This window comes from Mustela nigripes, chromosome 9 (genome assembly GCF_022355385.1).
Source record: "Mustela nigripes isolate SB6536 chromosome 9, MUSNIG.SB6536, whole genome shotgun sequence".
Classification (NCBI taxonomy): domain Eukaryota; kingdom Metazoa; phylum Chordata; class Mammalia; order Carnivora; family Mustelidae; genus Mustela; species Mustela nigripes.
This window is the reverse complement of record NC_081565.1, coordinates 37,871,123-37,943,211: the sequence shown is the minus strand read 5'-3', so window position 1 is coordinate 37,943,211 and position 72,089 is coordinate 37,871,123. Positions and strand designations below refer to the sequence as shown.

At 40.1% G+C, this 72,089-nt stretch overlaps 1 protein-coding gene across 5 annotated transcripts; it reads right to left on the bottom strand.

Moving 5' to 3' along the window:
• Positions 1-22,687: 22,687 nt before the first annotated feature.
• On the bottom strand, positions 22,688-57,265 carry APTX (aprataxin). 5 transcript variants are annotated; one of them, XM_059411511.1, is made up of 9 exons: positions 57,187-57,265; positions 52,451-52,587; positions 50,926-50,972; positions 50,404-50,706; positions 49,514-49,573; positions 48,477-48,703; positions 42,494-42,597; positions 41,557-41,739; positions 22,688-23,194 (listed from the first exon to the last, which is right to left on the bottom strand). In XM_059411511.1, the coding sequence occupies exons 2-8, from the start codon at positions 52,581-52,583 to the stop codon at positions 41,585-41,587; spliced, it is 1,029 nt and encodes a 342-aa protein (XP_059267494.1). In that variant the 5' UTR covers positions 52,584-52,587; positions 57,187-57,265; the 3' UTR covers positions 22,688-23,194; positions 41,557-41,584. The 5 variants fall into 5 exon arrangements, with proteins under 5 accessions (XP_059267494.1, XP_059267493.1, XP_059267495.1 ...); XM_059411510.1 differs by lacking the exon at positions 22,688-23,194 and adding an exon at positions 33,470-33,717; XM_059411512.1 differs by lacking the exon at positions 22,688-23,194 and having other exon boundaries at positions 41,456-41,739; positions 50,620-50,706.
• Positions 57,266-72,089: the final 14,824 nt, after the last annotated feature.

Sequence of the window (72,089 nt, the reverse complement as noted above, 5' to 3'; positions counted from 1 at the left end):
GAGGCAGGGTAAAGAGACCAACAGCGGGTAAGAAGTCTTACAGTAATGGGTGGGGGCAAAAACAGATACATACTGAGTGCTCTAGTATTATAACCTTATTTTTCCCTGACATTTAATAAGACTGAGGTACAGTTATAGACTGTTATTTAAAGTCACTGCTTTTAGACTAGACAATAGTGGATACTGATCATTTCCAAATCTCTCTCCAAAGTCATTTCTCAACATAATCTCTACTAAACCCTCCATGGTATTAAAGTGTTCTAGAGGTCCCTCCTCCCCGCCCCTTACTTCCCACCAAAGACACTTTTGAGGGAGTTGAGATATCTTCATATGTAAGATTAAAAAATAATAAATTTATGATCCTGTCTGACCATGCCTGATTCAATTCATGACCTTTAAATGTCATACCTGCCGCTAAAGAGGAAAAAAAAAAGTTCTGTCCATCTGTTGCATTTCTGCCTGCCCCTCCAAAGGCATATATTTTACATATAGTCTTGAGACCTGACACTATTCATAGAAATATAAATAGCTCAGCTTGGGCGCCTGGGTGGCTCAGTGGGTTAAGCCACTGCCTTCGGCTCAGGTCATGATCCCAGGGTCCTGGGATCGAGTCCCGCATCAGACTCTCTGCTCAGCGGGGAGCCTGCTTCCTCCTCTCTCTCTCTGCCTGCCTCTGCCTACTTGTGATCTCTCTCTGTCAAATAAATAAATAAATTCTTTTAAAAAAAAATAAATAAATAAATAAATAAATAGCTCAGCTCTTGCATTCATTTTCTAGGGCTGTTATAACAAATACCACAGACTGGGGGGCTTAAACAACAGAAATCTATTTCTTCACAGTTCTAGAAGCTAAAAGTTCAAGATCAACATGTCAGCTGGGTTAGTTTTATTCTGAGGCCTCTCTCCTTGGCTTGCAGATGGCCATCTTTTTCTGGTGTTTTCACATGATCTTCCTCCATGCATGTCCTAATCTCTTCTTATAAGAACACCAGTCATATTTGGATTAGAGCCCACCCATATGACTTCATTTTTCCTTAAGTACATCTTTAAAAGACCCTATATCCAAATACACTTGCATTCTGAGGTTCTAGGGGGTTAGGATTCCAACATGAATTTTGGGGTTCATAGTTCAGCCTGTAACATTTCATCCTGAACATAAACTAGCATCAATGAACAAAAACCAAATTAAGTAAGCACTGAGCTGTGCTGTTTGGGGTGGAATTAGTACCAGTATCACATATTTTACCTTATGCTATCTGAATCATCTAATGAACCATGTCACAAAGGAGTTCCTAGAGTCATGCTTTTCTGTTTCTAAATCTGACCTCATGACATGGTGCCATGAGCTCAGATCCTTCTTGCTGGGCCCTGAACTGATCTTGTTACAGATCTTTGATTCTCCCAGAGTGGATCTTACAAACTGATAAAGAAGGCATGATTTAATCATTCCATAAACACTTCTAGATACCTATTGTGTGCACAGGCCCCTTCTCTGCTAAGGGCTGGAGGAAATAATGATGAGACTACCCGAAGGATTTGGTCCCTACCTTCAAACAGCCTTTAGGCTGCTCAGAAATAATAGCAGAAGTAAAAAGGCTACCCTCACTACATAACACACTGTATTCATAGTTATCATAGATGAGACAAAATGATAAGGAAAATAGCCCAAATTTTCAAGTAGGAGGACTTGACAGCTTGGCCACAAGCATATCTCCAAAAGAAATTCCCATGAGCTTTTATGCTTTTCCCCTTGAGAGGACAAATTACAATACCTTCTCCCAAGTCTCATAGCCTAACCCTTTTATATGCTAATCCTTTGTTTTTGACTGCAAAAGCTTTTTACTAATAGATAGTTATCACATATGAAGCAAATATATAAAATATGGCCTTAAACAAAAGATATTTTTGCCTGTAAACCACTCATTTCCAACAGCATCATCAAAAAAATGTCTGAATTGATCACTGCTAAGAGGATCAACCTTAATAATGTCAAAGTTTTCTTCTCTGTCTGCCAATCCAGCATCATGTCTCCCTCCCCATCCTCAAAAAAAAAAATAATTTTCAGAAATAAATTTATGTGTGGAGTGCCAGGGTGGCTCAGTCAGTTAAGTGGCTGCCTTCCACTCAGTTCCAGGGTCCTGGGACTGAGCCCCTCATCAGGCTCCCTGCTTGGCAAGAAGCCTGCTTCTCTCTCTTCCACTCCCCCTGCTTGTGTTCCCTCTCTCACTGGGTCTCTCTGTCAAATAAATAAATAAAATATTTAAAAAAAAAAAAAAGGAAAGGAAGAAAGAGAGAGAGAAAGAAATTAATTTATGTGCAAATCAAAGTATGCCTGTAGCTTGTCATTTTAATTAACAAAGTGACAAATGTTTGTTAAATGCTTCCTCTATGCCTAGCCATGTTCTAAATAGTCAGAGACACAAAAGAACCACAAGGAATCTCTCTGGATCCATTTAAAATGTATTGTCACATTGAAAATGCCTCAAAGGTTCCAAAGAAAAAAGAGACAGAACCTCTTCAGGAACCCTTTTTTTTTTCCCCCCCTTTGTGAGCCTTTGAAGTCCATGTTAAATACTAAAGAAGAGTTTTTGAAACTTAGATTCTTTAAGGGGAAAATAAAAGGTTGGTCTGAGGTTTGAAAGAGAGGATGTAATGGCCACTATGAGGCATTCTTCAGAGAAAATAGTGCTTCCAGTGTTTATGAGTTATTCATTAGAGAGGCAGGTCTAGCTGGCTGACACTATGGGTGCCAAGGCAAAACTTTCATCCTGGCTGGAAGGTAAGAGCTATAAAGCCAAGTAAGGGCTGCCATGTGTTTCTAGAGGGCAGTTCTAAATCACCAAATCATAGAGAAAGAGAGAACAGGAGACATCAGACATAGAGAAGCCTTTGCTGTTTTGTCCACAAAGGGAAATAATATGTATCAGAAGCAAAGCTGCTCAAGGCCTCATTAGTGGAGGTAGGAGACAAGGAGGAGACCACGTTTTGAGAAGATAATCACAGGGATCAGAGCAGCTACCATAAACTCAAAGGCTAGAATGGTAGCCTTAAGTCTGCCTCAAATAAAATATTCAGAGTTAGTTTAAGACCCAACTTTACTAGCAGATGAGGCTGAAAGATATACGATTAATTGAAATACATTAGGATCCTTCACTTTGCACTGTTTCAACACATACAAATTTCAGCTATCATGTTTTAGTTAAATTAACTCCATTCAACAAAATGGTTACCACCATTCAAATTTCAGTTACCACCATATATTAATTATGAGTCATCACATAAAGTACAAACTTTGCTGCTAACCTTCAACCACAAATCACTGTATAGCTGATGAACAGCATGATCAAGGGCCAATGACGTTACTTCTTCCAAAGTCTGTCGGTGATTGAGCACTGAGCATTTGTTAATTGATCTCTTGCACAGACAGAAAAGAGTACAGTTATGTTGCCTCCTTGTCCCCCGTGATAAATACATGTAATATTTTACAACAAGGATTAAAGTGCAACAAAGAGACAAAAAGTGATAATGCTGGAAGTGAAACCGGATGCAATTAGATTTGAAAAATGGCAACAGAAAAGCAAAGACAGGATGAGATCTAGGCTTTCATGAAACTATGCTATAAACTATGCTGATAAAATGTGATGAATATAAAAAACAAGGTAGGGGCACCTGGGTGGCTCAGTCGGTTAAGTAGCCAACTCTTGATTTCAGCTCAGGTCATGATTTCAGGGTTGTTAGGATCAAGCCCCACGTCAGCCTCCATGCTAGGCATAGCGCCTGCTTAAGATTCTCTCTCTCCTTTTCCCTCTAACCCTGCCCCTTCACTAAAAAAAAATTAACAAAAATTTAAAAAGTAAAAAAAAAAAAAAAAAAAAAGGTAAAGCTGTGCTAATATATTATATATTTTAGTTCAAATTGTTGTAGAAACAGATGGTTGAAATGGAGCACATCTCCTTTGGACTGAAGGCAGCAATAAAAGATAATTCAAATCAGTTCAATTAGCATTCAAGCCAAAGTGTGAATATTAGCTGCCATATTGAAAGAAAATTGTAATTACAGGGAGACTGAAAAAGAACCTTTTACTGCCAGTAAAGACTGGTTCCATGGTTTCAGATGTTGGCATAAACTGATTAATGTTAAACTGTCTAATTAAGTGGCTAGCACAAACAAGGATACTGCTGTGAAATTTGAATCCAGATTGCAAGGATTAGTTAAGGCAGGTAGTTATGATGCTCTCCAATATGAAAGTGGCTATGACAAAAACATGAGGACATACCAGAAGATATGAGGATATACTGGCTAAAAAAACAAAACAAAACAAAACAAAAAAACAAGCAAACAAAAAAACAAGTTAAAGGAACTCTCAAAGATATTTCACAACATTGGAAACACAAAGAATAGAATATTGAAAGCTGATTCAAACTTAGAAAGGATTATGACCATTTGCCAAGGCATAATATACTGATACATGCGACAGCATTTGTATACCTTGAAATATTATACTAAGTATAAGAAGCCAGTCACAGAAGACTACATATTATATGATTCCACAGATATGGAATGTCAAGAAAAAACAAATCTATAGACACAGAAGTAATGACTGCCTACTGATTGGGAGGGTGAGGTATGGAATTGGAGGGCGATAGCTATAGAGTATGAAGTTATAGGTACGAAGTTTAAGACATTCGTTTAAATATATCAGAGACAGACTTGTCAAAATATCCAGGATCTGAAAGGCCAAGATTCTGAAGAAAAGGGACACTTACTGATGTGAGTCCAGTATTCTTTATTTCTTTTCCACTCAAGGAAATGATGATTCTTAGCATGGCAAGGGTTGTGGTGGGTCGGGGATGGGGGTAATGCTGAAAAGCCAGGCAGAGAACACATGCCAGAGGCAGAGAAGCCTATAATCTCATGGAGATGGGAGAGAAAACACAGAAGTCGGGACCTACAGAAGCAGCCTGGCCTTAAATAGCTGAGACCCTGAAGAGGGGAGGCCTAGGAAAGACAGACTGACTTCGAGAGATTTCCCTTCAAGAGTAATAAAATTGATGATCCTTTATTTAGCCAAGACTAATCAAGAAAAGTGAGAAAAGGCACAGATTACCAATAACAAAAATTAAAATGAAGACCGACTCACTATAAGGCCTGCAGACATCAAAGAGATACTAAAGGAATATGAGAACAATTCCAACAATAAATTGGAAAGTTTAGATGAAACAGGCAGGGGCACCTTGGTGATTCAGTCGGTTAAGCATCTGCTTTTGGCTCAGGTCATGGTCCCAGGGTCCTGGGATCTAGCAGAGCAGTGCCAGGCTCCCTCTCAGTGGGAAGTCTGCTTCTCCCTCTGCTTCTCTCCCAACCCCAACTCATGCTCTTTCTTCCTCTCTTGCTCACTCTCTCAAATAAATAAAATCTTAAAAAAATAAAATAAAATGGGCAAAGCCCCCCCAAAATAAGGCTTACCACAAATGATACAGGAAGAAACCAAATAAAATAAAATCCAAATAAAGCTATAGCTATTAAAGACACTCTATCATTTAAAAATCTTTCCACAGAAGAATCTCCAGATAGTTAGTTTCATTGATGAATTCTTCTATTTAAGGAAAAACAAACACCAGTACTAAGAGAACCTATCTCAGAAAACATAATCTATAAATAAGTGAATGTATCAAATTTACCAGTAAACAGGGTTAATATACAACAAAAATAAAACACCAAATATAAACTATTAGAAAATGAGACTTGAAAAATGACACAATAGTAACTCTCACCTCTCCCTCCCCCAGTGGAACACAGATTCTTTTTTTTTTTTTTTAACCTAATCATCCGATGCTGGATTTAACACTTTAAAAGAAGTCATAAGAGAAAGTCTATACTTAAAAGGCTGGACTCCAGGATGCCTGAGTGGCTTAGCCAGCAAAGTGTCTGCCTTTGGCTCAAGTCATGATCCCAGGGTTCTGGGATCAAGTCCCACATCATGCTCTTTGCTCACTGAGGAGTCTGCTTCTCCCTTTGCCCCTCCCCCTGCTTCTTTGCGCGTGCTCTCTCTCTCTCTGGCAAATGCTCTTAATATATAAGGAACATACAATAATAAGTCCAAAAGACCTTTAAGACCTAAAATACAAATGGACAAAAATCCTTAAGAGAATTTACAGGAAAAAAATATTAATACAGATGTCCAATAATTAATACAAATGACAAATGTCCAAATCTCAATTTGGCTGAGGTAGAAATCAAAATTAAAATTGAGTCACCTGTCTTTGCCAAACTTACTGAAAGAGTTTTTTTTTAACGATCTTTTTTTTTTTTTAAAGTAAGATGGGTACAGTCATATCTACTGAGGGTATACTAATATAGCTTCAAAATCTGTAGAAACTTAACAGATAGGAGAGAGGTAATTCTAAAACAAGGCTAATTATAACCAAATGCTATAAAGAAATAAATGATGTAGGGATAGGGATTAATATGTCTTAGCCCACCTCATGTTGAAATAAGTTAAAATAGCTTTTACTTGAAATAAGTACTGTCCCCAGTACTACAAACAGAAAGACTACTATTTTCTTTATGCTGTTGATCTGTCTGAGCCTTTCTATCATAATTCAAGAATGACCTTGTAAGAGAGAGCTAAATCTGGCAAACTACAGTTAATCCTTGTACAACACAGGTTTAAACTGAGGTCCACTTATAAGGGATTTTTTTTTTCAATAAATACCATACAGACTATAAATATATTTTGCCTTCCTTAGGACTTCCTTAATGACAAGTTCTTTTCTCTAGCTTATTTTACTGTAAGACATCAGAATACATATAACATACAAAATGTGTATTAGTAGACTATGTTATCAATAAGGCTTCTAATCAACAATAGGCAATTAGTAGTTAAGTTTTGGCGGGAGTCAAAATTTATAGGCAGATTTTCGACTCCACAGGTTTTTAGTGCCACGGCCCCTGCACTGTTCAAGGGTCAATTGTATCTTAGAGCAGATTTTTAGTAGAACATATTTCAGCATTCAGACTGACAACACAGTCCCAATATGTCCCTCCAACACACACACACACATACATACACACACACTCCCTCACATTCACATTTGCACACACACATTCACACACACACATTCATACATGCATACATAATTCCTACAACATTTCCCTTATTTTCAGAACTTTTCAAAACATACCTCCTGTGAATCCTGTAACTTCTTTTCAGCTACTTTCTCTGCCAACTAGTTTTCCTTTGTCCTTTAAACACACCAAAAGGGAGCACCTGTATGGCTCAGTTAGTTAAGTGTCACGTTCTGCTCAGGTAATGATCTCAGGGTTCCTGGATCAACCCCTCCACCACAGGTCCAGCTCCCTGTTGAGTGAGGAGTCTGCTTCTCTCTCTGCCCCAACCCCGACTTGTGTTCTCTCTCTCTCTCTCTCTCTGTCAGTAAAATTAAATTAACTCAAATCAAATTAAATTAAAAATAAAATAAACACACCAAAAGGTTTGCAGGGTTGGCTTTCTTCTCTTTAAGGTTTGTATCTTCTTGATAAGTAGTCTCAGATTCTACTATTGCTATATTGCTCTACTATTGCTATAACTATCTCTACGTTAACTTCCAAATCCATATCTCCAAACCTGCCTGAGTTTTCCTCACCAATACTAGATCAATATTTCTTGTATTTACTTCAAATATAACCTCAAAAATGGAATTTTCCTTTCTTACTCCATCTCACCTACTTTTTGTCCTATATTTATTCTCCCACACATTCAGCAAATAGTTACCAAGCACCATTAACCACTCATTCTTCCAAATTATACAGTTGAGAGCCAACCTTCATTCTTCTCAGCCCTTCTTCTGCTTGGGTCAACTGTGTATCCTAACTCAGGTCTCTGAGATTGAACCCATGTCTTTATACCCACTAACACATTAGCCCGATTCATTATAATCTCTCACTGCAATGCCTGCTGCTGCAACTGCTTAGACATTTTCCCTGCTAGTGAAGTCAGCCCATTTTCCACACAGTTGGCAGAATTATCCTTCCTAAAAATAAATCAGGTCATGTCACTCCCTCTTCTGAGAAGCCTTCATAGCACATAGTGCTGGTGGGGTCTGTGAACCAATTGCACTGGAATTAGCTAGGGAACTCATTAAGCTGTCACTTCTTGAGCCCCAGACCTACTGTATCTATCTCCTTAGAGAGGAGGCCTAGGAATCCCCACCTTTAATAAGTTCCCCAGATGATTCTTATGCCCACTCAAGGTGGAGACACGCTAGCCTGCAAGAAAGAATCCAAACTCCTTAGGCAGAAATACAAGGTCCTTCACCCTCTGGGCCCGGCTGGTCTCAGTTCCCTCCACTCAGTACTGTGCACCCGACACATCAGTCACACTGAACTTCTCACTCCTGTCTAGATTATGCCCTCCCATACCTCCATGCCTTTCTCTATGCATAGTTCCTCTGCCTCCTTCTTCACCTAGCAAAATCTTGGTCTATCTTCTTCAGTGAATCCTTTCCTGACCACCACCCCTTTCTCCATCAGAATTGTCTCTTCCTTCTTTGCTTTTCTGAAGCCCTTTCCTCATACTTTCATCATGGCCAGGCACTAGCCCTGAAATACAATTTACCTGTTCATGTGGTGGTCTCCCAAAAAGACTTTGATCTAATGGTATTATCTGGCAAATTTTAAAAACTTCATAAATGTCTAATGCATTGGTGAATTACTTGATTCACTAGGTCAACTAATTTGTTTATCTAGTGTTCATTTTGGCAGACTCACTGGATTCAGCTCTTCTTAAAATCTAAAGTTTTATAGGAAGAAACTAAAATTCTCTCACAATCAGGAAAAACAACCATTGTCATTCAAGCCAGGCCTGCCTCTGGAATTTACAGGTACTAACATTAAAACAGGTTAGATTGCAAAAGAACTCCCTGTTTCAGCTGCACACATTCCTCACAGAACTATAATGTGATGTAATGCTCTGTTGTTACTGTAAGGACTAATTTTATGTGTCAATTTAACTGGGGCCTGGGGTGCCCAGACCTTTGGACAGACACTATTTTGGGTGTATCTTTGAGAGTATTTCTCGAAGAGATTAACATTTGAAGTAGAAGACCGAGTAAAGAGGCACCTCAGCCCTTCAAGCATCTACCTTCAGCTCAGGTCATGACCCCAGGGCCCTGGGATCCAGTCCCACATCAGGCTCCTTGCTCAGCGGGCTCCCTTCCCCTGCTCTTGCATTCTTGCTCACTCTCTCTCAATCTTTCTCTCTCTCTCTGAAATAAATAAAATCTTAAAGGAAAAAGAAGAAGAAGAAGAAGAAAATGACGACGACTGAGTAAAGCAGATGGCGCTCCTCCATCTGGCTAGGTCACATTCAATCAACTAAAGAACTAAGTAGAACAAGAAGGCTGAATAAGAGGGAACTGCTGCTTCTTTGAGCTGGGACACTGGTCTTTTCCGGTCTTTGGACTCAGACCAAAACACTGGCTCCTCTTGGGTCTCAAGCCTGCCTGATTTCAGACTGGAATTTACACCATCAGCTTCCCTGGTTCTCTGGCTTTTGGACTCAGACTGGAACTACATATGTATCAGCTCTCCTGGGTCTCCAGTTTGCCAACTACAGATTTTGGGACCACATGACCCAATTCTATATAATAAACCTTATTTGTTTGTTTGTTTGTTTATATACACATCCTATTAATTCTGTTTCTCTGGAGAACCATGGCCAAAACAGTCACAAGGTGGCCATTTAAAAATCGTTTCTATGTTACTCTCTGTTGAAAACCTTGTCCATTGGGGCGCCTGGGGTGGCTCAGTGGGTTAAAGCCTCTGCCTTTGGCTCAGGTCATGATCACAAGGTCCTGGGATCGAGCCCAGCACTGGGCTCTCTGCTCAGCAGGGAGCCTGCTTCCTCTCTTTCTCTCTCTCTCTCTGCCTGCCTCTCTGCCTATTTGTGATCTCTGTCAAATAAATAAATAAAACCTTAAAAAAAAAAAAAGAAAAGAAAACCTTGTCCATTAATTTAAGTCCTCCACTGAAACGGTGACAGACATAACTTGAGATTGCTGCTGATGCCCAAATGCTTATCACATCCCTGAGTTCCATACTCTGGGATCCAAATGTCGACTATCTCAAAAGTAACTCAAACTGAACATGTCCACAACAGAACTCCTGATTTTGGTCTCCAAAACAGCTTATGCTCAGTCTTCACTGTCTCAAAAAATGGATCATCATTCATCCATATGCTTAAGCTGAAAACCTAGAACAATCTAAATTTCTCTCTTTTTCTTATTTCCATCATTGCAGCTAATCAGCAAGTCATGGTGATTCTCCTTCAATCAGAACATTTAATAGCACCTCTACCAGCTTTATCCTGAACCAAGCCACCCTCTTCCCTCACTCAGACTTTTGCGGTGGTACTAAGAGGGACTCCAATAGGAGACCCAAATATTCTCCCTGCTTCTACTCTTGCCGCCTGCAGGCTTTTCTCCATATGGAAGTTGCCAGGGGAAATCAGAATTAGACATTAAAAAAGGTAACAAAATTTTGAAAGTTCAGTTTCCAAAAGTTCCCCAATCACAGTTGGGAAAAAAAATCCAAATCTCTACAAAGCTTTGTACAAGTTTCCTCCAGTATTACTGGTTGTTTCTCCAAGATATCAAGTTTTTTCCTACCTACTTTATTTACTGACTTGTTTGTTGACCCTCTCTTAACTAAAAACCTCATGAAGACAGAATTTGTTTTTCTTGTATACTTCATATCCACGGTGTCTGGAATACAGCATATGTACAATGAGTAAATGAATGGACAGATTCTTCTTAGTAGGTCATACTTTAAAAAATTCGGTGTTTGCAAAATGATACCTATCATTTTGATATGTCTCTAAAGAGACAAGATAAGGGAAAAGAGAGAGCTAAGTTCTGATAGAAACCTGGCAGGACTGTCCCCCCACATAAATGATACATATCAGTTATATCTTATCATATATATGATTAGACATATATATGAGAAATTATATAATTCATTGTGTTTCTCTTTTTCCTTAATTTCCAGGAATCCCAGTTCTAAATTTTGTACTCAATCCCAACAACTTAAATTGGGTTCACTTTCAATTACCTATTACATGCTTTTGATCACTTACCACTATTGCAACATCCCATAGAGCTAGCTATCTTTTATTATAAACCAGTTTAATTCCTTGGTATAGGCAGACTATAAAAATTAATGCATACATACTCATTTATTGATACACAGATATTAATAGTTTCTCAAAAAAAAATTGTTTCTCCAACATGACCAAGCTTCTTAAAAACAAGCCTATATATAATAGCCTTTCCTATGTCCTCAAGCACAATCAAAAGGCAGAGTTTATTATATTTGCTTGATAACATTCTTAATGTATATTGATTTCTTTATTGATTGACCAAGACCAAAATCACATTTTGGTTACAAGTGAGTAAACTAAGTTGCACAGGAAATTGTTATCTCCCTTTCAAAAAGTGGACAAAGATTTGTTAGAAGTGAGAGAGCAGGAGCTATCTGCACAAAAAAGAGAACTTGACTTGGTGAGCTAGATAGGGAGGGTCCACAGGCACAGCTAAGCCTGACACAAAGTTTAGTAGGAGACAATCTAGAAAGATTGAAAGTTCTCCAAGAAAATTCCCCCGGAAAAAACTAGTGGAGAGAGTGAATTATGGGGGAGAAAAAAATTTGAGGATGTCTCAGGACTGCCTTAAAGAAAGGTGAAGGTATTGATCCAAATCTTGCTGGAGAGATAATGAAGAACCCTTGGCAGGGTGGATGGGGTTGAGGGGAGTTGGGATAAATTAGGATTAAAGGGATGGGTGCAGTAGATGACTGTCACTAACACTGATTGAAGACTACAGGTGGAGACACTAAAGACATCCCTTTCATCTACTTGTGGGCCCCAGACTAAGGTTAGAGAGACAAGATAAGGCAAAAGAAAGGGAGAGCTAAGTTCTGACAGAAACCTGGCAGGACTGCCCCTCACTGTTAATTCTTGACATTCAGCCCAAAGTCCAGCAGAAATGTTAAAGACCAGCACTAACCACAAAGTCCAGCAGCAGGAGTAGATGTTGGCATGATAGATAGAGCAGTTGTCCCCGCTGGCATCTTTCCAGCTGGCTAGGCCCTTCTCCACAAAACTCTTTGGCAGTGGCCACAGTACTAGACAAGAACAAGGTTTTGGATTTCTGTAGGTATTTCCCCACCACTCCCCATATGCCCCAATTCTACAATTTGCATTCCTCATACCAAGAGAGGGCCTTGAGATCCTCCTCAATAAATAAGACAGACAAGCACAATCAAACAAAAACGGTAGACACCCCGCATCCACAGCCTGTTTCAGCACCTAGAGCCCTCTAATGGACACTTTGCTCAGACATTAACATCTTCGTAGGAGCCCAGAAATAGCCAGGACAAAATGTAAAGTTTCCTCTGAAAATTGTGCTAAAATGACTGCATGTTAGTCAGAGGGACTTATATAATACATCAGGGTCTTTGGACAGTTTTTTTATGCTCTTGGAGTACAGTTCTCCATTGCTGAGACATTTACCTATTTCAGAACAGGGAACAGATGGGAGGGGCAGTTTCAACACAGAAGGGAGAGAACTCTTGCTCAAAGGACCTTTGCCCTAACATTGGACCAGACCTAGAACCAATAACATCTTTAAAACCCCTTGTGATTATTACTCATTAAGAGAGGCACTATTAACGCCACAAAGAAATCAAGCTACACTGATGCGAGAACTGAGAGGTCATTCACAAATCTAATAGGTATAGGCAGACCAAATGGAATACATTCACAATAATCTTGGAAGAAGTCACCCACTATCAGCTTCCACTCCTCTCCATATGGCACAGCCATATCCATACAAGATCACCTCCATCGTCAACACACATCTTCATGCATACTTACCCATGTTCTATGCATGATGTTACAGCATCATCTCAACAGCCTCTCAACAGCCCTGAGAGGTAAATACAACTATTATCCCATTTCACAGATGAGGAAACTCATCAAGTAAGCCCTCACCTCATTGACAGAGCCAGTATTTAGACCCGAGTGTTCTGATTCAAGAGCTCCCATTCTCAGTCTCGACTATGCAGTCTCCCACAGGATGCCACAGGGCCATTGACAGAAATGTCAAAATGAAGCACATCATCCCATGCAATGGCCTCTGAAGACAAAGATGGTTGCAACTGACCAGGACAGATTTACATGTCAGAGGCAGAGGAGATGCGTCCTCCAGAAGCTATGAGGACAATAACTCTGAATACAATCGGTTTTGTTTGCTAAATTAAACCATACTGTCAGCTAAAATTATAGCAATGCAGCAATCGCTTTAACTTTCATCTAGTTTATATTTGAAGTTTCCTCCTAAAAAACAAACACTTTAAGCTTAAGAAAATACCTATAAATGATTTCTGAAGAGATGAAATAATTGTAAGGACTCTGCCAATTGGTCTCAATGCAGGAATACACTTACACTAAAATTTTTAAGCTCTGGGCCTCAAATCCCTGCAGAATACCACTACACACACACACATACACACACAAACACACACACACATTTATCACATAAACATCAAATACATACACAAACTATACAAACACACCACAAGCAAACATATACACACCACATATAGTACACACTACAGACACACACAAAATCCACACACCACACACATACCACACACTCCACTCACACACCATGGCACACACTTATTCAACACAAAAAAATACACCATAAATAACACACATACACCACACACTCATATATAACACATATATACGCAACACACAAACCACACGCTCATCACATATGTACACATATACCACAAGCTACCCATGCCATACAAACCACACACTCAACATATACACACAGAACACATACCAACCGTAAAGTTGCATGTGCTTGTGATACTTATTTGTGGTGTGATATTTATTTATGATGAAATTCATTTTCAATTTGAAGAGTACAGCTCTGTAGGGGCAACTGTTTTAAACTTGAGGATAACTTGATTAAATGACAAGTTTAGTTAATTGTTATAGACCAAAATGTAGTTTATATTAGCAAAAAAGAAGTATGGGGCTTCAAAAAAAACATACTCTTAAGCCTACTAAATCACTGCAATTTTAAAATCTTGAATCTGCCATTAGTGGGGGAAAGGAAATCTATTTTGCAATCTGGCACATTCTTATGATGAGTTTCTTACTGTGACTCATGCCATAGATGCCTTGTGCAAATGTATAAGAAAATAACCAGACTGATATGTGAGGAGAATTTCAATGATGGGAGAAAAGCTGTTTGAGCAAACCAAGCCCTTCCCAGTCTTCCCAGTCTTCCCAGCCGTGGGGCTATTCTGGCTATATACATCATGCTAAAAAAAGGAAAGTATTCTCAGAAGGTAGGAAAGAACTTCACAGGACACCAGTAGAGGGAGGAAAAAAAGAGAGAGAGAAGGAGAGAATTTCTAAGTTTGCCCTATGTCCACTGAAAAACACTCTTTTTTTTAAAGAATTTTATTTATTTATTTGACAGAGATCACAAGTAGGCAGAGAGGCAGGCAGAGAGGTGGGGGAGTAGGCTCCCCGCTGAGCAGAGAGCCCAATGCAGGACTAGATCCCAGGACCCTGGGATCATGACCTGAGCCGAAAGCAGAGGCTCTAACCCACTGAGCCACCCAGGCGCCCCTGAAAAACACTCTTAAACCTAATAGCCTGCATTCTCTTTTCTTCCCCTAATTCAAAATCTTATAGCTAAAAGCGAGCAGCCTCAACTGCCTTCAAGCTTAAAGCTGGGGAGAGCGAATGAAGGTGAAGCAAAAGAAGGAAGTTGAGGAAATTAGTTAATGGGAGATTAGGCTGAATGGCTTCCTCCCTGAGTGGGTTTCTCAATGGGGGGGGGGGGGGCAGAGAAGAGGGGGAGAAGAACATATGGCTGAGGAAAGTACGAGATGCACATAACTAAGAAGTTCTTGCCTCATTTTTTTTAACTTTATTATATTTAAATTGAGTTGATTGGGGAGACTGGGTGGCTCGGTGGGTTAAGCCTCTGCCTTCGGCTCAGGGCATGATCTCAGGGTCCTGGGATCAAGTCCCACATCTGGCTCTCTGCTCAGCGGTGAGCCTGCTTCCCCCTCTCTCTCTGCCTGCTTGTCATCTCTGTCCGTCAAATAAATAAATAAAATCTTCTAAAAAACTGAGTTGATTAATATATAGTATATATTTAGTTTCAGAGGTAGAGTTCAGTTATTCAGCCATTGCATATAGTTCTTGCCTAATTCTTGACATAATATGTGCCAAATAACTTTATTAAGTCCATTTTGCACATTGCTTGAGTGAGTTTGGTTTCCATTACAATTTGGGTTATCCAAGACCATGTAATTATCTCGCCCCATTACTTACCACATTGTGTTAAAGTTGACAGGGGGCAAAACTGTCAAGAACTTTTTTATCTTTTTTTATCTACTAACATAGAAGAAATCAGATTTATGTTTTTATATAAATGTTGATTAAGATCAGCCTTTAAGGAAGGTCTTAGAAGTTTACAACAAACAATGTTTGAGCCATTCATTAATCTTCTTAACAAAAACCATTATTAAAATAATATAAAATTTGTTTAAATAATATTTCATAAGTGTTAGAGACAGAAAATTAAATAAAGGGATTATTGTGTGCTACAAGAAAGGAAGAAATTTTTTATTACTAGAAAAATTCTTATCTTCTCCTTGGGTGTCTGAAGCTGCAGAACAGTTAGTTCATCAAAGCAAACGCATTTGTCTTAGAGACTTTTCCTGAATGTTCAAAATCTAGCTAACAAGTACTTTACTGAAGTCAACTTATTTATTTATTTGACAGAGAGAGAGACAGTGAGAGCAGGAACACAAGCAGGGGGAGTGGGAGAAGGAAAAGCAGGCTTCCCACCAGCCGGGAGCCCGATGTGGGGCCCAATCCCAGGACCCCGTGATCACGACCCGAGCTGAAGGCATACACCTAATGACTGAGCCACCCAGGTGCCCCTGACTTCTGTTCTTAAAGTAAAAATTTATATTTCTGTTATTATTAATTTGTTTTCTTTCTAAAGAAGGATTTATGTGATTTTCTTACATACCCCAGTTGACATAATTTGAAAATAACACATTTTCATGGTACAATTTCCATCCTCTAGTAATCCATTACAAAGCATTAAACTTAGGGAGCAATTTCCCTCATTTAACTAAATATACATATGCCTGGGGTACCTGGCTGGCTCAGTCAGTGGAGCTTGTGAGTCTTGATCTTGGGGCTGTGAGTTCAAGCCCCATGTTGGTTGTAGAGATTACTTAAATATAAAATATTTAAAATAGGAGCACTTGGGTAGCTCAGTCTTTAAGCATCTGCCTTTGGCTCAGGTCATGATCCCAGAGTCCTGGGATCAAGCCCCACATCATGCTCCCTGCTCAGTGGGGAGCCTGCTTCCCTCTCTCCCTCTGCCTGCCACCCCCCTTCTTGTACCTTCTCTCTCTATCAAATAAATAAATCCAATCTTTAATACATGTGCACACATGCACATGCGCGGGCACTCACACATACATACACACACATACACACGCGCTTGAACAGAAAATAAGAAATCAAGCCCCCGGGGCACTTGGGTGGCTCAGTGGGTTAAAGCCTCTGCCTTTGGCTCAGGTCATGATCTCAGGGTCCTGGGATCAAGCCCCACATCATGCTCCCTGCTCAGTGGGGAGCCTGCTTCCTCCTCTCTCTCTCTCTCTCTCTGCCTGCCTCTCTGCCTACTTGTGATCTCTGTCTGTTAAAGAAATAAATAAAATCTTTTAAAAAAATCAAGCCCCTTATAAATACAGATTAAAGTTGTAAGATCAAGACAGATCAAGATCAGACAATATTACAGCTATTACTTAACAGTTCCTTAAATATTCTGGCAAATGGGAAGAGTGAGAAGGCAATAAAAAGAAACAAGTATAACTATCAAAAACGAGAAAGAATTTTCACATGAGAATCTATCTAAAAACTTCAGGAAAGCAACAAATCAGAACTCATCAGAATATTCACTGAGGAGCTAGTTATGAAACAAATTACACAAATTACTAACTTTCCTATGCATTAACAAAAAGTCAAAAATGTGATGAAAAATTTAAATCCCACTCCAACAACAAAAGGATGTCTTTACATATAAAGAATCATGGGGCGCCTGGGTGGCTCAGTCATTAGGCGTCTGCCTTTGGCTCTGGTCATGATCCCAGTGTCCTGGGATCCAGCACCGCATCAGGCTCCCTTCTCAGCAGGAGGCCTGCTTCTCTCTCTCCCACTCCCCCTCCCTCTCTCGCTGTGTCTCTCTCTGTCAAGTAAATAAATAAAATCTTAAAAAAAAAAAAAAGAATCATCACAGGAAACCTAGGAGGCTCAGTCAGTTAAGTGTCTGCCTTCGGCGCAGGTCATGCTCCCAGGGTCCTGGGATTGAGTCCCACATTGGGCTCCCTGATCAGCCAGCAGGGGTCTGCTTCTCTTTCTCCCTCCACCTCATCCCCCCTGCTCAGGCTCTGCCTCTGTCTCTCACTCTCTTTGTAAAATAATAAATAAATCTTTAAAAATAAAAATAAAATAAAGAATAATCACTCTGAATAAACTTAAGAAATGTGGAAGATATACATTGAGAGAAAATTACAAAATTATGCTTAAGACACAAAGGAAGATTTCAATCAATTTCCAGGAAAGTTCAAGAGTTGTACAACTGAACTCCATCCAAGCCCACTGAGACCCCACCTAAGGCCAAAACCAGTGAATTTGGGATATGCAAGCCTAGAGAACTGGGCTTCTTTCAGGACCCTAGTTATCTGGACAATAAGGACTATCCCAAAAGGCATTACCTGGTCAATTTGTCCATGTTTTAGTGATAAAGAGACTTCACACACACATACACACAACCAGCGGAGGTGGACTTTTTCCATAGGCTGCCTTCCTGAACTAGGACTATGGTACTCTATATTAGTTGACAGCAGTGCTTGCCACTATAAGGATTAGCCACATTTTTTCAATAGCGGAAGAAATGAAAATAACTTTCTTGTTTATTAAAAAGTCTAATCAACCTGGGATAAGGAGAAAGGACAGGAACCAGGTTGGTGGGGACACTGCTATCATCAATACAAATAAGAGGACTCCTATTTAATATTAATATGAGTAAATCAAACAAGCACTGATTTTTTTTTATAGACAAAAAAAAAAAAAAAAATCCAAAAAAACAGAAGTAGAGTTTTGACCTCAGAGTCAATCTGTTAGAGAGAGCAACTTCCAGGAAAGTGTTGATAACTTTCCCCTTGGTAAACTTCTGCCTAGAAATCTGCTGGATACCATATTTTTTAGATACCACATTAAAGAGTTTCAAGAGCCCATAAAAGCCCTAGCAAGCTTATAATAAGCTAGTCACTCTCTAATCTATACTAGAATTACAATGAAAATGTACTTAGTTGGGAAATAATTCTGGATAACTATACTGTTATAAAGGCTTTTCAGAATCTACTTCACTTTTCTTACAAAAACAATGATCATTAAGTGTGCAAAACCAATATACATTTAATAGGGTTTTGCCTCCTCTTATATTCTAAGGGGATCCCACAAGATACCTTCTGCCTAGCATTTTCTCCCTACCATGCATGAATCTCTATAGTCATGCACATGGATGAAGGCATGAACTCCAGAGGACTCTTGTTTAAATGAAAACACATTCACTGGAGAAGTAATGTATCAGTTAACTCTACCACAAAAATGCTGCTGCTTTTCAGAGTCCATAGTCTCTCATGGTTCACCTCTTCTTCCAATTTCCCTCAATTCCCTTCTGTTCTCCATCCAGGTGGTGGGTATTGGAGAGGGCACGGATTGCATGGAGCACTGGGTGTGGTGCAAAAATAATGAATACTGTTAGCTGAAAAAATAAAAAATTAAAAAAAAAAATGCTGCTGCTGATTTACCCAAAACCAAAAAGAATGCAACAGGAATTATTTATTCTTATGTTCATAAATCTGCATATCTGCTGGGACAGCTCAGCCTTATACTGTGGATGTGTGAATTGATTGGGGCAGCTCTGCTCCACATGTCATCATTCTTCTGGGACTACAGAAGAACCCAGGATATGTTTATGGCAATGCAGAAGCACAGGAGGGCAACCAAACATGTCAGCATATTTGAAGCCTTTGTTGTCATCATGTTCACTAACATCTCATTGGCCAAAGCAAATTACATGGCCTATCCCAACACCAGTAGGACAGAAAAATATATTCCATCTCTAGCAAGAGGAACCACCACAAAGCCATCTGACAAAAGGGCTGACACCCACGGAGGGTTGAAGAATTGGGAACAACAATGCAATCTTCCAAATGTAACATGAATTCACTCTTAACCAATAATACAGTAACATTTCAGGGCGCTTGGCTGGCTCAGCCAGTAGAGCATGAAACTCTTGACCTTGGAGTTGTGGGTTCAAGCCCCACACTGGGTACAGAGATTACTTTAAAATCTAATAAGAAATAATGACTCAGTAACATTTGTTTTCATACTTATCTAGTCATAAATGCAGGACACTAAAGAAATAGAAGGAAGGGAGGAAGTAGGATCTAAAAATGTGTCACAATTCTAGAAGGGAGGTAAAGGTAGGGGAGGTGCCACAGTGGAGGTCCTTGGTAGAGAAAATAATAAAGCAGAACACCCTCATGAATGAAATTCACTGATAAAAATTTAAAAATGAAGAAAAATAAGATATGACAGTAGAAAGACAGGTACATGGAGGGTAAAAAAAAATTCTAAAGAATGGCAAGTTTAAAAAAAAACTGCACAGAGAAATGAAAGTGTTCAAGCCTAATTTTTTCTCCTTTTGAACCTGGAATTCCTTTTATGGACATCCCTAATCTATTATCTATGGCTTGTGATTTATAATCTGAAAGAGTTTGCAATGTAAGAATCTCTCTGCAACAATCCTTTCTACAAGAAAATAAAAAATTCTGTTTGTGTGCGTACACAGAATTTTCTTTCAAACCAGGCAGATCAGAAACTTCCTAGAATTTAAACCTTGAACGTAGGGACACAAAACTGAAAATGATAAGAGTTCACTTATTCTTCCTGAAGACGCTGTTTTGTGATTACTGCTTCCCAGGTTCTCAGAGTTGCTCTATATTCCAGACTCCACCCCCAAAACTTCCTGTTCACATTTCCTTCAACTCTGTGAACCATGCTTTCATCCTACCAATAAATATATTTTTTGCTTCAATGAGTAAAAATTTATTTCTGTTGCTTTCAGTCAAAGAATTGTGCAGGTATAGGTCCCTTTCCCATTTTCTGTCCTCCAAGGAAATGAAAAAGAGAGAGAGAGAACACTAAAGATGCCTTAAAGCAAATAACAAGGCATGCCATCATTCAAGAATCCAGTATCTAAAATCATTTCATGAAAATGACTGTTACCATGGCAACCTTTCAGTGTGCATTCAGCGATTTTATGTGCATTCATTAACATTCTAATGTAAACCAAACCGTATTGGCTTATTTGGCCTTGATTCCTTTTTAAATATAGATTGCTTTGTCTCATAAAAGGTATCAAGAGTTTCTATTCAAGAGGGCTGGCTGTCCATCAGTAAGGATGAATACCCAACTTTTGTATCAAATGGATGGGACTGGAGGAGATTACGCTTGAGTGAAAGAAGTCAAGCAGAGAGAGTCAGTTATCATATGGTTTCACTTACTTGAGGAGCATAAGGAATAACACGGAGGACACTGGGAGAAGGAGAGGAGAAGGGAGCTGGGGGGAATCAGAGTGGGGGGACAAACCATGAGAGACTTTGGTCTCTGAGAAATAAACTGAGGGTTTTGGAGGGGAGGGAGGCAGGGGGTTGGGTGAGCCTGGTGGTGGGTATTAAGGAGGGCACGTATTGCATGGAGCACTGGGTGTGATGCATGAACAATGAATCTTTGAACACAGAAAAAATAAAATAAAGTTAAAAAAAAAAAAAGAAAAGATGGTTATCTGACTAAACAAGTAAATTTACTTAACCCCTAAAATTCTACTGAGATGACGCTGTAAAGAAAAGCCCTCCATGTTTACCTCCCACCACCACCACCCCACACACACACACACGTACACACACATACTCATAAAAACCAATACAGTCCCAACTCCTGTCATTGGAATCTGTTCTGCTTATCCAACATGGTCAAAAAGGTTAATATCCCTCCATTAGTTGATAAATTAAATACGATCAAAGTCAAAATCCTGAGCTGTTTTTTTTATTAGACTCTGACAAGTTGAATAGAATTATCATCTAGAAAAGTGACTATAGACAAGCCAATAAAATGTTGAAGAACAATGATCAGAGAGGCCATAACCATACAAAAAGTCAAAGTAGCCCAAAGAGCCTGGAGAGATAGAGCCATAGGGAGAGGTGTGCCCATTTCTCAACCTGCAGAACCACACCCCAGCATTTCCTCATTATCTGCATGCAGGACAAGTTCAGCCAAAACTTGAGGCAGCAAATGGTTTCCACAGCCATATGAAACCAGTGAGCATCACAGAACACTCATGTGCTACCTGGTTTTGAGATTCGGCAGCTCACTGAGTCAGAGAACAGCTTCATCCTTCCTGAAGAAAACAGTCAGGCAATCAAAAGAAAATAAACAAAAGGAAATAAAGAGGTGACTCCGCATATACTGAGATTAACAATCGTTTTTACATCTTCAGAGAGCTTAGGGAAAATTTTAGAATATAGTGATAAAGAGAAACAGATTTTATACACACACGGTATCCAAAGGATTGAAAGGAGGAAGCACAAAGAACAAGTCAACTAAAAGCAGCAATCCTTCCAATGCCAGCCTCCCACACAATGCAAGACCTGGAAGGGGTGACACCGGGCAGCAAAGAAATGGGAGACTGCTGAGTATGAAAAGGATGAAAATTCTACAGTGAAGGAAACAGAGATGGAAGCCTATGTCCATTTGTCTCGTCTTCATAGGAGCATCCAACAAGCCTGGCTAGGTGAAACAGAAGTAGAGAGGAGAAAGGAGGAGGAACGGGGAGAAAAAGAAAAAGAGTGAAGAATAAAGAAACTCTGCAAAACTATGGTAATGAAAACTGAGGTGTGAGTTTAGTAATAGCTCAATGGAAATGGAATAGGAAGCCCATAACAGACTTGGGTACATAGCAAAATTTAGTTCACCGTACATATGGTACTTCAAATGAATGAGAATGAAGACTAGTTTAAAATGAGTTGGGAGTTCATTAAATAAAAATTTAAAAAATAGATAGATCCCTATGTCACACTAGATCAAAATTTATAAATACCAGATATAATGAAGACCTAAAGTTTAAAAAAAAAAAAGGCATAAATGTACCAAAAGAAAATATGTAAACAGTGATGTCTGGGTGGTTCAGTTGGTTAAGCAACTGTCTTTGACTCAGGTCATGATCCCAGAGTCCTGGGTTCGAGTCCCACATTGGGCTCCCAGCTCAGCAGGGAGTCTGCTTCTCCCTCTCATCCTCTCCCCTCTCATGCTCTCTCTCTCTTTCTCAAATAAATAAAATGTTTTTTTAAAAAGTAAAAGAAAATATGAGAGCATATGGATAAGGAAGGACTATTTAAGCAAAATATGAATTCCAGAAACAATGAATTTTTTTTAAAAAAAAGGAATGCATGTTTCAGTGACATAACAATTTTAAACCTCTGTATCATGAGATAGCATACACTAAATTAAAAGATTAAAAGATCTAAATTTGTAAAACATTTGCAATATAAGTAAAAAATAAGAAAGAGAAAGGCAACTCAATTTTTTTCATGTGCAAAAGAACACTGGCAGAGACTGCAGAGACTGTTCGCTATCTCCGATTTTCATTCTGTGCTGCTTCTGTACTAATAGAATTTTTAGTTGGATATAGATTTGCCCAAAATAAAGGTTATATTTCACAACCTCCCTTAAAGCTTGGTCACCTGTGGCTTGTGGCTGAATTCTGGCCATGGTAATACAAAAAGAAGAGTCATGAAGGAGATTCCAGGAAACTTCTTCAGAGAGTATTTGTGAGTCCTTAATCCCCTTCTTCCTCTTTTCCTCCATCCTCCTGCCCAGAACACAAATGCTTCCTTCTTGGACTTGAGGTAAAGGTGAGGAGTTGGATTTGAACAGGAAGGAATCCCCTTTATCCTGTGGAAGAAAGTCAAGAATGGTAGGTATGTAGGTAAGTCGCAGTGAGGGGATGGAAAGTTGAACAAGATAATGCTTCACAGCCTCGATTTGTTTGAAGAAGCAGGAGAAAACCTAGTTAAGAGTAAGAGAAGGGAGAACTTAAGGAAAGTGGTATTGGCACGGCACTATTGTTGAAGACAATGAAGAAAGGACCTGAAAACAGCAATGCCACAGAATGGAAGGAGAGCCTGGCAAGAGTTTAAAGCCATAAACGTGTAGTGGTAGCCATCTGTGAGGTTTATTATAAAGTCTACTGATTTTTTTCCCCTAACCTTGATTAGCTAATCTTTTTTTTTTTAAAGATTTTATTTTTTATTTGAGAGAAGGCATGCACATGTGCAAGCAATGTGAGAAGTAGAGGCAGAGGGACAAGCAAACTCCCTGCTAAGCGTGGAGCCCAACACGGGGCTTGATCTCACGACTCTTAAGATCACGACCTGAGCAGAAATCAAGAGTTGAAGGTTTAACCGACAAAGCCTCCCAGGTGCCCCCGATCAGTTAATGTTAAGATAGGAGCAAAGAAAGCAAACTGAGGCATCAATTCAGTGTTAGGATATAGGACAGTGGGTTTAGCATAGAAGTAAAAGGGGTGGTTGTGGGAAAATTATTTTAGAGAATCAAATATGAGGTTCATGGAGAAGAAAGCAAACCTAAGATGGGGATACTAAATTGGGAGGAAGTGAAAGGACCAAGGAACTGAAAATCTAGACAATGGTGAAAAACTGATATAGTGGAAATGAAGCTATGAAAAAGCAGCAGGCTGGAGTCAGGGATCAGGATACCTGAATTTTACCTGAATATTCTATAATGGAGATGTTCTATAAGAAGGCAAGTTTCAGAATATGACCATGCAAAAGATGGGAAAAACATAACGCAGTGGTAAAAAGCATGGACTTTGAGCCAGGAAGAATTTCTGTTACTAGTTTTATTATTTACTTTCATTTAGCTTTGGTTTCTTCACCACACCTGTTCATTAGATTGTTGTGAGAATTAAAGGAAATTTTAATTTCTTTGAATTAAAGAGCTCTGTTCAGTGCCCAGCACATACTAAGCTCTCAATAACTGATAGTTTAAAAAAAAAAAAAAAAAGGAGAAAAAAACACATACATCCCCTATTATTCTGTCTACCATTAATTAAGATGCACAACCCAGGGGCACCTGGGTGGCTCAGTCAGTTAAGCGTCCAACTCTTGGTTTTAGCTCAGGTCATGATCTCAGAGTCCTTAGGTCAAGTCCAGCATGTGCTCTGCACTCAGCATGGATTCTGCTTGACATTCTTTCCCCCTCGTTCTCCCTCCCTGCCACCTGCTTGTACACTCATATGCACACTTTCTCTCTCTAGAGCAAACAAACAAAACCTTTTTTAAAAAAGATGCACAAGGGCGCCTGAGTGGCTCAGTGGGTTGAGGCCTCTGCCTTTGGCTCTGGTCGTGATCCTGGGATCAGGTCCGGCCTCAGGCTCTCTGCTCGGTGGAGAGCCTGCTTCCCCCCTCTCTCTCTGCCTGTTTCTCTGCCTACTTGTGATCTCTGTCTGTCAAATAAATAAATAAATAAAATCTTTAAAAAAAAAAAAGATGTAATAAAAAATTAAAAAAAATAAAATAAAATAAATAAAAATAAAGCTTTAAAAAAAAAAAAAGATGCACATCATTTGGGTGGAAAAATGTAATACCTATAATACCGATGCTGATATTGCCTATGGGCAACAAACATTTCCAAATTTTATGCAAATGCCTAACAAGAAAGAAATGAAAAGCCTAATCCAGTTATAAGCTCTTCCTTTCCCTTGATTATAAATGTCTAAGAAAATGAGTACACACAATAGTGATTAGTATTCCAGCAATTAACAAGTCAGCTATTACAGCAAAAACTCAATCCCATCAACTAAGCCAACATTTTGAAGAGGAAAGAAATATTTTTAAATGAAATATATTTTAAATGAAAAAGAACCTATTTCCAGATAACAAGTAAAAAATAATGGTTAAGGGGCGCCTGGGTGGCTCAGTGGGTTAAGCCTCTGCCTTCAGCTCAGGTCATGATCTCAGGGTCCTGGGATCGAGGCCCGCATCAAGCTCTCTGCTTAGTTGGGAGCCTGCTTCCCCCTCTCTCTCTGCCTGCCTCTCTGCCTACCTGTGACCAATCTCTCTCTCAAATAAACAAATAAAATCTTTCAAAAACAAATGTTAAGGAAAACAAACCAAAGAGCCAGTGTGCTTAGGGATAGCAGAATTTTTCCTGGTAAAGCTGAAAAGGAATGTCAGATTTACCTAGTGCAATCAGCATGTTCAACGTCAGAAAGCTTTCCCTACTCCATATGTCCTTATCACTCCTCCCCCACTCTTTATCATATGAAGTGTGGGAAATGTATACCTATACATTAAAAATATTAAATAAGGGCACCTGGGTGGCTCAGTGGGTTAAAGCCTCTGCCTTCGGCTCAGGTCATAATCCCAGGGTCCTGGGATCGAGGCCCGCATCGGGCTCTCTGCTCAGCTGGGAGCCTGCTTCCTCCTCTCTCTCTGCCTGCTTCTCTGCCTACTTGTGATCTCTGTCTGTTAAATAAATAAATAAAAATCTTAAAAAAAAAAAAATTAAATAAATCAATTCACCAGAAGCCCTTACAGTGCAGCTGGAGACCAAGTATAACTGGGTCATGGGCTAAAGGAATGACTGCAGACTTGTTGTCTGTTACTTATGTGTGAGGGCACATGGTTTGATCTGTGACATAACAAACTCCATTTAACTCAAATGGCTTTAAACCACACAGCTGGAAGGCACTACCTGCTGTTCTCTGCCTGGCACATAGTAGGTACTCAACAAATGTTAAAATCCATTGGTTCGTTTATGTAGCCAACATCTTTTGAGTTCCTAATATGTCTCAAACATTACTCTAGACATCAGAAATAAAGCAAACACATTTTTAAATTTTTTATTTATTTTGCTATTTGCGTATGAAAATAATATATGATTACTGCAAAAAGTAAAACAATAAAAAGACATGTCAAATTTTCTTTGTGGTAAAATATGGAATCAACTATTTTAAATGTCCCATGAACATATGGGGAATAAAGTGTTTCTTCTCTATTCAAAGGAAGTATGGTCTTTCTCCTGTATTCAAGAGTGTATATGCACACTCAGGTGTATGCACACACACGCACAAAGTTAACTTGTTACTTTGTTCAATTCCTATATGTCCTTATTTTTTTAACTACTGGAGATGTCCAATTTTCATATGCACATACTAAAATCTCTTACTAGAATTATTTTATCTCACTAGTCAATGAAAATTAAGATTAAAGAATCATAAAACAATGAATTGAGATGCAAGAGCTAAAGTAACCCCTTTATTAAGCACCACATGAATCAGAAAAACATTAAATGAATCTATCTATATTAGTAGAATGTCTGTAGCTAAATACATTGTGGATTAAATGATAAGATTTTTTTTCATCAGAAAAATCCTTTTTCTGTTAACGTCAAAATAAATCCCTCAAGCACAAGAACTATATATCAGATCATTTACCTCTTCTGTGACTCATAATTATTCCCACTGGCTCATTTTTAATGCTGGCTTTTGTATGGTTGAAAATGACTGTGCAATTAGGTTAATTCTATTTCTGTTAAAAGGACAAAAATTAGGTTTCTCTCAAGAAACAGAAGCCATATGAATACAGTGATGATAAAGTAAAAAACAGTTCAGAAACACTTTTAACTGTAATACAAAGTCCTATTAGGCTAGCCAACAAACGCGATTGTGAGAGAAGAGCCTGCCTGCACTGTTCATCTTTAAAGGTCCCTCACTTTTCTTTTGGACAACTCCTCTTCAGATCTTAAATAAGGAGAAGATAATGTGCAAAATAAAATTATTTTATGTAGTCCCATCTAGAAAGCAATGAGCCAAAGAAGGAGAAGCCCAGCTGACCATCTATGCTATTAGTCACATTGGTTTAAAACCTCACAGGTTTTGTGAGGATAAAACAAAAAGAAAACCTTCCCATAAGAAAGAATCCAGAGGGTGGATACTATAATGAATGACAAGTGTGTATAATCATACAAAATGTTCACTTTTCATACAGGCACAACAAATTTCATCTGCACCAGGCCAAATGGCAGCAAGTTTAATCTTGAAGTTGACTATAGCTCCAAACGCCAGTGAAGTGAATTCACCTAAAATCTTCAGATTACTGTCCCATTTAAACACTTAATAGTTTAGGCAATGAATACTGTTAAGCTGAAAAGAAATTAAAAAAAGAAAAAAAACTTAATAGTTTAGAGGTACCTGGATGGCTCAGTCATTGAGTGGCTGCCTTCAGCTCAGGTCGCTGTCCTAGGGTTCCGGGATCAAGCCCTGTGTTGGGCTCCCTGCTCAGCAAGAAGCCTGCTTCTCCCTCTCCCAATCCCCCTGCTTGTGTTCCCTCTCTCGCTGTGTCTCTCTCTGTCAATAAATAAAGTCTTTAAAAAAAAAAAAACCTTAATAGTTTATTAATTAATGTGGAAACTATTGCTGTAAGCTCTTATCTTTAGAAGAGGGACTAAGTTATTTTTCTTGAAATTCTTCTGCATTAAAAATAACTTGTTTTGTCAAGGATGCCTTATTTGGTCCTAGGGTATATATATATGTTTGGCATCTACTAAAATAAGTACATGTACTTAAGTACTATGTACACTGTTGTACATAGTTCCTTTTGTCAGCAAGCAAACAAGAATCTCTATGAAGAGACTGAACCAATTCCACCAAGTTTCCTTCAAAAACAACTCTTAGCCATAATCATCATAGTTATTTAGTGACCATCTACCAAGCGCTCTACCTGCATTACTTCATGTAACCCTGCAAGGTAGACGGTATCTCAGCTCTTTTATGAAGGGGACTAAGGCAAGAATAACATAACATGCCATAGGCATCTGAGTTACCGCCTTCTCCTCAACCAGGCTTGGTCATTCTCAACTTGCCTGCTAACATACCTTGACTGAAATTCAAGGCTCAAGAACCAGTTTAAGGGAGATGTTATATGTGGATACAGGAAGGGCACCTGGACATGAGGGAAGAGCTCTGTCTTCAGATTATCCAATCCCTCACCCCAACTTAATCTGTATCAGAACCATGCTAAGTTGTAGATTCCTCAGCAAAGTGAAACTAAAGCCACTTACCCAATGGCCTTATTGCCAAGGCTGGTGGCTGGCAAAAATGGAGCCTCGGTACCGTTTAGTTAGTGCCTCTATGTCCAGTGGACCATATTACTTAGGATCCAGCAGAAGTGGGGGGGGGGATCTCTTCTTGAAGGGACCAGTTTCTATTTCTCATGGCAAACCTAGCATGGGAACTCCTTTTGTCCCCAAAGACCTCCGTGTCCTCACTGCTTACCCACATGACTGGGCAGCCTGAGGCTTCTCTGTGCCCACCTCCTTCTTATGAATGAGTTCCCATCTCTTTCTCAAAAAGTAGATGCCACTCCGGTGTTCCTGCCACCACCAGTAACTGAAAAACAAACTCTTCCATTAGAGAACACTGTGCTCAGCAGGTCAGCCAGGCTCCTGGAAATGCAAACTGGAGTTTCAAAAGATGAAAAGATTCCTGGAGGATTTTGTGGTGTTTTGGAGAGTGCCTCTGGGCAGATCGCCCAGTGACAAGTTCTTTCCAAATTGTGACAATTCAATCACACCTTCTACAAAGAACTGACTTTTCACACTTAACCATCGGTGGTAGCTGCCCTTGTTCATTTCCCCCCAAGTCTTGAAGAGAGTTTGGGATTATGATACCAAGACAAATGCATGGTTTTCTGGCCATTCCTCCCATTCCATGGTGCCTGTGAACTGACAAGCAGGCACAGACAGGAGGTAAGGGAACTCTACTGATGGTTACACTGGAGTTGGAAAGTTGGCACATACAGCCCAGGGAATGCATCCCACCCCTCACAGTCCCCACAGGTGTCAGGGGGGAAAAAAACCAAATACTTGGACAGGAAGTAGTCTAAATTGCATGGCCTTCAGCTAGCAGTTGTATGCTTTTCCCTTTAAATTCTTTGCTTTAATCACAGATTCTCACTACAGGGAAGGAGACATTGGGAGGGAAGGAAGAAAGAAAAACGTCATATAAAAAAAAATTACCCCATCAGATAATGCTTAAAAATCCTTTAACTAGATAATCATATTCAAAAAATAAATAAGTAAATGAGGGGCACCTTGGTGGCTCAGTCGTTAAGCATCTGCCTTTGGCTCAAGTTGTAGTCCTGGGGTCTTGGGATCAAGCTCCTGAGCCCCCACACCAGGCTCCCTGCTCAGCGGGAGGCCTGCTTCTCCCTCTCCCACTCCCCCTGCTTGTGTTCCCTCTCTCACTGTCTCTCTCTGCCAAATAAATAAATAAAATATTTTAAAAATAAATGAATGAATGGATGAATGAATGAATCTATACACAGACTTTATACCTATCACAAAAAAATTAATTCAAAGCAGATCACAGACCTATATGGAAAACACAAAACTATAAAACTCCTAGAAGACAACATGAGATAAAATCTAGTGACCCTGGGTTTGGTGATGACTTTACAACACCAAAGGCATAATTCATGAAAAAAATAAGTTGTACTTCATTAAAACTAAAAACCCTTTAACTGGGGACAAATTTTTTTATTGTACAAATAAAGTTGAAATGTGAATTCCTATCTTGAAAAGATAATGTTGAAGTTTAAAATCATATAAAATAGGGAAGCCTGGGTGGCTCAGTTGGTTAAACATCTGACTCTTGGTCTCAGCTCAGGTCTTGATCTCAGGGTCATGAGTTCAAGCACACTGGGTCCCATACTAGGCATGGAGACCACTTTAAAAAATAAATAAATAAAATTATACCAAATATAAAAGACTAATGGGAGCACCCGGCTGGATCAGTTGATAACAGGAGTCTTAGCATCATGAGTCTGAGCCCTATGCTGGGTGTGCAGAGTACTTAAAGATAAAAAAGCTTTTAAAAAATTTTTTAAATAAATAAATAAAATAAAATAAAAGACTAATGGCAGATCCTTGCCCAGGTCATATTGTTTCACAGCTGTGGTACAGGTAAGAAGAAAAGAGATGAGAACACCCTAACACAATTACTCATTTGTAAGAAAACAGGAAGGAAAAATATTTGTGAAACACACAAGGTACAAAACCTTATCCTAGGAATACCATGCCATTTCCACTTTACCCTCTTGAACACATGCTTTCTCTTAGAGACACAAGGAAACCTGATGGTTCAGGTGTTGAAACTAGATTAAATATTTCCTTGTTATCAACAGCCAAGGCCATCTCCGTAAGTCTCAGGTCCAACCCAGCATTCAATTCAACATCTTTCATATCTTTGCTATTTAAAAAATTCAATTAATAAGAAGAAAAGAGATGTTTTAATAATAATGTATATTAACTCAGTATTTGACTCAAAAAATTTAGAAAATATAAAGAGAAAATAAATAAGGCAAAAACAAATTATAGAGAATCATAAAAGTAACAAATTCAAGAATTACTTTTTTGAAAAATAACCCTTAATAATAAATATAAGGAAACATCTAGCAAATGTAATCAGTAAAAGAAATACATAAAGTAAAACATGAGAAACAGAATTAAGAACAGAAATCAAAACTTAAAAAAAAAAAAAGTGAAGTATATAACCTTTGCTCACATTTATCAAAAACCATTAAAGAGATCAAGTTCCCATCCAGGGAGAAAAACCCTTCTTCAAACTCCCCTCCTCTCATCAGCAGTTTTCCAGACCACTCTAAAGCTCCTAGTTCCCAAATGCCTCAAAGTCTTCCCCAAATGTTTACCTCGCGTATCTTTTTTTCATATTTCTCCTCCCTCCCTCTTTACCATGCAGGGTTAACATGGAGAAGCCAGATCACCTTTCCCACTACTTGAATGTTCTACCACAAAGGATATCCTGGAAACTGACCCAGCTCCTAACCATTCTCCTGATACTTCATATCAGAAATCTGGGTTCCAGGCCACAAAGCTTTCACACATGAATCAATCTACATAACTCACCCCAAACCCCATCCATCAAAAATGTTTCCTGGAGTCCAAGCAACATTCAAAGAGTAGCCCTCAGGGGTGCCGTGGCTCAGGCCATGATCCCAGAGGCCCGGGATGGAGTCTCACGACAGGCCCTGGAGCCTGCTTCTCCCTCCTCCCACCGATTATGCTCTCCATCTCACTTTCTAATAAATAGATAAAATCTTTAAAAAAAAAAAAAAAGTAGCCCTCAGGATCTAAGAGGTTCATTCCAAGAACTCAAGGATGGCTCAATATTGGAACTTAATAGAACATGCCACATCAACATAACACTCAAGAAAAATTATGGGACCTCAGTGGCTGCTAAAACACATTTGAAAATACAGTTAGGAAGTTCTAGAACAATTTTGAACAAAATGTAGCTGACATCTCCCTGAAAGAGACAGAGATTAAGGTTGGGAGCAAACAGAAAATCTAATTTTCTAGATCTAGTAACAGGGAAATCAGATCCAAAACTTGAATTACCTTCATTTGTGTCATCCTCAGGCCCAAGTGAACCTGTTACAGCTTGGAATTTGGCCTTGCAGGATGTCCTTCTGCCTCTAAAGGGCTGGAGAACTGATCTGACTTATTAAAATTATTAGCCACTTTTTATCAGCTATTAATAGAAGTAACTAATGTTGATTGCATTCCCTTGTGATCTATTACTTTAAAAAATAAAATCTGGGTTTGTTATTTTTTCCACATTCCCAAACATATATTCACTGAAGCTAATTAGAAATCTGCACAATATAACAAAATTTAAATTACCTACCCTCTCACCATCCAAAACCAACCATTAATTAACATTTTAGTGTATTTTCTCCAAGCATGAATTTGGGGATATAAACACTCTTCATGTTTAATAAGGACGTAAGTTTGTCATGGTATTATAATAATCATTTCTGTGTCCCAAAGCCCTCAACGGGACACCAGAGGCTACTCGATTAAAGATAATTAACAGATTCTCAGGGCAAGAGATTAAACACTTATCTGCCCAAAGCACCAAGGGCATTAGATGCCTCCCCATGGTAGTAAAGTGACTTTCTGTGTGTGGTTTGGAAAAAAAAAGCCCTACCAGATGGTTCAGAATCATCAGGGCCAATGGAATGCACGCGCACACACACACACACACATACACACACACGTGCCAGTTGAGAACCTCTGCCCTAGGAAATTCATGGATAATTGATATGTTGAAAATGTTTGGAGAGAGGGTGCATTGCTTTCACCAAATTCTCTGAATCTGTGACTCCTTCAAAATGTCAGAAGTCCTGGCTTATAAAATTCTTTCCAACTCTAATATTCTGGCCCTATTTGAGGCTGGGGGATTTATTCTGCCTGCTTAGAAAACAAAAGTCTCAGAAGAGCTGGAGGACAGAAGTGAAGCTGGGTTCTTCTATCACAGGGAGGTTTTGAGGGAAGCTGACCCATGGAAAATGCACATATACCCCTTTACCGTATCTGTGTATCAGTTGTCTTGCTTTGACAGTGTTTCCTCTAATATCAAACCATCACAGACTTAACAACTATGTCAATGTAAAAATAACACCACTTTTCAAGGATATGTCCAGAAGTGTCTGCTCCCAGCGCTGCTCCCAGTTATGTGATGTGAACAAGAGTTACTAATCTTGGGGTCAAATTAAGAAATGGGAGGAAATGAGCTATCATATTTTCAAGGCCTACCATGCATTTGAAATTCCTCAAGACCCTCATTTGATAAATTTCAGACTCAGCTTTGAACCCTGGCTCTAGCTACTTTTAGAGTCTAACCTTGGGGCCAAACAGCCTCCCCTTAATAATCATGTATGTTTTGTATTCTTACCTATACCCTGGTTTTCTCTCAAACGTCTCTCTTGATTACGACATCAGTTAAACACACATCAGTCTTATTTAAAAAAAAAAAACTTACATATTTTATTTTGAAGCACTGATTCTGAAACAAAAGAATTAAGTGAAACTAAATTTTGGATTAGAAAACAGATTAAGAATTTAGTGTTCAAGTGCTGCCATCTGGTGGCCAAAGACAGTCACCAAAAAAATAAGCCTCTCCTTGAAAATCTAGGGAATTACCCCAAATAGTCCTAATTACCTGGTTTGCTAGCAAAGATTAAAATCTGGAATGTTATGTAGGAAAATATTATCTAGGACGTTATATGAGAAAATATTAACATGTTTATGTTCCCCTAATTCTGATCCATATGAGATACTGTGTCCATCAACAATGGCAACAAGGTTTATTAAATGTTTCTAAAAGCCAAAGATGCAGTCTCACCAGACACAGTTGACAATTAAATTCAGCTGCAACAGAGAGGGTTGTTTTCTTCATGCTTTCAATGAAACATGAGGTCTCATCCACTCCAAATTTTATTGGGATCCTATTATGATCCAGGTACAATGAATTTCATTGAGTACTTGATGGAGAACCAAAAAACAGCATCTGTTCTAAAGAACTTCATGGTCTGGTGAAAAAAAAAAAAAAAATGGGTTCCCAGAAGCCTGTAAGGTTTGTCATCTATGTGGGCTAAAAACCTGCCTGCAAGGTGCGCCTTTTTCTCATTCATGTTATCAGGACTGTGGTCTATCAGCTTCTCAAATAGATAATTCAGATAGGTATGCCTAAGAGGGTCTCTTCCCTAATGCCTGACCATCCAGAGGGATCATAATTTAGTATTTGACCTATTTCCTATCCCCGTTCTGTCATGAACATTTTCTCTTTTCTGGGTTCTGGAAAGCAAAAATGTTTCTTTTCCCTAGTCACTGGACAATTCTCTAGGTATTTAGTAACCCAGAGAATATTTGTGATAGTGAAATTCCTGTCCATAGTGGATAAGAATTCAGCTGCTCAACTGGCTTTTCAGGCAGCCTTCAAAGTCCTCTCCTCTGCCTTGGCCCTGGCCTCCTATCTCCAGAATCCAGCCAAGGAAAGGGCAGCAAAGGTGGTGGTCTACTGGTGACACACCAAGCAGGTGCCCTAGGATGGCAACTCCAACCAGCATTTTAAGAAGACATCCTATATAGTTTCTGGGGAAATTTCTGTATAGCAGCAATGGCCACGGTCGCCAAACTGTGGAAAGAACCAAGATGCCCTTCAATGGACGAATGGATAAGGAAGATGTGGTCCATACACACTATGGAGTATTATGCCTCCATCAGAAAGGATGAATACCCAACTTTTGTAGCAACATGGACAGGACTGGAAGAGATTATGCTGAGTGAAATAAGTCAAGCAGAGAGAGTCAAGTATCATATGGTTTCAGTTATTTGTGGAGCATAACAAATAGCATGGAGGACAAGGGAGTTAGAAAGGAGAGGGAGTTGAGGGAAATTGGAAGGGGAGGTGAACCATGAGAGACTATGGACTCTGAAAAACAATCTGAGGGGTTTGAAGGGGCGGGGGGTGGGAGGTTGGGGGGAACCAGGTGGTAGGTATTAGAGAGGGCATGGATTGCATGGAGCACTGGGTGTGGTGCAAAAATAATGAATACTGTTATGCTGAAAATTAAAAAAAAAAAAAAAAAGGTCCTTGGCCAGTAACTAATCATTAAATTTGAAAATATGATCCAGTTTTTCTTCCAATCAAGGCAAATACAGGCCAGCAGTGGGGGCAGTGGATTGTGTCAACTTTTCAACTTGTAGCTGCCACAAGTCCAAGACCGTTTGCCTCCTTTTTAGTCTTAGATCCAACGGCAACAGTGTGGGGCCAAAGAAGTTCCCAGCTATGGGAATTACACGTGCAGCCCATGAGTGGTAAACAACTAGTGTTTTGCAAACTGCTCCTCCTCCTTCCATGAAATTCTAGTGTGGCCCTCCACCCCTCACCTCAAGATGGTCCTATTTCTTGAGATGGCCAGAGTATGCCATCCACCAAAGAGACACAGTGATTATTCTAGAGATGATTATGTGACTTAATCAAAGAAGTCAGGATGCTTCCTGTGCTTTGGCAGAAATGTGGAGGGGGGATGGATGGGAAGGATCCAGCTCTCTCAGCCTGCAGCCAGAAGCTATTTGTGCTGCTCCCTGGACAGAGGCAACAAAGGAAAGCAGAACTGAGATGAAAAGGGAGTTTAATGGTATCATTTAAACCCCTAGATTCAGTTATGCCCTTTGCCTTTCCCATAGGTTCAGAATCAACATAAAGTGGGGGAAATGAAGACTTCTTTAAAAACTTACTTTACAGGTTAATGCATAAGTGCAAAGAATTTCTTGCACTTTAGAAAGCTCATCTGCCTGAATGGATAAAGAAGATGTGGTATATATACACAATGGAATATTATGCAGCCATCAAAAGAAATGAAATCTTGCCATTTGCAACGACGTGGATGGAACTAGAGGGCATCATGCTTAGCGAAATAAGTCAATCGGAGAAAGACAACTATCACATGATCTCCCTTATATGAGGAAGTGGAGATGCAACATGGGGGGTTAAGGGGGTAGGAGAAGAATGAATAAAACAAGATGGAATTGGGAGGGAGACAAACCTAAGGTGACTCTTAATCTCACATAACAAACTGAGGGTTGCTGGGGGGCGGGGGTTTGGGAAAAGGGGGGTGGGGTTATGGACATTGGGGAGGGTATGTGCTATGGTGAATGCTGTGAAATGTGTAAACCTGGCGATTCACAGACCTGTACTCCTGGGGATAAAAATACATTATATGTTTATAAAAAATTTAAAAAAAGAAAGAAAGAAAGAAAGCTCATCTGCCAATTTCAGTCTTAGTGGGGGAAAAAGACCTTGAAGACAGAGCAATGGGAACTAATCACCTGAAGCCTGAGGACTCAAATCTTACACAGAGGACCTTAAATATAATCTAATCCAAGGCTCTGGTTTTAAATATATAAAACTGAAGCTAGAAGGGGAAAAGGGCTTGCTTGAAAGAATATTCACCAAGGCTTTACAGATCAGATGGGGTTCGAGTGTGGCAGAGGAGATAGGATTGAGAGCTGGACCACCCCAGTGCCTGGCCCTTTCATGTTTATGCTTGTTTAATCCTCAGTCAACCTGGGAGGTACATATTTTATTTCCATTTGATAGACGATGAAATTGAGGCCACAGGGGTTAAATGACTTCCCTAGTGCCACATAGCTAACATGGAACACAGCTGAGCCTCAAATATAAGCCTATGGTGATTTTTTTTCATACTCTACATTTACATGAAAAAAATATTATGAAGCAGGACGGAAGCAAGTGGGACTTAGGAGAGCAGCTAACCCTTATTCTCAAGATGTCACTGTCTACAGCACTTGGCTGGCTCAATCAGTAAAGCATGGGACTCTTTATCTTGGGATTGTGAGCTCAAGTCCCACGTTGGGGGCAGAATTTACTTAATAAATAAAAAAACAAACAAATAAATAAAAGTGCCAGTGTCTAAGAGGATCTGGGAAGAGTCGAGAGGAGTACTGCAATAAAGGCCAAGATCTGGTTTAAACTGCTAAATGAGCCCCTTAAATCTCCAAGTCCCAGCTGCCTTCTAAAAATTGAAGAAGTTGAAATAGCTGGTCTCAAAATAAATTTTTTAAATGGAAAAGGGAAATGAGTTGAGTAGTGAATGGCCCAGAATCTTAGAGGTCTAAACTCCTAATCTCCTTTCCACTGCTCCACAGGCTCACATTCCCTTCCCTGAGGTTTGGGTAGATAGCAGCTGCTGACAAGGGAACACTCTGGCCCTTGAGTGTGGCTCTCATTTGATGAGTCATTCAACAATGGCCTAAACAATGCTAATAATGCATCAGACCACTAATTAGTATACTCTAAAACCCAAAACTCATTCCTTGATGGTAGAGTTTATTTGCTAATAATAATAATAATAATAATAAATGAAAAGATATAAAGAATAGATTACTCTAGTTCAGAGAGTCTAATGCAATTTGAGGGCCCTTTCCTCCAGCTCTGACTTAAGATCTGTTATAAACTATTTAAGGTCTACTCTTCATGGTCTCATATAAAGTATTCACTTGCTCAGTTTCGAGTTGCAGTTCATCTCAGTCATCATACTACCTACTCTTTAAGTAACAAAAGAACTCAATTATAAACTGGCTTCTTGGCTAGGGTTAAAGTAACCGAATAATATTTGACCATTTTATTTTAATAAAACTGCTGCCTTGCCTGGCTATGATGGGGCTAAGGTAGAAGAGGATAACCCCTAATGGATGAAAATACAACTTGGGAGTCCCAAGTATGAGTTATATGCATTTGCTCCGCTTTTTCATCCCAGTATGCCCTGTACCTTGAGAAGACTCCATTCAATTGTAACATAATAATACATCTGGGATAAAAGGCAAAGCAAGATCACTTTTTCTAGTGAGAATATAACAAAAGCCCACTTGAGAGAGAGGGTGGTAAAGGATCTATATACCTCAATATTTCATGCCCTTTTCCTGGCCCCTCAAAGTCATTCTTCACATCTCCTGTCCCAAAAATTCAATGACTCAAGGTCAGAGTAGCCTGGCTGAACAAAAAATGTAGAGGTGGTCACCTCATTCTTCCAAAATTTCCCTTCATTATATCTCACTGTGATATAGTTTCTACTTGATTGCAGTTTCTTATCAAATATTTTCATTTTTATTTTAATATCAATATGCTAAGCTACATAGCATTGTTGATAAGGTAGAAAATTAAATTGAATGTTCTTGCAATACCTATGTTTAAAAAGTTCACTGGGCACCTTCTCTGAAGTTTAGCTAAATGTTCTACAATTCACAAGTACACTGGCTGAGGCCTCAATGAACTCTTTGCTGTAGTCAGGGATTACTTACAGAGTCCAGCATAGTTTGGACTGTTAACCTACTGTACCCAGGAGATATTGCAACTCCCACTATCCTGGGATACAATCACGATGTAGCTGATCTATTAATGCAGATTACTGCTTTTAGGAGTATAGATTCACTGCCTTTTAGATAGCTCACGGTAAGTCTGTCAGCCACAGTTCCTGAACCCCTCAGACTGCTGAGAATTTCTCTATTTCCCAAGAGTCCTGTCTCCATGTGGTGGCTGAACTAGAGCCAGAAGTCATAAGCCCTCAGGATGTACATGTGCCAAACGCTGATGGAGGAGCATTGAGATCAAAGGAGAGCATCCCAGGGACATCCTAGAGATGAGGTCTCTCCCCTAGTCCTCCATAGTGATTCCAGACACCTCTTAAAATCCCAGATGCTTAGTGATGACTTTTTTCTCCAGAGCAGAGGTTCTTAAGTTGGGGTCCACAGACCCCTGGGGAATCTATGGAAGCAACTTCAAGGGTACATAAGATATGTATACCTACATTATTCTGGGGAGTGAACTTCATAGCCTTCATCATATTTTTTATTCTTATCTACAGAATAATCTTTAGAGCACTGTGGAAATCTTAAAGTTATAGTTACTGAGATAGAGGCAGTTAGGCCAATTCTGACACAGATCAGCCCTGAATCTCTGATATCCAGCCATATCCAGCATATGTGACTGACTACCATTCCAGGCTCCAGAAAACATCCCTGAAACTGCAAGGACTTAGTGACCATCTCAACTATGGTCTGGTCCCTGAAAGGAGCACTTGTACCTGGATGTCTCAGAGACATACCCAGAAGAAGAAAAATATATATGCTCTGAGCCTAAGGTTAGATGAGTTCATCACAGATCCCAGGTCACGCCTTTGAGACTGCCCTCTGAGCAGGAGGAAGAAATGGGAGTCACTCAAGAGGAAGAGTCATCAGCTCTAGGCCACGGCCCTAAAAGCATGGGGCCCGAGGGCCTCTTCCCAATCCCTAAAGAAACAAAGCACTGGTCCCAATAATAACTCATTCTCCCTTATCTAATGCCCAGGGTTTCCCTGGATCCTGAAATAAAACTGACCCTGCAAAGGGAAGGAAAGCCTACAACTAGCCCAGCAAGGCAACCAGAAAATAATGTGTGTATCTTCACAGGGCAGAGTCAAATCCAGGAGTTTCAGAAGTGCAAGGTGCTTTGAAGCCAGAAATTCATTTATACTGAGGTTCTCAAACTTTAGTATGAATAAAAGTCATCCTGAATGTTTTTGTTCTTTTTGTTTGTTTGTTTTGACAGAGAGAGAGAGAACTTGAGGAGGAGGAGGAGTAGAGGGAGAGGGAGAACAAGACTCCCAAGCAGGCTCCATGCTGAGCACGGAGCCCAATGTGGGGCTCAATATCATGACCCCGAGATCATGACCCAAGAGAAAAATCAGGAGTCAGACACTTAACCAACTGAGCCACTCAGGTACCCACTGAATGCCTGTTTTATAATACAGGTTCCTAGGCCCAAGGGATTGTGATTCAGGTTATAAAATGAAACTAGCAATTCTGATCTCAGGCATCTACGGAGTATACCTTTAGGAAGTATTCAAGGTTTCTAGGGGCTTTTAGGCATCAGATGTGAAAAGGGGGCTTTAAAGGAACTGACAATCCTCAGAGAAATCATTAAAATGCCATGGAAAGCTTTTGGTCAGCAAAGGCCCCTGGGGGTCTATGGCTCCTAATGGTTAGTATTACGTTTATATTCTTCAACTAATAGGGAAAATGAGTTTGGCACACCAGAACTAAGACCAACTTTGAAGCCCAGCAACCTTTATAGATGATTAAATTTTTATCCTTTAAAGGGTCATCACGAAGTTACCTACCCCACAGAATTACATACAGGGAGATGTAAATTAAATAATTTGAACAAAGTGTTTAGCATAATGCCCAGACACACAGAAGCTGAGCAAATGTTACACAGTAATCAAGTGTAATCATTAATTACTACTAATTATGACTATACCCATGCTCACCAAGAAACCACTGTAACACCTTGTTTGTTTGTGAAAGACTGAGGTTAAATGTGGTCTCTACAGATTGAGGTTTTTCTCCAGAGAGATGTTATTATTAAGGGTATTTTTTTTTAAAGATTTTATTTATTTATCAGAGAGAGAGAGCGAGCACAGGCAGAAAGAGGCAGAGGGAGAAGCAGGCTCCCCGCCAAGCAAGGAGCCCGTTGCGGGACTCGATCCCAGGACGCCGGGATCATGACCTGAGCCGAAGGCAGCTGCTCAACCAACTGAGTCACCCAGGCATCCCACGGGGTATTTTTTTTTTTAACTCAAGAGCAAAAAGAATCACATCCTCAAATACATCACCAATGTAATTAGAAACATTTTTGAATTCCCTTCACCTTCAGTTCTGACATTAACCAAAAATCAAAATGCTCCAACAGTGCCATCTAAATTTTCTCTGAGTGAAAAATGAAGCTATGGGGTTCTGTGCAACTTTTCAGTCTACAGTGACCTCTGCATGCTTCAAACTAAATCTGGGACTGTTACCTGAACTCCCAACAGTTTCAACTACCTAAGAAAGCTGCCCCAAACAAATAAACTTAACTTCCAGATGAAAGATCCAAGCAGGGGCACCTGGGTGGCTCAGTGGGTTAAAGCCTCTGCCTTCAGCTCAGTTCATGATCCCAGGGTCCTGGGATTGAGCCCCACATCGGGCTCTCACTCAGCAGGGAGCCTGCTTCCCCCACCCTCTCTCTCTGCCTGCCTCTCTGCCTACTTGTGATCTCTGTCTGTCAAATAAATAAAATCTTAAAAAAAAAAAAAAAAAGAAAAGAAAGATCCAAGCAGATCAGCAAGAAGGCTTGACAGCCGAACCTGATGAACATTTGGCCAAGTATTTCCTCACCAGCCAGTAACCCCTGATATTAGAAAACCCCATCTCTCCACCCCCTCATGTAGCCTGTTTGCTTAAAGTGCGTAAGAACTGGTGAGACACACTTCCTGAGAAGGGAGCATTGGTGGTTTTGGATAGAAAGGGCAGAAAAGACAGATGAAGATAGAAAAGACAGAAGCAACTAAGTTTCTCCATGAAGAAAGTAAAGGGAAAGAATATTACAGAATAGATTAATATCAGAGAATAAGACCAACTTGAGCTTTCAGGATAAATATGAGACCTCTTTAGCTGCTCTGATGAAGGTACCACATGCCTCTGGGGAGAAAGGATTAAACGCACGGACAGAAATATATAGCCCACCCTCTCCCATATCTTCCATTAGGTCAGTCTGAACATGGCTTTGCCCCTCATTAGTCATACTTGACATGGATCCTGGAGACTGGGGGTCAGGCCTGGCCCAGCCACCATCACCAGAGAACACATCCATGATAAACCCAAATTCCTAATTCCTAAACTACTTCAAGCCACCCCATATTGTAACCACTCAGGAACAGAAGCTTTGTTTTAAAAAAAGGCTGCATGTTTTAATTCAAGAAATAAAAGTTCACAGGCAATCCAGAACAGGTGCAAGGTGCAAGGAATTTGTTCTAAACAATCAGCCACACCTGCTGCAAAAGTCCAGGCTCCATGGAATCACTTTGGCCAGTGCCTCCTGAGATGCTCTTTCAGCTGAGGAATGGAAGGCAGCAGCTGCTGACACTCATGACAACGGAGAGGCAGCTTCAAGAGCTCAGGCGTCCCATCTCGGACACTCACTCTGCCAGTGTCCTGTACCATCTCTATCACAGCTGCAAACAAAGAAAAACGTTCAAAGCCCACCTACTCTGAAAAGCCAATGTAAGATAACCCCCAGAAAAGCAAATGTGACTCCAAATAAAAACATGCCAGGTATCCTAAAGCTAGTAAACTTGAGATTAAAATCACTGTGGGGAAAATGCGTTTGATCAGATTCTAAATCTGAGCAACCTGTTTCTGAAATAATTACATTCCTTTGGGACACACTGTAAGCAACCCATGTTATTATGTCAAGCGCTTACCACAGTGCTTTACCGCTGGTAAGCGTTTGGTAGCTGCCATCATTAATGCCCAGCATACTGCAGGTGCACAGTATACACACTGGGAAATGCCCTCTTCCATATACACAGCCCTCCCCTGTTAATTAATCACTCATGACATGAGGCAGCCCCCAAGCTCCTATCCAGCTGATGGCAGAAAAGACAATTGTTGAGAGCTTTCACATCCCTGAACTCTGATAATTCTCAGGACAACCTTTAAGTCCCCTGTTGTTACAATAAAACACCTTTCTGGCTCTGACATAACAGCTTTCTAGGTCCACCCCAGCCCCTTCAAGAAGGCTGCTCAAAGCAAAGTGGCAACACTACTCAATTCAAATAATCCAGTTTCTTTTAATGGGTCTCTATAGGGACACAAAGTTGTATGTGGGCTTTTGCGGTCAGGTAATTATCTAGGGAAACAACTAAATCAAATATAAGAAGAGCTGAGAAAATGAAACAAATGTGAAAACTAAAGAACTCTGTTTACCTTGTGATTCTAGGAAGTATTCTGTATTGAAAGAATTCCAATGTTTTTTGTTTTTAAGGCAAGGAGAATCAAAATCCTGGCTGATCACATGAAGGTGTACATGGCTAGTTGAGAGAGAAGGAAGATGATCATTAAATCCATTAAAAGCTATGGCTTAGTCAAAATGACAAACAATAAAAATATGGGTATACAAAATATTGCTAGTGTTTCCATTTAATCCAATTCATTCAATCATTCACTTAAGAACATTTAATGCTCACTAAGTACCTACTAGAGCCAAGCATTATTCTAGCACTGGGAATTTAGCAGTGAACAAAATGAGAAAGGCCTCTGCCCTTATAATTATAGTCTAATAAAAAAAGACAATTTTTGAAAATAAAAATATATGGGGAAAATTCAAATCATTAACATTGGTTTTTTTGGTTTCTTTGTGTGTGGGGGGGTGGTTTTAAGATTTTATTTATTTATTTGACACAGAGAGAGAGAGATCACAAGTAGGCAGAGAGGTGGGTGGGTGGGGGGCGGGGGAAGCAGGCTCCCCGCTGAGCAGAGAGCCCGATGTGGGGCTCGATCCCAGGACCCTGAGATCATGACCCGAGCCGAAGGCAGAGGCTTTAACCCACTTAGCCACCCAGGCATCCCAATCATCAACATTTTTAAGGAAAAACATAAACCAGGGAAATGGGACACAGAGTGCTCAGGGGTTAGAAGTTACCTCTTTAGCTATAGTGTTTGGGGAAGGTCACTCCAGGCAGTGATTCAAGCTGAGTAAGCAGTCAGGCAAGCAAAGATCTGGAGAAAGAATATTTTGGGGATCCAAGTGCAAAGACCCTAAGATAAAAAAGAACTTGCTGCAACTAAGGAACAGAAAGGTGATAGGTAAGGCCGGAATGGTTCCAGCCGAGAAACAGAGACTAGGTAGGAGTCAGAACATAAAGAATCTTACAGGCTGGGGAAACCTAAGTAGCCCAGTGGATTAAGCCTCTGCCTTTTGCTCAGGTCATGATCTCAGGGTCCTAGGATCGAGCCCCACATCGGGCTCTCTGCTCGGCAAGAAGCCTGCTTCCCCCTCTCTCTCTGCCTGTTTCTCTGTCTACTTGTGATCTCTGTCTGTCAAATAAATACATAAATAAATAAATCCTTAAAAAAAAAAAGAATCTTACAGGCTGACAGGAAGTCTACAGTGTATTCTGCTTATATTGTCCCTGATTTTCACTTTTAAAAGATCACTCTGGGCTGCCCTGCAGGGAAAGAACTCTAAAGAGGGTAAGAATGGATACAGAGACAAGTTAGGAAACTACTACAGAAATAATCACGCCTTAGATTAGAGCTGTAGTGTCTGGAATATAGTTTGCAGTGGAACCAACAGGACTTCCTAATGGACTGGATGTGGTTTGGGGGAGGTGCCACTTACAGAGATGCAGCAGCTGAAAGGAAAGCAGGTTTGGGGCAGAAAACCAAGAGTTCTCTTTTGGACTTGTTAAACCCGTAGGATGCCTTTTTGCATAAATTTGACTCTTAGAATCATTCTGTTCTATTCTCCCAATAAATAATCAAAACCAACCAATATATCCAGGAATCCAAAATGGAATAAAGGCAGTAACAAACAATAAACCTAACAGTATTACAAACGAAAAGGGAACCACACTGAAGGGGGTCAGGAAGAAAATAACTAGGGAAATGAACTTTGGAAAACTAGGATACCATAAAGATGGAAAGAACTATATAGAAATACTGTGAGTGAATGTCTTTCTCACAGGGGTTAACAGCAATTCTGTAACTACTTTATGTATATACTAAGACCAAACAGGAAAGTGAATTTATTAGAGCTAATGAGAGCCAGATTTTTCACCCTTGGAGAAAGAAACTAAAATAAAGGAAAGGGGAAGACAAGAATAAAACTTGCAGAATTAAACTGGAGTCAGAGATATCAGTATAAATATGTCGTTTTCCATATACATACACAAGTAGATAAAGAAACAGGGAGGTGTGTGTATCTGTGTGGATTAAGATTCATTCATGTACTTCCTGGCCCTATCTGTGAAAGGACCTAGGAGCAAAAATACTCTGGGATCAACCAACTTCTCTCAATATAGAAATCTAGTATCCAAGTCTTGGTTTATAAATATCTCCAATAAAAGGAACTAAATAAAATAAAAGTTTCATTCCAGGGCTAGAACAGGAAAAATACACAATGAGCCTGGAACGTCTTGTTCCAGAAAATAAAGAAGTGTTCAAAAAATGTTGGGGCCCTGTCAAATGATTCAGGACCCAACTTAAAGGAGCTTCCAAGGACTAAAGCTAGAACAATTTGAGCAACAAAATGAATAATGATAGGCTAAATTAAAACCTATAGAATATGGGCGCCTGGGTGGCTCAGTGGGTTAAGCCGCTGCCTTCAGCTCAGGTCATGATCTCAAGGTCCTGGGATCGAGCCCCACACTGGGCTCTCTGCTGAGCAGAGAGCCTGCTTCCCCCCTTCTCTCTGCCTGCCTCTCTGCCTACTTGTGATCTCTGTCTGTCAAATAAATAAATAAAATCTTAAAAAAAAAAAAACCTATAGAATAAAATAAATATCCGTAAGTCCACACTGACAAATAGCTGAATAAATACATACTGGGGGAAAGGGACAACTCTTTCATACAGAAGAATTCTAATTAATAAATTAAAGAAAATGATGGAAACATAAAATCACCAGTAGGTAAACACCACAGTAATAACTCTCGCAGGCAAGACTTTCCAATAAATGCTAAAATCACTGGGCAAAAGTTTGGGGGAGAAACAAGATCCTAGCATAGTCCCTAACTATCCAAGACATTCATCAATAACAAAGGGAAAAATAGTAATTTTGAGGAGAGAAATGTGGCAGACATCACCATAACAAAGTGATCAAGGTTAATATCAATAATAAGCCAGGGACACCTGTGTGGCTTAGTTGGTTAAGCAGCTGCCTTTGGCTCAGGTCACGATCCCAGGGCCCTGGGTTCAAGTCCTACATTGGGCTCCTTGCTCACAGGGAGCCTGCTTCTCTCTCTGCCTCTGCCTGCCACTCTGCCTGCTTGTGCTCTCTCTCTCTCTGAGAAATAAATAAAATCTTTAAAAAATAATAATAATAATAAGCCATCTTAACATCACCTACTCCTTGATATGAAGTACTGAGAAGGAAGCAACATCATCTCTGTGGTATTTGGGGAATTAAAAAAAAAAAAAGGCGTAACCTCAATCTAATCAGAAAAAATATCAGATAAACCCAAAATGAGAGATATCCTATAAAACAAACCAGTAATCATCGAAAGTGTCAAGATCATAAAAACTAGGAATGGATGAAGAAGTGTCATAAGTTAGGGGAAACTAAGGAGAGACAACAAATAAATCCAATGCAGTATCCTGGATTAGATCCTGGAGCAGAAAAACATAAATATTAAAAAATAAAAAAGGTGAAATTCAAATGAGATCTAGAGTTTAATTAGTGGTGATATTATGGAAGATCTTTGTTCTGCTTCACACTTTTTTTATATTTTCTAAATGGAAAATACATTACTTTTACAAGAAAAAAACATGTTACCTTTTCCTTTCTATGGTGTTTATTCAAAATTATAAATAGTGATCGTAAAAGAATATGTAAAATGGCAACTTACTGCTCATTTTGCTTCCCACCCACAGTTGCCACAGCTCTTTTTAAAATTCTTGGAATAACTATTTATTACATAAAAAAAGTATGGACACTGAGATTACCATGTGAAAAGCACTCTACAATCAAAGATTCTTTTAGCCATGGGCTGTGCAGCACTGGAGAAATAGGATTACGATTATGGGTGACTTCTGCCCTAAATTTCTGAATAAGGCTTTAACAATAAAAAATTACATACAGCTGATCCTTAACTGACCCCCCACACGATCAAAAATCCAAAAATATAATTTTTTTTTTTAAAGATTTATTTATTTATTTATTTGACAGAGAGAAATCACAAGTAGGCAGAGAGGCAGGCAGAGAGAGAGAGGAGGAAGCAGGCTCCCTGCTGAGCAGAGAGCCCGATGCGGGACTCGATCCCAGGACCCTGAGATCATGACCTGAGCCGAAGGCAGCGGCTTAACCCACTGAGCCACCCAGGCACCCCCAAAAATATAATTTTTGACTCCCCCAAAACTACTAATATCCTACTGTTGACCAGAAGCCCCACCAATAACAGCAACAGTCCATTAACACATATTTTGCATGCTACGTATATTATATACTGAAATCTTATGAAAAGTAAGGCAATGAAAAGAAAACGTTAGGGGCGCCTGGGTGGCTCAGTGGGTTAAGCCGCTGCCTTCGGCTCGGGTCATGATCACAGGGTCCTGGGATCGAGTCCCGCATCGGGCTCTCTGCTCAGCGGGGAGCCTGCTTCCTCCTCTCTCTCTCTGCCTGCCTCTCTGCCTACTTGTGATCTCTCTCTGTCAAATAAATAAATAAAATCTTTTAAATAAATAAATAAATAAATAAATAAATAAAAATTAAAAAAAAGAAAACGTTAAAGTCACAATGAAAAGAAAATACATTTACAGTATTTTACTGTATCAAAAAACATGTGCATATAGGTGGACTGGCACAATTCAATGCTATATTGCTCAAGGATCAACTGCCTTTTTTAAAATGAGGCCCAACATACATCAACCCTGTGACCTAGCAACTTCATTTCTAGGAATTTACTGAAGACCGAAAAAATGAAGGATGTGCATGACATACACAACAACATACATGAATCTCAAAATAATAATGCTCAAAAAGGTCCGATAGAAGAAAAGTATACATTGTATGATTCCACTTATGTAAAGTTCTAGAATAGGCAAAACTAACCTATGCAGAAAGAAATCAGAACAACGCTTTAGGGTTGAGGGGTGGATTAACTGAAAAGAAGTGCAAGGGAACTTGGGATATGACAGAAATGTTCTGTATTTTTATCAGAGTGATGTTACATGGTATATATGTTTGTCAAAACTGACCAAACCATAAATCTGTGAATTTGTTGCATATAAGTTATGCCTCATTTTTAAAAAAAGAGTACTGATGGGGAAAAAAATGTGGCACAAAAAATTCATTTGGTTAAAGTGGTCCATCACATTAGTCATAATTACCTGAATAAAATGTGAAGAATGTTGGGCACTTTAAAAAAAATAACCAAAAGAAAATTTGACACATGCTACAACAGAGATGAACCTTGAAGACATTATCGTAAATAAAATAAACTAGTCATGAAAAGACAAACACTGTATGATTCCACTTACATGAAGCACATAAAGTAGTCAAATTTATAGAAACAGAAAGTAGAATGGTAAGTGCCAGAGACTGTAGGGGAATGGGATGCAGTTTGGGAAGATGAAAAAGGTTCGAGAAGCAAATGATGGTGATGGTTGCACAACAATGTAAATGGACTTAATGCCAAAGAACTGTATACTTAAAAACAGTTAAAATGGTAAATTTTGTTAGGTTTATTTTATCACCAAAAAAACAAATGAACAAATACAAGATAAAAACTCCAAAATCCAATTAGTCTGCTTATCTTGTTGCTTAGCTCTAAAGAGCTATGGAGATCTGCCTTGCTTGCATTCTTTAAAAAGACTCAGTTATTCCTTTCTGAGTCCTTCTGGGTATGAGCCAAAGGCAAACAGGCTCTATATTTTTCTCTCATTTTATTTTAAACCCTAGGTCTACTGAGCTGTCAAGACAAAAGTCAGTGATATTTGTCTCCTTCAAAGCAATGGTCCTTAATCGTTTAGGGGTTTATAGATGTTTCTGAAAAATCTAATAAAAGTCACAGGCACAAAAAATTACAGGCAAGTCAGGCAAGTCAGCCCACCTTCCTTGGAAACATCCCACCCGAGTTCCCTGGGCCTCAGGACTATCAGCACAGGCTGATATACCAACACAGGACTATCAGGCTGAATCCATCTGTCTGCCCAGACAGAACAAGAATGCGCTAGCACTACCCACAACACTTACCTCATGCTGGGAATGGCATGGTAACCCAATCGGAAGCGGAGTTTGCTGGACCCAGCAAAATCTGTGATCATCTTTTCCCCCACAGTGTGCATGTGTTTGAGGAGCTCAAGGTGTTCCCTGGTCACAACCTTCAGACTGGAAATGGAAGCCCATGGTAAGACCAGCCAATGGTGACGAGCCTTGGGATATTTATCCTTAATCACCACCACCTGCTCATCTTTGTAAATCTAGAAGAGGGGCATAAGAGAAGGAAACAGACATCTACCACACATCTTCTGCACGCCAAGTGCTGTCATATTCACTAACTCACTTAATTCCCAACACAGTCTTAAGTGAAAGGTTTCCATATGCAGTTTTGTCAGATGAGAGCTGACACTTGGGTGAGTGTCTTGCAAAGTTACATAGCTAACAAAGTGGGACGTCTACGATTGTAAACCAGGTCTAGTTGACTCCAGAGTGTGTGTTTTCAATCACCACACTACAAAGAATACACAGAAAACACACAGTACAAAATAGTTCCTAAGGATCTGATGGAACATCCTTTCAACATTAATTCAAATGCACCCTTCTCCACTCTAACCCAGTAAACCATTTATCACAGCATGTGTTCCAAGAAGCCCTATCAGATCTGGCTCCTTGTCACCCAGGATGTAATTTAAGAACTCAAAGACCCCTCCCAGGATGATGCCTGACTATTAATTCCAGGGCAGCCCAGCAACTACAGTCACAATATATTACCTGACACTCCCTTGAAAGAAACCCTACTAAGGTTAACACAACTTCCCTTAATAACACCCAGAAGTTTAGAAGGAACAAAGAAGAGGGGATATTCATTTGAAGAACTTAGCTTCTCGTCAAAGAATCCAGTTGCTAACTTACTAATAATGGGAAAAACCACTTGTTCTCAGAAATTAGCCCAATAAAATGAACCTCATTCAGAAGGACTGATCTCCTTTGCTTTCATTTGTAGTTATGACATCTGTGGATTAGCCACTTAAAACATGAAGTGTATTTCAATGCCAAAATGTTATTCTGACCTGCATTTTGGGATCCTGCATAGAAATTTTCAAGCCTTGACTCCAGTGGCCCAATGATTCCTGAAACAAAAAGGGGCAATATAAATTGCAAATGTCAATAGTTATATTCAGCATTAGTTAATACTGCACATCAGCAAAGCCCAACTGAACTTAGTAATGAGATTAGTTTTTAAGAATTAAGCTAGGGGCGCCTGGGTGGCTCAGTGGGTTAAGCCTCTGCCTTCGGCTCAGGTCATGATCTCTGGGGGTCCTGAGTTCGAGCCTCACATCAGGCTCTCTGCTCAGCAGGGAACTTGCTTCCCCCTCTCTCTCTGCCTCTCTGCCTACTTGTGGTCTCTGTCAAATAAATAAATAAAATCTTTAAAAAAAAAAATTAAGCTATATCCCCTTTACTCAATCATTTGCCTTTATAATCTAAACCAGCTCCATTTTCTTCCTACACAGGATTCACAGTTGTGTGTCTAGACAAAGGCTGGAGATGCAAGTGTCAACTGCATCTTCTTCGCCCTCTCCCACTCCACCTACAGCTAACTACACTTCCACTTTGACATCAGGATGCGAATCACATGATCTATGAACAGTGCTCCAAGGCTAACCTTCTAGAGATAAACATATGACTGACCCATTTCAGCAGTTCAGTGGTAAGTACACAGCCATTATCTCCCTACCTTCAAGTGGCTTACCTCAGGAATTCAACAGTAAAGTACACAAAGGGACCTTCACTCAAGCGAATGGTGACACAAACAAGTGACTCTTTCATCATGGTTAATAAGCCTTGTCATAGTTAATAACCTCTTATGCATACCTGGGCTTTACAGTGTACAAAACAATCAGGCAGTCATCACATCTCATTTAATCTCCACATCATCCATCAAGCACACAGCCCTCACCTTTTTGGTAGATACATCTTTCCCCTTTTTTGAGGGCAGAGCAGATTGGCTAGGATCACTCCCAGGTTCCAGTCCTGTATAGGACTCAGCTTCCTGGGCAGCATCTCTTTCTATAGAATCACTGCTGCCTGACCTCTTTCTTTTCCTGTGTGTTTCCAGACCAGGGCTCTCTGCTTCTTCCTCAAATTCTACGATATATGGATAAAGTTCATTCACCATGTGGAGAACCTGGCCAGGCTGCAGCTTCACCTCTTGGTCCTTCCCAATTATGACTGAGTCAATGCTGGTGGGATTGACCCCTACCTATAGAATAATCAGAAAATAATCACAATGATAGCAATAATACCACTAGCAGCATAGCCACTGCTATGTTAACCACTTACAGCACACCAGGCACCATGCTTAATGCTCACTTCCACTCATGACAGAGAAGCTTTAATTGGCTGGCACAAACACTCTAAAATCAACAGCATAAGAAATCATCAAGTATAAAATGGAAACCCAAATTACAAATACACATACCTGCTTTACCTTGACATATCCTTTGTTACACTCTGCTTTCAACTGTACTGAAAGAGATATAAAAAAAGTTAAACCTAAATGCCACAAAGAACCAAGCACTTGCTCCTATTCTCCCTGCAGGATAATGAAGCCTCACTCCAGGAGGCAACTTGACTGGGGTTTCCTCAAAGGCCTATGAGCAAAATTGCCTGTTATACAGGTGGCTGGGCTCCAAATCCTTCCACAAAATGTCACCAGCACACATACTCCCTTAACTCTTGCTAATATCCCTATGAAGCAGCTTCACAGAATCCTCACAAGTCTTGCTATTCCAGCACCCTTAACCCACTCAGGATAACAAACTCTACAGTCAGGAAAGGGACCCAGTTCTCTCACAGACTCTTGGTTCATGATTACATCAGGCTTCCACTATTTAATACAATTATAAAATGCCTTCAGTAGAGAAAGCCAAAGGATACATTCCTGGAAAAGAGAAGTTAGTAGGCACAGTGATTATTCTAGAAAGAGGACTGCAGGAACAGAACAGTCTGAGCATATATGGGGAAAAAATAACATTAAACACTTGTGTTCAGAGAAGTGAACAAAATTCCTAGGGGGAGACAGGGTGCAGAGACACCACAGCTGCTATCCGGGAAGGACAGGCAGAAGACAGGCTGACACACAAGTCCTTACAGTTGCTGTTGTGAAAAGGGGACAGAAAGTGAAAAGCAGTGTCTGCTTCTGTATCTTGGACCTAGACAGCTCAATATGGCTTTTTTCCCCCATTTAGATTAACTCATGTAGGAAAAGCCAACACTACAGACTCTAAGCACTAAGAAACCCTGTTATGGGGAACACACATGTGGGGGCCTGGTAGCAGTGAGCATGTCCAGAGTTTACATGTGAAAAATGAGGTATGTGGGGGTGGGATTATGGACATTGGGGAGGGTATGTGCTTTGGTGAGTGCTGTGAAGTGTGTAAACCTGGTGATTCACAGACCTGTACCCCTGGGGATAAAAATATATGTTTATAAAAAATAAAAAATTAATTAAAAAAAAAATGAGGTATGTGGTAAGGCTTTTTCCTAAGGACCTTCATTTCATCAAATCCCAGGAAAGGCAAATTCAAGAGCTAGATGCCAAAGTCTTAAAAAGATAACCCCCTCTGTGTGAGCCATCATGTAAAGGAGGGAACTACCTCATCACTTCTCAGACATGGTTTCACGCTGGAGGTCCCAGAATTCAACTGCCTCACTGCCCAGTGAGAGGAATCTTCCTGGGCAAAGCAGGGTACAGGATTCAGGTCCACAACCGCATAGTAACAGGAAGGAACCTGCCTATTCCCAACACTGAATATTAACCACTTCCAGGGGGGAGAATCAGGGGTGAATGGGTCCCTGGTGTTAGCTAATAGAGCACGGTTTCTGAGTTTTGTTTATGGCAGATAAAAAGCTCCTACCAATAGCATCCAAGAAATGTGCATCTTTGGTTATCATTATCCTAAGGAACAAAACACAGTAATCTGCGCATTGCTATGACCAACTACCTTGTTGTCGAGAACATTTCTTGTCAACGATCTTGGTCTCTGGACCACGCCCAACCATGACTGCTTCCAAATGTGGAAGTTTGATTCGCTGGTGCCGGTTATCCTGTCTCACCAACCAGCACACCCGCATCATTACTCTGAGAGAAAAAAAGCACACACACACAACAGAATCACTGGTAAAATTAGCACACAAGTCCTCCAGAGCCATACTCCAGCACTACCACACACGCCATCAACCAGTGACTTCACCTAGGTCTCAATTTTCTCACCTGTAGAACATGACAATGACAGGACTCATGAGGCTCTTATGAGAATTAAATAAGATAATGTATATATTTATCTCTGTGCCTAAATCAGGCTAAGCAATCAAAAAAATTTTTTAAGATTTTATTTGTCAGTGAGAGAGAGAAAGCACACAGGCAGAGGGAGAAGCAGGCTCCCCACTGAGCAAGGAGCCTGATGTGGAACTCAATCCCAGGACCCTGGGATCATGACTTGAGCCGAAGGCAGACACCCAACCAACTGAGCCACCCAGGCGTCCCAGTAATCAAGTATTTATGTTTATTGACATACTCTATGTGCTGACCATTAGCCTACACCCTGAGGATAAAAGAATAATTAAACAATGTTCCAATCTGAGGGACCTGGAGTTTAGTGGGACAGATAGACTCATATATCAATTATTATAACATAATGTGATAAGCACCATAATAAGGGATTAATTAAATATGGCACTAGCTCAGGGAAAGGAATAACTGACTTTTGTAAGGAATATCAAAAACAGCTTAATAAGAAAGGATATTTATGCTGAGTTTTAGAGCGTGAGAAAGAGTTCGCCTGGCAGAAAATTAAAGTCATAGGAATAGAGGATGTTCTTCAGTCCATGGGCATCTTTATGTGTATCAGGTTTTCATCCTTAATCATTGTAACACACCAGTATTAGAATAATAATTTTACTGCCATCTACCAGAAGACTGTCATAAAAAATATATAAACCTACAATGTCTAAAGTGTGAATGTGGCCCCCCCTGTGCAATACAAACCTGTACGATAGTGAAGGAACTGGCTTTCTTTTGAAAACCACCTTTAGGGACACCTGGGTGGCTCAGTTGGTTAAGCATCGACTCTGGATTTCAGCTCAGGTCACGATCTCAGGGCCCAAAATGGAGCACTGTGTCTGGCTCTGTGCTCAGTGAGGCATCTGCTTAAGATTCCACCCCTTAAGGCCTGGATGGCTCAGTGGGTTAAGCCTCTGTCTTTGGCTCAGGTCATGATCTCAGGATCCTGGGATGGAGTCCCGCATCAGGCTCTCTGTTCAGCAGGGAGCCCACTTCCCCCCTCTCTCTGCCTCCCTCTCTGTCTGCTTGTGATCTCTCTCTGTCAAATAAATAAATAAAATCTTAAAAAAAAAAAAAAAAAAAAGATTCCACCCCTTAAAGATTCCACCCATCCTGCTCACCACCCCCTCTGCATGTGCGTGTGAGCATTCTGTATCTAAAATAAATAAATAAGTCCTGAAAGAAAGGAAGAAAACAACCTTCATGGCCACGTAGGGTATCAGTAAAAGGGAAAGAGACAAGATATTTGGGAGAGAGATGAGACCTAACAAAGGCAGGACAAAAGGAATGGAGAGGAAGAAGAAGAAACCATGATGGTAGACTTAATTTTCCGACTATATTTGGAGAATGACAAAGGAGTAAAGGCAGAAATAAGACTTCTAATTCGGAAATAGCCATTAACCACAATGAGAAATACAAAGAAAACATAATATGAAGTTAAATGGCCAATGAAGAAGGGATGATTTCTGATTGAAACACAACTAGGTTAAGATACACAGGTCAAGGTAGGAAATATGGGCAGAAGGCTCAGGGAGAGGAATAGGCTGCATATATATACTTGAGAGGCATCAACACGTCAGAGAAGGTGAGGCAAAGAGAGAGCATGAGATCACCCAGAGAGGGAGAGCAGGGAATTATGGGCAGGGACAGGACTAGGATCTTGAGGATGCCTCCAGAAACATATTGCTCAAGCCTCTAATACCCTCGCTTTGAGAAATGTGCTCTGTAGGCAAGGCAGCACTTATCAGGCCTCTGGACAAGCTCTGTGTCCAAAGGGAAGAAAAAGGGAACAAGATTTTTAAAAATCAGAAATTCATTACCATCTGCAAAGAAAGGATAATGTAAAGGGGAGTGAGCAAATGAGTGCCGAGGAGGTGCAAAGTTACAGAAAATTCCACCAGTCAGCAAAGGGTTTGGAAACCACCCAACTGAAAAGGCGGAGAGGACTGATAAGAAAATAAGTGGGAGGGGACATTCCATTTTTAAAAGCACGAGCGCCAGGGACACCCGGCTGAGCGCCAGGGACACCCGGCTGGCTCAGTTGGAAGAGCATGTGACTCCTGATCTCTGGGTCATGAGTTCATGCCCCAAGTTGGGTGTGGAGATTACTTAAACGAATAAAACTTAAAAAAAAAAAAGAAAAGAAAAGAAAAGGCACAAGTGAAAACACAGATTTCAGCAATAAGCCATGGATGAGGGGTAGAAAGCAGACCTTGTTGGTTGACCCAGAGGAGCTGCCCCAGAGAATCACCAAAAAATGGCAGAGGTATTGAAACACCAGGCTGAAAAGTTTCGACTTAATCTTATCAACAAGGAGACAACAGCCAAATTATTGAGCTGCCTACTGAAGTGAAACAACAGCTGTACGTAGGCAGATTGGAGTGGAGAAGTCTAGAGTCAGCGTCACAAGGCTGTCAACATAATGACCACAGTGAGGTCCAAAAGTTCAGCAGGTCTTTGTGAAGGAGTGGATACAAGAAGCAAGAAAAGTCAGGTGTAAACCTAAAATCTTAAACCTGGAGCCTCAAATGATGATGATACTACAGGCAAGTCCCACTTTTAAATGCTATGTGTTCAGAGGAGCATCTGTCTGCACTTGCTGGAAACTGATGAATCAGCAATTAATGGGCTAAGAAGTGAAGTATGTCTTCATCAGGCTTTGGGAAATAAATCATGGTGACTGACTACTCACAGTAATAACAAAAGAAATGTGGAGAGAGCACAGTTTGAGAGCAGGGACAGGAATCAATCTGATGGGTAGCTGAGAGCATGGCGGGCTGTTGCAGGATAATAGGAACTACCCTTCCTGCCCTATACACACACTCATTCCCACCAAAGTTCTCAAGTTATGATGATGTTCCCATTTACTACTTCTTGAGAAGCTAAAGCAGTGACTGCACAATGCTTACACAACTAACCTTAAGCAACATTTTGGCCCATTTTATTAGCCTCCAGTTCCAATTTCTGGGAATGAAGCATTTTAGAATAGGGGGAGTACATAATGATAGGTGCTCCTGAACCTTTAAAATAGTCCATCCAATAAAACTCCCAAAACTGCAAGTACTATGATAGAAGTCAAGCCCATTTTTTTTGCTTACCAATGTATCTCCAGAACTTAGTATTTGGCATGCAAGAATAATATATATTTGCAAGTAGGTCACCAAATGATAATCCTATTCAGGTTGTCCCTTCCTTCTCTTTCCCCTGCTTTGGCTCCTCTTCCATGTGGTCCTTTGCTCCTCTCTTTGGGCAATCCTATCCTCACATCTATGAGGATAAATTCTAACTCTCTGTTTTCCAACTCCCTACTTTTCATTCCAGAGTTCCAGGGATTGGTCAGGAAAAAATTCTGGTTATATCTTAAGGAACCAAAGTGATCTGATAAGCCACACAAGCCCAGCAATTTGATAACATGGAATTGTGCTGTCCAGTAGAACTTTTTGCAATAATGGAAGTGTTGTAAACCTGCATTGTCTAATAACGTAGCTAACAAGTGACTATCAAGCACCCAAAATGTAGCCAGGTCAATAGAGGAACTAAAGTTCTTGGATTTTTTTAAAACTTACATTTAAATAGCTACGTGTGGCTGATGGCTTCCATGATATCCAACCCAGCCCCAGAAATTTGCCCAGCCTGGTAAATCCCAAATTCCTCAGGCTTGAGGTGAAGACCCACATACTCTAACCCCACAAAGGTTACTTATGTCACCGCCTACTTCCTTTCCTAGAACCCACCCTCCCCTTCCTCCAGACTCACATAAATTTATTTTTATGCGCAAATACATCCCTCAAGCTATGAGGTACTGAGTCATGTCTCCCAAGTCATTCTTAATATGAGGGCATTGGATTATACCCTTTCCCCCTTCCTAGAATCCCAAATCCTTCTCAATTTCCAAGCCCCACCTGCTCCAGGGAGGCCTTCACTGAACTATCTTGTCTTCTCTATATCTTGCCATAGGGTGTGGTCCATTTATCTTCACAGTTCCCTGAGAACTCAATGTGGATGTAATTCTACTCTCCAAATGAAATTATAATCTCCTTGTAAACAGCTGGCATCACTACCCATCCACACAGAAAAGTCAGGTCTCTCTCTGATCTTTTTTCTGCCTGCGTTGTGACCAAGGCTGGGGCTGGGGGTGGGGGCAGGAGGAGTGAGGGGCACGTGAACCAACGTGAGGTGGGACGGCGACCAACGAGAGGGCCTCCGAAAAACGGCCCACGGGAGCTTGAGCAAAGTGAGACGCCTGGAGCCCAAGCACTGTAAAGTCAGGCCGGAAAAAAAGCCAAAAAAGCGTCATTCAAGGAACATCATTCAAGGGCGGTAACGGCCCCGCACCAGAGCCCACAACTACGGTTTTCCACCCGGCAAGCAGAGGAGGTAGGCCGAGAGCTGCCTTACCTCGAGACCGCGGACACAGACAAACCCAGGACACTCTTGGAAGCTTCACCACTTCCGGCGCTGCGTGATGACGCCACGAGCAAGCCAGCGATCGACCAAAGATTGGCTGAAAGGGTCTCTCCCAATGCCCGGATCGGGAAGCGTCGGCCCTGATTGGTCCCTCCGGCGCCGAGGTCCTACCGCGGTTTCCCGCAACGATCCCATTGGGGACGAGCACGACTTCTGTGCATACGAGAGCCTCTTCCCTACCACCTCTGTGTCTGAATCCGGAGAGGCTTCAGGCAACTATCCTCTCTGTGGCCGTTTCTAGGCAACTGTGCAGTGCCTTAGCACTCCCTTTGTTGGTAGACGCTCCCTACCTTTAAAGCCATCCTTTCCGCTGTAGAAAATAACCTGCTGTGGCACTGTTTTCCTGCCCTCTTTCAAAACTGTAAACGACTTTCTCTTTTCTCTAGGGAGAAATGTCTGGAAACCTGATAAGGTTGTTTTAATGCTGTCTTTACTAAACGAACTGGCTGGCAAGCAGGGAGGAGAGAAGCAGCAGGCTGCTGGGATGAGATGGGTTTACCGATTTTTATAGCCATTCCGGGATGTTCCGTAAGAGTCATGTATTGCAGTTATTCGAAGGCATTTTGGCAGATAGAAGAATTCCTATCTCTGAGTGAAGGCATAGTTTAACATTTTTCTCTAAATAAAGACCGAACCTTAAGGAGTCAACATTTCTTGATCAAGACGGAATATTATTTCCTTTCATAGAAAAGCAGTTAACGGTATGATAGAGATACCAGAGCTATCAAAACAGGGTGAGAGAATCTTTCAGGAAACACAGAAAAGAGACAGGTGCAGGTTTATAATAGGGTCACACCAGGAAGTAGGGGGGCACAGGAAGCATGTTAGCGACCCCACAGCCCTCATGGCGGTGGAATGTGATTCACACTACTGAAGGTAAAATGAGATGGCTCTGGTCACCTGACCAGTTCCCTCAGAATTAAGCTTCTCTTAGCGTTTGCTAAGACCTGACCTGCCTTAGTGTGTCTCGCATTCAAAATTGGATTGGATTATTCTCTTTGGCTTATTTACTATATATTGTGCAAAATTGGACAGAATTTCCATGCCCAGCCTACTAGGTCTAGCCCTTTGTCTATAGCATATTACTGGCCAGAGAAACAGGGTTATATAGCATGAAGGCATGAAAAACACTTGAGTTTCACAGACCCCAGAACCAAAAATGTATCACAAACAGATGCATAGAAATTAATAGAGTTGTTTGTGCCATTATCTAATGTGGCCCTCAAAATATAATTCTTGGATCAGTAGCAGTAGCCTCACAACACCTAGGAACTCATTAGGAATGCAATTTCTAACTTTGCTGGGTGTGGCCCAGCAATCTGGTTTTTTTTTTTTTTTCTTTTTTAAGATTTTATTTATTTATTTGAGCGAGAAAGAGAGACCATGAAAGGGAAGAGATCAGAGGGAGAAGCAGACTGCCCCCCCCACCCCCAGCAGGGAGCTGATGTGGGACTCCATCCTGAGACTCCAGGATCATGACCTGAGCTGAAGGCATTTGTTTAACCAACTGAGCCACCCAGGTGCCTCAGCAATCTGTTTTAATAAGCCCACCAGGTTATTGTGATGCATGATCAAGTTAGAGATTCAAGTTAGGAAGGAAAAGAGTTCAAACTGTACATCATGATAAATGTGTTTTGTTGGCCTGCTCAGGGCTTTTGGGGGTTTTTACTTTTTCAAATTCAAAACAAATTGTGTTTATTTGTGACAAAATACACATAAAACTTATAAACCATTTTTAAGTATACAGCTCCATAGTGTTAAGTAAATCCACATTGTACTGTCTCTATCTCCAGAACGTTTAGTCTTGCAAAACTGAAACTATGTGTTAATTTTCTATTTCCTCTTCCTCCAGCCCCTGACAACCACCAATTTACTTTCAGTTTCCATGAGTTTGACCACTCTAGATACTGCACATAAGTGAAATCATGTAATAGTTGTCTTTCTGTGACTGGCTTATTTCATTTAGCATAATGTCCTCCAATTTCATTACCTGTAATGTGTCAAAAACTTTCATTTTAAGGTTAAATAACACTCTATTGCATGTAAATACCACACTTTGTTTAAAATTGATTTGTCTGTCAATGGATCTTTGGATTGCTCCCATCTTACTGCTATTATGAATAATGCTGCTATGAACCTTATTATGCAAATACCCCTTCAAGATCCTGTCTTTAATTCTTTTGGATATATACCCAAAAGTGGGACTGGTGGATCATATGGTAATTCTATTTTTATATTTGAGGAACCACCTACTGTTTTCCATAGCAGCTGCATCATTTTACATTGGACACAAGGGTTCCAATTTCTCTACATCCTTGATAATACTTGTTATTTTCTGGTTTGGGGCTTGTTGTTGTTTTTAACAGCAGTCATCCTAATGGGTGTGAGGTGGTATCTCATTGAGGTCTTGATTTGCATTTCTTTAATGATTAGTAATGTTGAGCACTTTTTCATATGTTTGTTGGCATTTTGTATATTTTCTTTGGAGAAGTGTCTGTTCAAATCATTTACCCATTTTTTTTTGTCTTTTTGGACCCCCATTTTTAAATCAAGTTATTTTGTTGTTGCATTGTAGAAGTTTTTATATTCTAGATATTAATCCATTGTCAGATATATAATTTGCAAGTATTTCTTCCCATTTCATAGATTGCCTTTTATTCCATTAATTGTGCCCTTTGATGCACAGAGATTTTTAATTTTGGTGTTGTCCAATGATCTATTTTTACTTTAGCTGCCTGTGCTTTTGCTATCATTTCCAAGAAATCATTAGAAGCTTTTAGGTCTTATATTTGGATCTTTAATCCATGTGATCATTTTTTTATATGGTGTAAGGTAAGAGTCCAGCGTCATCATTTTGCATGTGGATATCCAGTTTTCCTAACACCATCTGTTGAAAACATTGTATTTTCCCTATTGCATGGTCTTGAAATCTTTGTTGAAAATCATTTGACCATATATGCAAGGGTTTATTTCTGGCTTCTCTATTCAATTCCATCACTCTGTATATCTGCCCTTATACCATTACCACCTGTTTTGATTACTGTGGCTTCATAATAATTTCTGAAATCAGGAGTTATGAGACTTCAAACTTTGCCCTTCTACAAGAATGTTTTGGCTATTCTGCTCAGGAGGTTTTAATTGTTTTTTAATTCCAATGGAAATTAGATCTTATATGAAAATCAGGATTCTTGATCTTTTTTTAAAAAATCAATAAATCCAGCAAATTTTGGCAACAAATAGCCATTGTCAGTGACTTTCCTGTGCTCTCCAGGCTACTGTGTCCACCCACTAATTTATATAACCTGTCTGGTCCCTGAGGGCTCTTCTTTCTTTGAGACTTTGAGAATCCCAGTCTAAGGGAACAGTAGTTGGAGCCAGAGGACCAACCTGGGGAGACTTCAGTAATTAGGTCCAGAGATTATCTCAGAAGGAAAAATACAGAATCCTAGGAGAGGGTAGAGCTAGGAAACTTCATTTTGTTTTTAGGGTTTTTTTGGGAGTGCAGAGGGTGAATAGAGTGACAGGAAGGTTGGGAGGACTGTGAGAAAAGACCTTTGTAAGAAAGGAAAATATACAAAGCCCAGAAAGTTCAAAAGGAAACAGATAGGTGAAGGCTTGGGAGAATAATATTCCAAATCTATGATCTACACTGAAAAAGGAGCAATACACAAAAGCCCTACAGTGGACCTCAAGCACATTCTTTCAGGTATGATAGAAGTCCTGTGGAGCTGAAAAGTCGACAGTGAAAGGAAATGGTGAGATCTGAGCAAGGGTCAGATAGTAAACCATTTAGGAACCGTATGTGGGTTCATCTTATAGCCAATGAAAAAGCCCTGAGGATTTAACCCGGGGAATAATACTATTTGATTTTTGTTTCATTGGAGGCTGTGGCTGCTGTAAGGAAGAATGGATGGGTGGGGAAGGGCAAGAACAGAAAGGGTGAGAGCAGTTAGGTGTCTACTGATACAGTGCAAAGGATGTTGGCAGCCTGGACAAGAGACAAAAGGTAGATATTTTGGAGGCAGCATCAACTGGACAAGACATATTCTTCTCTGTAGGGAGACCGAGGTGGAATGCCAAATAATAAAAATCCCTTAATGGAGAAAGGAACAAAACCTAGTGAGCTATAAATTTAGTTGCATGTTTCATATGTTCCAAAATCTTCTCAGGTGGCTCAGTTGGTTCAGCAGTTGCCTTTAGCTCAGTTCATGATCCCAGGGTCCTGCTTCTCCCTCTGCCTGCTGTTCCCCCTGCTTATGCTTTCGTGCTCTCTTTCTCTCTCCCTGACAAATAAACAAATAATCTTTAAAAAGAAAAAAAAAAACAAATCTTCTCACTGTAGACACCCACAACTCTACCTGCAGTTTTCCTCTAGACCCAAAAGCCTTTCCCCAGTGCAAACACACCACAAATGAGGGGAATCTGCAAGCCTGGGAGCATTTGAGAAATGATGTAAAGAAGTGGATGGGTAAATTTGTTTCCTCACCTCGGGGTGAAACAAGTTTGAAGTCTGTATCACACGGTCTCCCAGAGGTTCTCTGGTAATGCTAAGCTTCAGTTGCCCTGAGTGGTAGCCCACACGTTGGTTTCCTTCCTACCCCAGCCTTGCTTCTCCACACCCTACAGGAGCTTCTTTGGATCATCTCCTAAATGACATACTGAAATCCTTGCCTTAGTGTCTGTTTCTGGGGGAATTCAACCCAATAAACTCCTCCTAACTATTTTCTAAAGGTACCAATTTATTTCTCTTTTTAGATAAATTAATAATTCCTCCTGCTTCCCAACTTTTTAATGTCAAAGCACAGAGATTAAATCATATTCACAGAACACTGGGGTAAACTTATGAGGAACTAGATTTTAAAAATTTATTACATTTTCTTTATAATTAACTATGGTAAGAAAAATTAAAAACCATATTTGGAAAAATAGTACTGATTTTGGCTAAATATTCAAATAAAATATTTTAAAATTTTTCATTAGAAACTTGAGCATGTCTCTATGAATAATAATTTTTACTGTTTTTTTTAAAGATTTATTTATTTGAGAGAGAGTATGTGTGTGCAAGTAGGGGGAAGGGCAGAGGGAGAGAGAGAATCTCACACAGACTCCACACTGAGCACAGAGATGGATGCGGGGCTCAATCCCACGACCCTGAAGTCATGACCTGAGCCAAAATCAAGAGTCACACACTTAACCAACTGAACCACTCAGGCAGCCCTGTAAATATTACCTTTTTGACATTGGATTTCATAATGAAATAAAATACATATTTTCTGATTAAAATTTCTTAAGCATAATCTTTTCAAGTTCTTGGTCGTCACACCTATAACTGGCAGACCAGTAGAGAAGTTCTGTCATATACATCACAGTGTAAACATGCTAATGCATCCATAAACTATACCCTATAATTTACTTTAAGTTGTTCCACCTATAATTTAAACCTTATTGTTTCCAACCCCTGCTTTTGGGACTGGTTAACTTCCTACTATGGGCTAATTTCAGGGCTTAACTCCCTCAAGTTTCTGAAATTTCCAAGAGTTCAGGAAATAGTCACCAAAATCCCAAATAGTGACATTCATCCCATTGATGGTTTATGTTAAAATTTTATTTCAATTCAGCAATTCTAATTTGCGTAAATCATAGATGTGCTGGTCTCTCCTTAAATTTCTTATAAACAGGGGTGCCTGAGTGGCTCAGTGGGTTGAGCCTCTGCCTTCGGCTCAGGTCATGATCTCGGGGTCCTGGAATCGAGCCCCGCATCACGCTCTCTGCTCAGCAGGGAGCCTGCTTCCTCCTTCTCTCTGCCTGCCTCTTTGCTTGCTTGTGATCTCTCTCTCTGTGTCAAATAAATAAATAAAATCTTAAAAAAAAAAAAGATTAAAAAAAATTTCTTATAAACAGATTAAGAAAGTCACAGGAAGTTTTCACTTGCTCTGCCTTGCCGCCCACCATCTCTTCATTCCCAGCCTTGGACTACCAATACTGAACTGCTTACCCTTAAATCCCTCTTCCCCAGTATTGAGATAGATGACTGTCTCTCCTTTTCTCCACTTACTTAATATTTTTGAGTACCTGCTATATGGTAGGTACAGTTTCAGTTATGAGGAATACAGAAATGAACAAAATAAATACCCCTTTTCAGTCTAGTGGAAGGAAAGCTGACAATAACACACAAAGGTACGTTACATGGTGATTTAAGTGTTATTAAAAAAAATACCACTTACACCATGCTGATTAAAAGAATCCTACTCAAAAGCATTCATTCTGGGGTACCTGGGTGGCTCAGTGGGTTAAAGCCTCTGCCTTTGGCTCAGGTCATGATCCCAGGGTCCTGGGATGGAGCCCGGCATGGGCATTGGGCTCTCTGCTCAGCAGGGAGCCTGCTTCCTCCTCTCTCTCTGCCTGCCTCTCTGCCTACTTGTGATCTCTATCTGTCAAATAAATAAATAAATTCTTAAAAAAAAAAAAGCATTCATTCTGATACCATTTATGTTACTTTCTAGAACAAGAAAAACTAAAATCTACAGTGGAAAAAAAAAATCATAACAGTACTTACCTCTCTAAAAGCAGGACCAGGGATTGACTGAAAAATGCACTTGAAAGAACTTTCTTGGTGATGGTGATATTATGTATCTTGATAAGGGTTTGAGTGATATATGATATATGTGTTTGTCAAAACACATCAAAATGGTACAGTTAAAACTTGTGCATTCATTTTTTTCTATCTAAACTTTACCTTAAAAACTTTAAACAAATATTGAACTGCAGTTAATTAGATGCAAGCTGAAGTGGTGAAACGCAAAATGTACTGATATCTGCACTTTATTGAATTGCATCTAAAAAATAGATGAATAGAGAGATGAAGAAAAATGAAATAGAGCAAGCAGAGTAAAACACCAGTTCTAGAATCTAGTAGTGGTTATATGGGATGAGCTAAGCCCTGGCCCAACGGCAGTACTCAAATGCATTCCTGACATTCATGCTATTTTCTGGAATGTTCTTTACTCCCAAATTCACTCTTGCCCTTCCAATACATTCACAATGCATCTATAGAATATATTTCAAAACACAAATCTGACCATGTCACTCCCCTGATTAAATCCTTTCAAGGGCCTCCACTGCTCATCCAATTAAGACCAAACTCACTGTTCTGTCTTATTTTTACAGAAGACCTAATCTCATCTACCACTCTCCCCTTGCCTATCAACATACCCAAACATAGGAGCTCTCTTTCAATTTCTTGAACCCCTTCAGTCAAGGTTCTTGAAAACTAGTAGAGTAAAAACTACTCCAGATAACTTAAAGATGTTGGGGCTGCCCTTGCTACCATTCCCAAACCATATGAATCCTGTACTATCCAGGCCCTCCACCTCATAATGACAGATGGTTAACTGTAACTCCCAGAACAGAAGGACCTGAGCTCTTCGCATTGTCAAAATCAGCTCTTCCCACTAGTAAGAGGGACAGTGGCTGTAGGAACCCACACAGACACATGCATCCCACATTTTCCAGTGTCTTGGCCTCCAGCCAGATGAAAGCAGAGAAGTTCTAGCTCTCCATTGGCTGATACATTTATTCATTCAGTCAACAAGTATTTCTGAGCACCTTCAACTTGTCTGATATTGTTTTAGGTACTATGGCTACCACAGCGAACAAAAAGCTCCTGCTTGTAAAGAGCTTACAATCTAGTAAGGGGAGGGGAAGATCATAAAGAAGTATACAGGTCATGTGAGGATAAAGGCCATAAAGAGAAAGCAGTATAGAAAGTGATGAGGGTATTTTATGTATTATGAAAGGCCTTTTTTGAGCACAGACCTAAAAGAAGAAGTCACGTGGCTATCTAGGTGAAATGGGAACTCATTGAAGGATTTTAATCAGAGTAGTGACCCTTTTTTTGGAGCTCTGCCACCACCAACATATATTTAAGTGACATAGCTACTACATTCTACTACTACTACTACATATATTTAAGTGATTTAGCTACTACATTCTCTCTCCCAGATTCCTGTCCTAAGTCTGGCAGCGCCATTGCTGTTGAAACAAGAATAAGGTAAGGTGACATATCAGAAAATGGAGAGAAAAATTGTGATAAAGACTTTGCTGTGACCCTGTAGATAGAAAGTTGCACACAGAGACTAAGTTCTTGCTCTGAAGCACATTTACAAGGTCAGTGACATCAGGAATGAGAGGTGGTGACATCCTCCAGGAAGACCCTTATGCTAGGCTCTACCCCCAAACCTCCAACTCTGCTAGCTAAAATGACTAAACACCAACCTGTGAGTTCAGCTCAACCCCATTCGCCCTAGGGGCTATAAAGAGCCCTGAGACACTGCCTGCTAGGTCAGCACTGCGTCTCTTTTAACGCCCATGCTTCTGAACCTATAACTGGGTCTTCCTGATGCTCAACACAGAAACCAATGGCAAGGCGCACCCTGGCATCATCACAAGCCCTACCTATCCTTAAAGGAAAGTCTGGATGTTGGAGTCTAGATTTAAGCCAGTAGCACTCTCAAGGTCACCTGCAAACTGACCTCCCAGTTTGAGGAGTATAGTACTTTCCTAACCCAACACTACCACTACCGCCACCAGCAAGTGTGTATACACACACATAAAATGCCTCTGGCTTCACTCCCATACTTGGAGAATACATAGGAAATGTAATGTTAAAATACTGAAATGGCAGGGCATCTGGGTGGTATAATCTGTTAAGTGTCTGACTGTTGGTTTTAGTGCAGATCATGACCTCAGAGTTCTGGGATGGAGCTCCGGGTCAGGCTCTGCATGCAGCGTGGAGTGTGCTTGAGATTCTCTCTCTCCCTTTTGCCTTTCCGGCTTGTGCTGTCTCTCTCTAAAATAAATAAATAAAATCTTCTTAAAAAATACTAAAATGGGGGGCGCCTGGGTGGCTCAGCAGGTTAAGCCTCTGCCTTCAGCTCGGGTCATGGCCTCAGGGTCCTGGGATCAAGCCCCGCATCAGGCTTTCTGCTCGGCGGGGAGCCTGCATCCCCCCCCCCCCGCCGTGCCTCTCTGCCTACTTATGATCTCTCTCCCTCTTTGTCAAATAAATAAATAAATAATCTTAAAAAAAAATACTAAAATGGCAGTTTAACCCAAGAGTAGAAGAATTACTTCATAACTCTATTGCTAGATAGATACAAAAGGGGTACAGAGCTGGGGAGCTTGATTTTAAGTCTTGGAAATTAGAGGGACCTTTCTAGAGAGTCTGCAGACGGTCTTCTCCATTTGACATTCACTCAACAAATACTTTTGGCCCCCTGCTATATGCCAGTAACTGTGCTAGGTGCATGAAAGAAAACATTGTGAAGCCATGATCACTGAGACAGCACCCACCCCAGCTCCGTAACACTGCATCTGTTTTGGGGTGCTGCCATCCAGCTGTAAGAGGCTTCCTTGTGAACTGGCCACCCTGACAATGATGCTGTCAAGGACACTGCTCCTGATGTAACATACTGTTCTCTTAAGAGCAGCCCCTGGAAACAGTCCAATCTGATCTCTGTTCAGGGAACAGTTTTACTTTTGCAGAGTAATGGGTTTGTTTTTTCACAATGGACACCATGAATTGTGGGACCAATGAGACTGTCAGTTTAGAGATAAATTCATGGCCCAGCTGTAGCAAATGTGAAAGTCATTCCTACATGCATTTTGGCTTTGTCCCTCGTTCTGTTTTGTCTTTATCCATGTATTTATTTCTTCATTCTCTGCACTTTTAATTTATGGCATCGTGTGTGTGTGTGTGTGTGTGTGTGTGTGTGTGTGTGTGTGTGTGATTTTTGTTGTTTTGGGGTTCTTCTTGTATCCTTAAAAATGGCTATGAACCCTTCCAGAAGAAGACATCACCATCCATGTTTATAATACACTATGCACATATACATATATGCTATGTTAGAGATGGGTCCACAGCATGATGTGGGAACATGAGAGGGCTTATAATTCTCTTAAGAACATGAGAGAAGGGGTGCCTGGGTGGCTCAGTGGGTTAAAGCCTCTGCCTTGGGCTCAGGTCATGATCCCAGGGTCCTGGGATCAAGCCCCGCATCGGGCTCTCTGCTCTGCAGGGAGCCTGCTTCCTCCTCTCTCTCTGCCTGCCTCTCTGCCTACTTGTGATCTCTGTCAAATAAAATAAATAAAATCTTTTAAAAAAACTTTTAAAAAAAAGAACATGAGAGAAGACAAAAGGATCATGCTTGTTTGAGTTGAGTCTTTTCTTTGTTCTTTGTTTTGTCAAGGATGTTACAGTTTATTGACAATGTGACAACCATTAAACAAAATTAAATTGCTACCAAGTACAAGACTTAAAGTATCTCACAGAGTAGATTTTTATGTCATTTCATGGTTTTATGGGATACCATAGAAACTGTTCACAACAAACTGAGGCTACTTCCACAAGTTTTATTAGTTTTCTTTTTTCCTGACAAAAAGATTAAGGGGACAAACAATTCACATCTACATCAGAATTTATGTGCAGAAAAGGAAATTCAGATGGAATATCAAAATAAGATTGAAAATTATTTTATTACAAAGGCAGGTGATAGATTCAAATGTTTACCATACACACACACACACACACACACACACACACACACAATGTCATCAACTGGCAAATAAAGGAGGACAAACAAGATTTAGGAGTTAAAATGATCAAGATCAAGAGTCTCAGTTTGGAAGGGATATTAAGAATCATTTAGTTCAGTTGTATACCTGTGCAGCAGTATTCTTCCTTAATTCTTCATTCCATCTTGCATGTAGACCCCTGGCTTTGTACTTTCCCTGGATTGTGCGGCTGCCTGTGTGAGAATAGGGTGAGAAAAAGAATAGTTGCTGACACGTTGTTTTAAGTGTGCTGGATCAGCAGATTATTGTTAAATATACTCAGTTTGAGCTCTCTTTTTTCTTTTCTTAAAAAAAAATAAGAGGTCTGTCAATATAAAAACTCATATTGACCACTGCATACAGAAGACCTCAAAAAAGAAATAAGTCAGGATCATATGGATGAAGTATTCCACAATTTTAAAAAAAGCTATAAACATGCTTATATCCTTTCATTCTTCAGCAGTGTGAAAAATTACAACCTTCTTCCTTCATTTTAGAAAAAGAGACCAAAAATAAAAGGTAAACCAGGGGGCCTGGGTGGCTCAGAGGGTTAAGCCACTGCCTTCAGCTCGGGTCATGATCTCAGGGTCCTGGGATCGAGTCCCGCATCGGGCTCTCTGCTCAGCAGGAAGCCTGCTTCCCTCTCTCTCTTTCTCTCGCCCCACCTGCCTCTCTGTCTACTGTGATCTCTCTCTGTCAAATAAATAAACAAAATCTTAAAAAAAAAAAAAAAAAGAAAAGAAAAGAAAAGGTAAACCAGACAGACTCATGATCTCTTTCAATTACCTACAAGGACTGGCTCTTTAAAGGGGATACTATTCTGTCTTTGCATTGGGGAAAATCACTGACTTTTAACTTAGAGGGACTAAAGAGAATGAATTACTCTTTTTGCCCATCTTCTTTTCTATTACAGTTTTTTAAAAACCTCAAAAATAAAATTACCAGAAAATTTCTCACTGCTAAGACCATAGGCTACTCTGAACTCAGCAATTAGTCACGCTGACACTTCCTGGAGGAGGGCAGACACAGAAATGCCACCATAGCGCTAAGTTAGACGCTCCACAAGGGAAGACACACCTCTGCTTTTTCACAATGTTAGATATTCAGCACCTGGCTTAACGTCTGACACAATGCATATTTATTCATTGATTCAGTAAATATTTATTGAGTAAGTACTCTGTGCCAGGCAGTGTTCCAGATGCCCGGGATATATCATAAAACAAAGATTCCTGCCCAAGTGAAATTTTAGTTCAACTGGGAAAGGGGTACAGAGAGAAGAGACAATAGGTAAATACTGTGTTTTACCAGGAGTGCAATGGAAACAAGAAAAAGTAGAGCCAGTAAAGGGGGGTTGGGAGTGCGGAGAAGGAAGGGCAGATTGCAATTTTTTGAATAGGATAGACACTGTAGGTCTCACTGAGTAGATGACATTAAAATGAAGCCTTGAGGGAAGTAAAATGCTCAATAAACATCTGTGGATTAAATAAAGGAATTAGAGGGATGCCTGGGTGGCTCAGTAGGCTAAGCTTTTAAGCATGTGCCTTCAGTTCCGGTCCTGATCCCAGTATCCTGGAATGTAGTCCCAGATCAGGCTCCTTGCTCAGCGGGGAGCCTGCTTCTTCCTCTCCCTCTGCCTGCCACTCCCCTGCTTGTGCTCACTCTCTTTCTCTGACAAATAAATAAATAATATCTTTAACAAATAAAGGAATAAAGGAATTAGAGCAAAATTAAGAAAGCATAAGGCATGTTCAGGGTATGATGAGAAAACAACTTTGAGAAAGTACACTATTGGATATGAAGCTGGGAAGGAGGTGGGAGGCTCACCAAGAAGAGCCCTGGGTTTAAAGCTAAAGGATATGGATTCACAAAATTTAGAACTTACAATGAATTTTTAAATTTAATTATCTTATTTAATTATCATATCTCCAGTAAAGTTAATTTTATCTCCATTTTACCAACATGGAAACTATGCTCAGAGAAGTTTAGTAATTCTCCTGACATCACATGGTCAGTAAGATCCAGAGCCAGAACCTAAACCTGACTTCCAACTTTAGGCTGTCCCTACAGCCCTGTCACCTTCCCCAAGAAAAAGTACACAGGGAATAGAAAGAAAGTATAAAATATATACTAAAATATAAAAATGATAACATGCCAGGGCACCTGGGTGGCTCAGTGGGTTACTGCCTCTGCCTTCAGCTAGGGTCATGATCCCAGGGTTCTGGGATTGAGCCCCGCATCAGGCTCTCTGCTCCATGAGGAACCTGGTTCCCCCTCTTTCTCTCGGCCTGCCTCTCTGCCTACTTGTGATCCTGTCTCTCTCAAGTAAGTAAATAAAATCTTTAAAAAAATGATCACATGCCAGTTATCAAAAAACATAGGATATAAAAATAAAATCTAATGTAAGCTTTTTTTTAAATTTTTTAAAATAGAAGTTTGTAAAATTATACACTCTGTAGAACAACCAATAAATTGTGGGTACACAAAAAAATTAAGACAGTAAACTAAGATCCTATTTTGAATCACGTACTGTGGTATTGGCAACAGAAAATATATGACTACAAGTGCTTTTCTTTTTACTACAAACTTTTGTAAACTTTTACTTTCAGATTGATTTTCTCTTATAAACACAATAATACTTCATAATTTGCTTTTCATCATAAAAATATTATTTCTCAATTATGTAAGAAATACATCAATACTCTCCATAAAAAGTTAAAGTCCCTAACCTCAGAAATAAGTAAGCAGTACTATCAGATTAGGGCGTATCCTCCAACTCTCTTTCTGTGGATACTTGTATATCCAAGTGCCTCCTGACTACATTGAGGGTTAATATGTTTAAAACTGAACTTCCCATTTTCCCCTCAGAGCTAACCAGGTCCCCGGATTTCCTGTGTCAGTAGATGGCATCACTAATCAGAAACTTTACCTTCCATATTTTATCTGCCCACTCACCTATCATATCTGATCATCAATCTATTCTTATAAGTTCACCTCTATAAGGTCTGGTGTTACCACCCTCTCTTCTCCAGTCTCACTTCCACTGCTTTAATATTGGCTCTCCTTATCTACTACTTCTACTACAGCCCAGCCAGGTTCATGGGTGTGGGACGTGTGCAGTCACTCAGGGTCTCACACTTAGAAAGGCTCCATGCTTGGTTTAATGCTCTGCTGTCGCTATCTTAAAACTATTAATAATTTTTTTAATAAGTGGCTCTATGTTTTCATTTTGTACTGAGCCTCACAAGTTATGTAGCCAGTCTCATACTATTGGATTAGCATCTTAATGGTACCCATTGTCCCAGGAAGGCCCTGCCCTGCTGCAACCCACCCTCCACCACTCTGTAGGAAATTAAAAAGAAGAAATTCTATTGGAATTAGGTTGAGCAATACATGGCACAGAGGTCTGCCAAATTTGAGGCTGAGACTTCTGAAGTAGGGCTTTAAATTGAAAAGATGAATTAAATTTCAATATAAACAAAGAACTAACCCCATTATTTGTGGATACTCTTTGCATTACAAGTACTTAGAGGAAATAGCCAAAGTAAACACAACCCTCTGTGAAGCCAGAGTGGTGTGGGGAAAGACAACAGCCTTTGCATTCAAAGAGACTGAGTTCAAATTCCAAACTTGACCAGTTTGGTGATGGACTTTGGGCAAGTTACTCAAATTCTCAAATTTTTATTTTCCTATTGATAAAACAGAGAAAAATATCTGGCAGGACCTTTGTGAGACTCACAAAGTAATAGAGACCCAGTTCAGTTCAACAAACACTCACTGAATGTCTACCCTGTGCCGACCATGCCTTTATGCCAATGATATCAAGATGAATAAGACTCCTTCTCAAGGATACATTATGGAGAAGAGGAGTGAACTGAGGTGAGGAATAACTTTATGGAAAACCGAACAAATGCTACCTCACTAGGTGTGATCAGGTAAACATCAATAGGGATAAGTCATGTTCATACTATGTACTTTGGATACAATATGATGAAGCTAAACACTTTAACCCTATGGTCTTACTCCCCCAAACCCACTGTAAGACCAAACTAAAATGGAGTCACTTATATCAGGGACAAAATGAAGATGGTCAGTTCAGACATACAAGAGAAACTTAACTTAATTTTACAGGAATTTATAGCTTTTCTCAGAAATCAGCAAGTACATCAGCCCATCCCCAAATGCCAGTCTGTTCATGCCATCTCTAGACTTTCTTATTCCCGACT

What these genes read in the sequence shown, in the direction of transcription:
- APTX (XM_059411511.1), bottom strand. Translation starts at nt 52,583, where the DNA reads ATGATGCGGGTGTGCTGGTTGGTGAGACAGGATAACCGGCACCAGCGA. An exon ending in GAAATGTTCTCGACAACAAG is followed by an intron (nt 50,973 to 52,450) that starts GTAGTTGGTCAT and finishes TATCTCTTTCAG; the next exon opens with TACAGTTGAAAGCAGAGTGT. An exon ending in ATACTTCCTAGAATCACAAG is followed by an intron (nt 41,740 to 42,493) that starts GTAAACAGAGTT and finishes CTTTGTTTGCAG; the next exon opens with CTGTGATAGAGATGGTACAG.